The sequence below is a fragment of the Pelobates fuscus genome, chromosome 1 (assembly GCF_036172605.1).
Source record: "Pelobates fuscus isolate aPelFus1 chromosome 1, aPelFus1.pri, whole genome shotgun sequence".
In the NCBI taxonomy this organism is placed as follows: Eukaryota; Metazoa; Chordata; class Amphibia; order Anura; family Pelobatidae; genus Pelobates; species Pelobates fuscus.
In genome coordinates, this window is record NC_086317.1 from 209,912,271 (window position 1) to 209,984,359 (window position 72,089).

The 72,089-nt window shown below is 41.8% G+C and overlaps 1 protein-coding gene, 1 long non-coding RNA gene and 2 other non-coding genes across 5 annotated transcripts; all 4 read left to right on the plus strand.

Moving 5' to 3' along the window:
- Nucleotides 1-5,394: 5,394 nt before the first annotated feature.
- LOC134591482 (cbp/p300-interacting transactivator 3-like) lies at nucleotides 5,395-9,466 on the plus strand. 2 transcript variants are annotated; one of them, XM_063444465.1, is made up of 2 exons: nucleotides 5,395-5,513; nucleotides 8,324-9,466. In XM_063444465.1, exon 2 carries the CDS (start codon nucleotides 8,327-8,329, stop codon nucleotides 8,867-8,869), a length of 543 nt encoding a protein of 180 aa, XP_063300535.1. In that variant the 5' UTR covers nucleotides 5,395-5,513; nucleotides 8,324-8,326; the 3' UTR covers nucleotides 8,870-9,466. The 2 variants fall into 2 exon arrangements, with proteins under 2 accessions (XP_063300535.1, XP_063300534.1); XM_063444464.1 differs by having other exon boundaries at nucleotides 5,395-5,504.
- A 29,130-nt stretch (nucleotides 9,467-38,596) lies between these two features.
- Nucleotides 38,597-40,309, plus strand: LOC134591508 (uncharacterized). Its single transcript, XR_010088282.1, has 3 exons — nucleotides 38,597-38,690; nucleotides 39,348-39,453; nucleotides 40,259-40,309. It is a non-coding gene; the product is annotated as an uncharacterized LOC134591508 (long non-coding RNA).
- LOC134576778 (small nucleolar RNA SNORD103/SNORD85) lies at nucleotides 40,109-40,191 on the plus strand. Its single transcript, XR_010085871.1, has one exon. It is a non-coding gene; the product is annotated as a small nucleolar RNA SNORD103/SNORD85 (small nucleolar RNA).
- A 37-nt stretch (nucleotides 40,310-40,346) lies between the features above and the next one.
- Nucleotides 40,347-40,428, plus strand: LOC134576771 (small nucleolar RNA SNORD103/SNORD85). Its single transcript, XR_010085870.1, has one exon. It is a non-coding gene; the product is annotated as a small nucleolar RNA SNORD103/SNORD85 (small nucleolar RNA).
- The last annotated feature ends 31,661 nt before the right edge of the window (nucleotides 40,429-72,089 follow it).

Genomic DNA, 72,089 nt, shown 5'->3' on the forward strand with positions numbered 1-72,089 from the left:
TTTATTTAGAGCTTATGTCTTCCAGAGACAACAGCTGCCTTCTAAACACTGATAGGATTCCCTTCCCTTGCTATCAGTGAATTAGCAAGATGGGATGCTGATACGAATGTACCAGCTGCCCCTGAGGATGGTTTCCCAGGCTGTCCCCAGCATGTTAATACAACCACTCCAAGCCTTTCCTTCACATCCCAGCAGGGGAACAGCCAACTCTGAATGAGGTCTGACTGCAACCTTTTATCAGAGTCTAAATCTTTTGATAGCATCTTTAACCATTGTGATGCTATTTATATCTTTACCTTTTACTACATTGAAATTAACCCTTTAATCTGCATGAAAACAAAGACCCCCTTCCATTTTTTTGAGTCTGTTGTTTTCACAATAAATACAATTCTAGAGGATGTTGCTATTGTGCACACCAACTGCCCTTACAACTGTAATTAGATCCATCAAAGAGCAAAACCCACTCTGGCCAGATGATACTTTTAGAAAAACGTTCCAAATTATTTATCTACAAAAATCCCATATACTTAAAGGTTACTTCTGTAGATAAACATTTGCAACATTTTTCTAAAAATACTGAATCATTTTCTAAAGTTTACTAAATCAAGGCATATGCCTCGATTTAATATTTTTGGATAAGCTTTTTGAATGATTTCATATTTTAAAATGATTTTGAAAAGTATTTTAATTTTGGAATACTTATTTTACTAGCTTCATTTTTAAAAATGTATCCAAATTATTAAATAATTTGAAAAGTTTATCCAAAAATATTAAATCGAGGCCTATGTGAGTATTTCCTATCTACTTATGCAGCATACAATAATCAGCTTGTAATATTTTATTAAAGGTAATTTCATGCAAATACTGATGTCCAGCCGCTATAACAGATGTGAAATGTCATTTAATCAAGTATTTTCATATTGTAGGATCTAGCCTTAGCTGTAGAAAGTATTTTCTTCTATACACGCCATGCTAGTGCTTACGCAGAGCCTATGCATTCCCTGTATTCTTATAGTCTTACGAGATTTTAAATGATAAAAAGTGTGCATCTGTCATGTAGGAGATTGTTTCCCAACCTTTTTTGGGCCAAGACACACTTCCGTTTTTCAGGGAAAATGTCAAGGGCATGCCTACTTTTTTCTTTTTATCTTTATCAACAGCTTACAAAATGTCACACTTTACTTGAAGCCTTATTAGAAAGACATACATGCTTTTAGCCCTACTGACTATTATTCTTAATCGCCAGAATGGTTTTCCGGTATTTTAATGCCACAACTTATTTTAAAGTAAAATTTAAAAAAAAAAGACATTTTAAGGAATGTGTTCCTGGCAAAGATTAAAGATGGCTTGAGGCATGCTAGTTCCAAATCCATTGATGCCAATTCATTAATCGAGGGACTGAGGGAATTAAAGAACCACTAAAGTCACCCAGACCACTTCATCTCGATGGAGAGATCTGGCTGCAGTGGTCCTGTAATTTTAAAAAATTAATGTAAGACATTACCATTTTGTGAAAATAAATGTGTTACAGGAGTAAGCAAGCCTCTACTGGCTGTCTTCCTGACAACCACTAGAGGCACTTTTGTCTCCATTACCAAGTACAATAGCAGCATTTGATTAGAGGAGCGCTGCGTATTGCCACGCACATACTCTCCTATTCAATGCTTCTCTATGTCAGCATGCTTAAGGTGGAGTCCCTGTGCTGCAAAGAGGTAAGTAAGAAGTACTTAACATAATTTTTACAGGGCAAAAGGGGTGGGAAAGAGTGCACATTGCAAAAAGGGATCATTTAGTCCAAAAATAACAGCTCTTATTTTTGAGATTTTAGGTTCCATTGAAAAAAGGGCTGCCAATTAATTTCCGACTAATGTTTCCAAAGATTTCTCTCAACAGTCCATTGGCCCTATTGTAGGGGGCTAGGGGAATCCCAGAGAGCCTCTCATCTAACCCTCTGCCAGGTGCAGTGCTGGTTTATGGCTTCCGTGAGCTCCGGCCAGTTAAGAGCATTTCTGCACTCTGAAACATAGAATCCGAAGCTCACGAGAGCCATTACACAAGGTCTGCTCCTGACAGAGCGAGAGACCAGAGGCACTGCACACACTGGACCACAAGGGATTTTCGTGATGTCTCTCCTCTCTGCCCCATGATAACCAGAAGGAGGAGGTAGTAAGCTAAATAGAAATTTACATAAATGAGTATATATATATATTTATATACATATATATATATATATATATATATATATATATATATATATATATATATACCAAAGTACCAGAATACCAGAGTATTGCAGTATGCAATGATACCTTTTTTATTGGTCTAAAATAATATTTCAAAGACCATAGACATGTGCAATTCATTTCGTTCCAAATGTAAATGCTTCCTAATGTTCGAACTGCCGAATAGCCAAATTTCGGAAGTGCCGAACCGAATTGCCGAAGTGCCGAACCGAACCTAATTGCTGAAGTGCCAAATTTCGGAAGTGCTGAAGTGCTTCAGATTTCTGAAAAGTGGCAAAACAAGAGAGGGAGGGAAAATTACGTGAATGATGACAGAAATCTAGACCAATAAGCTAATTCCTGGCAATGGGAGCCCTATAGATGTGTAAGTGATTGTGGTGGCAGTGCAGGCACCTAACCCTACCCCTAACTCTACCCCTGACCATAGATGTTTAAGTGGTTGTGGTGGTTAGGGTTAGGGGTAAGGAGTTAGGGGTAGTGTTAGGGGTAAGGTTAAGGGTAGGGTTAGGGCTAGAGTTAGGGTTAGGGGTTAAAGTTAGGGAGCCCTACAGATTTGTAAATGGTTGTGGTGGCAAGAGAGGGATGCTTACGAATATCCAGATTGCCAAAGTCCCAAATTTTTGAAGTACCGAACCGAACCAAACTGCTGAATTGCCGAAATCACAAATTGTCAAAGTCCCGAATTTTGGAAGTGCCGAACCGAAGTGCTGAATTTTTTACTTACCCGAATTTCCAAGCCGAACTGAACCAATATTTTTGCCCATGCACATCCCTAAAAGACAAGCTTTCAAGAGTTTTCTTCTCTTCCTCAGGTCCGAAGCAATACTGATCAACCTGATCTAATCTACACTACATATATAAAATTATTTATTTTAGTTTTTTACATATATTATATATATACAGCACACACACATACTTTTTCCCTAGCACACACATACACTAAATCGCCAGCACACAAAATGACTTGCCTACACACACTGCATTACTTTTCTCAGACTATATACCTTATGCACACACTGCGACACCTACACACGCTGCGTTATCAGCACACACACAATACATTCCTTACACACACTCACACTGCATCCCCAACACATACTACATCACCTGCCTATCTGTGCCTGTGTATGCCAGCCTGTGTTTTGTGCCTGTGTGTGCTTGTGCAAGTCTGTGTATGCCCCTATGTGTATTTGTTTGTGTGTCTGTAAGTAACTGAGTGTGCCAAAGTGTGCCAAACTGAGTGTGCCAAAGTGTGCCACACTGAGTGTTCCAAAGTCATGTTAGGAGGTGGAATTGGGGAGCGGCAGTGATGGGTTATATGGGTGGAACTTTAGGAAGGGGCCACCAAATTATTTTTGGGCTCGAGCCCCGGAATGCTTTTTAATCCTAGTAGTGTCACTTGGTATTTAGCAAAGCCCCAACAGATATCTGTGATATCCCTCCCTGAAAACACATTGTATCATTCAAGCAAATCTTTTAGGAACCACACTGTGTATAAATTATAAGACAAAAAAATTGTCGTTTTAAACATGCAGAGTTTCATGATTTACTCACAGTTGAAAACAAAACATCTCCTTTGTTTCCATGCTATGTTAGATTGCACACACCCAGCTCTAAAAATAAGTCCACATAAACACACAAACAATCATGAATCAGATAAAATGTATAATTAAGGATCAGCACACACAGTGCATTCCTGCCATGGAATGTAAAGGATTTATAAATATGTAAACATTGATCATAGACGATCACTGGAGATGATTAAGAAGTTAATCTATACAAATTGTACAGTGATATTGCATTGGCATATTTGTTTTATTTATTTTATGCCATTTGTATTGCATTGCTCTACTTCTATTTTAATTTAAAAAAAACAATTGAGCGTATCTGTGCATAAACAGTGCATGTTAAAAGTATGTTTGTATAAAATATGTTATAACAGAATAGTTAATATATTTGCACACGTAACATTTCACATACAGTTTCACTGTGCGTCACATTTTTTAAAAAAAATATTCCATGTATAATGCTTTATAAAAATTTTTTAAAAGATAAGTAAAAGGGCCATTCATTTGAAATTACCCCCTTGCCAAAATGTTACTAGACCTCTTCTGTCCGACACCCACATCATTAAAAACATATAAAACATTTTTTTTTGTCTGGATAAGTACAGTGAGTGGAAACCTTTTGCAAACACACATATAATATATAAACTTATCTAAAAAACAAAATTAGCTAAAAAAAAAGAAAAAAAAAAGGGGGGGGGAAGGGCAGGGGCAGAAATAAGCAGAATATTCATCTTTTTTCTGCCACTTTTTGTATTTTTGTTTTAGCTAATTTTGCTTCTTTTTTTCCTCATGATTTTACCATACATTGTATTCTAAATATAATGCAAATTATTAATATTACTAGGGAAACAAAAAACATTTTTAATCTGATGGTTTATTAAAAATCTTAAACAAAAAGAATATTACAAAATGTTGGTGTGAAAACAGCTGTTCCACCTTTTATACATAAACCCAATGTGTTTATCAGTGATTCTTGCTGTTTTGTAAAGAAGTGAAATAAAATAGCAGACATTCAGATACGTCCTGGCCTTCCATGTTAATTTCTACCATGCTCAAAGCCCTTAATAACAAAACAAAACAAAGGCTAGGAAGTAGTATCACAATATGTGTGAGAGCTTTCAGTCTGAAACAGATGCTATTTTAGGTGCAAATGTTGAGAGACATTAGTTTCCATAGTGCCTGGTCCTTATTTAGCACTCTGCCCCAGAATAGAAACGCTTTTGCCTTGATAGCCCAACCTCCCCCCCTTCTTTCCCCAAGTGTGGGTAGGGCAGTTACAACATGAGAACATAAACTGTTTTAGGTTTTCTAACAAACACTCACTCAGTAATATGTGTTAGCAAGCCTTGGTAAATAACACTATTAATTCTAAGGCACTTGTTTTGTATTTCCAAACAAAGGTGTAACCAAATTAACCCCACTTTCCACATTGTTATAATAATAGCAGTGCATTATAACACATGGGCAAAGACTTCTCTGTCACACTTCCTGTTGATCCAGTCCACCCAATCAGTCATCAGGGGGCGTGGTCTAGAACACTGCCCAAGCATTCTCATTCTGTACATTGCTATTTATGAATTTACTCTGTCATAGGGAGTATTGTTTGTTCCTGTTAGCTGGTTCTCTTTTAACGTGTGGATTGCTTCCATTCAAGGCTGGATTGTAGTTCTGTGGGTCGCCATTTGTTGGAATAGTAATTTGGGTGAGTGTTTGTGCCTTTTGTTTTAAAGCTATATAATAAATATACGCTTTAACAGGAGAATTTGTGACATAGCATATATGTATCTATCATGGTATGTTTGAGAAAAATGCATTTTTTAACAAAAATAGTATTTTTAATTTAGCAATCGGATACTAACATTAATTTCAATTAATATGGCATTGCGTTTTTTTGTTGTTTTCTTAAAGTTAAAAAAGAAGTCTACTTTATGGTCAGATCTGTATCACAGCAAAGTACAGTATAGTGCCATGCTTTGTTCTGATAGATCTTGAATCAGCATGGAATCTGACGGATTTAGAGTTAGTAATGGGTTAACTTTGTTTTTAAAGTGTGTTTATTTTTTGGTAAATCCCCTTGGAATTTATTATAGATCTATGCATGTGCAAAAAAAATACAAAAGGTCTAATGCCTTTTCATCCACATACCTATCTGTAAAGAAGTTAATAATTATAGATATATAGTTGTTTATTTCTATAAGTGTTACAGTAAAACGTCTCTTATAGTAGTTCTTTTAATCGCCTACACTAATCTATGTGATTGTGCAAAAGCCTGTTGAACCACAGCTGTGTTTAACCCCAAATGACAAATCCTTTAATTATGTAGGGTAATCCAACTACATAAAGATCCACAGACATTAACTCCATAACGTCACAGTGGTGCATCAAACAATTTTCCTTCACCCCTTTAATAAATAGATGGGTCATTAATTATTTTTATGTCAGTGACATTACAGTCAGTTTCTACCTCTTTTTTGTTGTTGTTACAATTTTATTTAAACTAATTAAAATGAGATGTTATCATGTTCAAAACATACTTTTTTTGTTAATGTATGTGCCCTATTTTGGCTAGAAATGTTAAAACCACAGGTCCATTTCAAATCTTTCCTGGTTTAGGGAATAATATTGTATAGGGTATATTTAATAAACAGTGAACTGTGAATAGATGGGGTCTATTTTATAAACACTGAATAGAAACAGGGTGATCTAGAAACTGAAATGATTTTTTTTTCCATTTTGGATTTTTTGGCAAAATATTTGCAATTCCCTGGTGAATTCCTGACAATACACGGTTTAGTGATTAACCCTCTCTGTGCACGCTTTACAAGACTGTGCAGTTATTGACCTGTACTGTGTAAACAAAATGCATCTCCATTTTGTTAATAAAAGTGTACATTTGGGATTTTATTTACTAAGCATTTCATTTATGTAAATATTTAAAAAAATAAAAAATAAAAATCTAAGTGTAGGCCAAACTGATTTGGAAACGATAAGTCTCTATTTAACCTTTCAGTTTTCAGATCTAAATAATTAACTGCTTTGTTAAAAAACAAACAATTGTGAATATTTTATATATTTAGTTTTCTGCCTGACTCCTTTTCATAAAATTCATATATCTCTCTTCCTTAAATCCTTAAAAGAGCACGCTAGCACCATAACTGTTACAGCTCATTGTAATAGTTATGGTGCTATGAGTTTATGGATGCCATCCCTTGGTATTCTGTAAGCTGTTTTAGGAGCAGTTTGGGGAAAAAACAGGGCTTTCTTCAGCATCAAAACTCTCCCACTCTGCAGCCACATTGATAATGTGGAAGCTACGCTCGTGGGGCTTCATGGATGCTAGGGACATTTGCCAAACCACACCAAAACATTTTTTTTTAAAATGAGGGACAGTGTCTATAGATTCATATCGACAGTGCACTACAATGGTGAGTATAAGTTTAGAAGTCAGTTTAAATGGGTCTAGGCAAACATCTATATAATGTCATTGGACTTTATGGGATAATTTTGCTATGCTTAATATGCATAATGTTTTTATAAATGTGGTATAAGGAAAAAAATAAATATGTTATACATATATATATATTCAAAGTGAATTTGAAATGTTAGGCAAACATAACAAAACCGACGAACAATTTTTCTAAATCAGCTACCGTATTTTGGCCATTTTTAAAAATTCTCTTTGAATATCCAACATTTCTCACTTTCGTGAATAACCCTAATAATAAAAAAAAAAAAAATTAGTAGCACTTTATTAACTATATATAATGAAATGCATTTTGAATATAATCAATCCCATCAAATTCTATATTGTAGAATACAAAAAAATGTTTCTTATTCACTGTTAATGTAGCATATAAATAATATATGCATACATTCTCAGTCAGTTGGTTACATCTAAGGTAACTGTTTGAGACATTTTGCATAAGCCTAAATAATCATAAAACATTTGCAGGTTTATTCACTATAGTGAGCATTGTCTGGCATTTAAAGTAAATTTCAAATTTAAGGCTAAAGTAGAAGTATAGCTCACTAGGATAATATTTCCAGTTCATCAATTTTGACCTTAAAGATGTAATTTACTTTGCATTCTTAAAATATCTCACTTAAGTGACTACCCCTGTTAATATTGCCTTTGGTAACAGTGAATAACCTTTCTAAAATTGCTTTTGGAGGTTAAGGAGAGCCTAAAATCCTGGCCTGTTGGTGTGGCCTGGAATTAAACTGTGTCACTATATTAGCAAAAAAAGACAAATTATCAGTGTGCGCTTATATGTAAATAATCCATAAAGTCCACAACGAATTTGAAAGGTTACAAATACTCCCCAACTGTGTGACCAACTTTTTTCATACTCGGTTATATAGACTGTGTGAATGCTGCTGTTTTTTATCTGTCCCTAACAGAGCCTGACTAAATTTGATGGTTGTTATCTGAGTATCATTCTCAGAATTTGTTAACTGTTCAGCCTAGTGTTTCCTTAACATTAATATTTAACCCATGTCATTCTTTCATAGGTAATGTCTGATCCTATGATGATGCCAGTCATGCACGGTGGACATCCGAATTATATAATGGGCATGAATACAATGCAAGCACCACCTGCTCATCAACCAAGAACTATGTCCTCCAACCAGATGATGCAATATGGAGCTATCCATTCGGATGGGAACTTAAGAACACGCATGGGGATGCACCAGCAAATGCCATCCCAAATGATGTACCCAGGGCAAGCACAATCATACATTGGAACCCAACAGCTCATGGCAACCATGCACCTCCAGAAGCTCAACACTCAATATCAGGGATATCCAATGATAAACAATACTGGATTTACACATGGGCACCCAAGCTATAGGATGGCACCTGGCCACCATCAGCATATGCCCACCCTTAATGTGATAGATACAGATTTGGTGGACGAGGATGTGTTGACATCATTGGTGGTGGAATTGGGTTTGGACCGGATTGAGGAGCTCCCTGAGCTTTATCTAGGTCACAATGAAGTTGAGTTCATCTTGGATTTTGTAGGCAAACAGCAGACCAATACAATGCCCTGCTGAAAGATTAATTTACAGGACACAGTTGCACACCTGACCTTCAGTTGCACTATTTGGCTTGAGGTAGCCACAGCCTAGTTCGTCCCTCTTACATTCCTTGTTAAAATTACAAGGTGCCATGATGCCACTAGGTGATTGCCGGCATGACTAACTGTTTGGTATCAAGCTATGAAGAAGCAACCTAGACCCTTTAAATTAGGGGGAAAGATCTCTATGAAGAAAGCTTGAAAAAAAGTGTCACAAATGTCCGTGTTCTTCATTGAAGGATTTATCTTAGGGGATGTTTGGGATACACAAAAGGTAGATGATGTTATTAAGACTCATGGCTCAGGGAACCTTGTACTGGTATATATAAAGGCCAGTGGATTTAAAGAAGAAAAGTTTAAAGAGTATTGAAGTAGAACCTCAACCTGCTTTTGGCAGTCCTGACACTATCTAACTTAAACTTATGGCAAAAAAGCTACGAAAATGCTATATTATTACGTTTCTAAACAGAGAGCCTATCTTTCCAAATTGGCATCTGTTGTTCCCTAAATACAACCTGAATGTATTTTTTAATGATTATTTGTAAGAACAAAACAAATAAAGACTGTAACAAGATGTCTCTTTTACTATGGCTGTTTTTGACAATTACATGAATGAGGAGAAGTTGTATTAAATTAGTAATTACCATTACCACCGTGACTATTTACGGTATAAAATGTAGTTTAAAAAAACTATGTTCCTTATACAAGTTATCTCTTCCTGTAAAAAACTGTTGTAATGTTGATAACTCGTTGCCTTAAAGGGACTCTCCAGTGCCAGGAAAACAATCAGTTTTCCTGGCACTGCAGGTCCCCTCTCACTTCCACCTTCCATCCCCGGTTGCTGAAGGAGTCAAAACCCCTTCAGTGACTTACCAGAGGCAGCGATAATGTCCCTCGGCGCTGCTTCTTGGTCCGCCCACGCTCCTCCCCGTCACCACGTCAGCCGGCGGGGAAGACCTAATGCGCATGCGCGGCACTGCCGTGCACGCGCATTAGATCTCCTCATAGGAAAGCATTGAAAATTATTTCCATGCTTTCCTATGGGGATTTAAGCGACGCTGGAGGTCCTCACATAGCCACTAGAGGAGGAGTTAATCCTGCAAGGTAATTATTGCAGTTTATAAAAACTGCAATAATTACAGTTGCAGGGTTAAGGGTAGTGGGAGTTGGCACCCAGACCACTAATGGGCAGAAGTGGCCTGGGAGCCTGGAGTGTCCCTTTAATCCCATACCTTCAGTCACAAGAACACCTTTATATCCCTCCGCCCCCCCCTTCTCTAACAGGCCCCTTCACAATGGTTGTAAACAATCATCTCCTCTCACATAACTATGAACAGCGCTGTCAGTAAGCTGTTAGCAGCATAGCCAACAATTCTATTTCTCCTATGCGATCAATATATTTGCTGCAAAACGTCATCATAAGCTGGGCCATTCAGAAAATATTGGAAATGTACTGCTTGTCTGAAACACGAACTGGTATGGGTAGCTCACTGCATATTTTGTAAAGACATGATTTACAGCAAAAGCAGGACTTTCTAACGTGAGTTAAATGCATTATCTACATACTGCATTAAAAATGGAGATCCGTTCGTTTAGGAATCCTACGGATCTTATTTACTAACTTATTACACTATCAATGTATGAACTGTCCGGGATTTGCTGTGTTGAAACAAATGTTGGCTTTATTCATTCGTTCCGATTTTAAATTTGAATTCCTGACAATTATTGTATAACTATGTAAAAATAAGGGCTTGTCCAAAACCCTGAGATTTGGGGTAACTTGTATTCAGTGTGTCACTGTGGCTTTCCCTCTGCTGCCATCAAGTGTCGACCTGAGAAGGTATTGTAACTGAACAATATCCTTTGCATATTGTAGTCAGTGAGTGCCACATTCTTCTGCATATATTAGAAGTTTATGTACTAAACACCCAAATGTAGTGAATGGAAATACAAAATACAGACTAAAATAGCAAACCTGCAACTACAGCTGAGTTAGAGAGTTTTTTTTCCAAATCAGCTGTATATGTCTACGTTTTACTAATCTACCATGTAGAACCTCACCAATAAATTCACAGGATGGCACCGTTGAGAGTTTTATGCAGTGTTTACATATTTATGATTTTATTACAGAGCCCCACACTAATAATACCTTCTATTTTTCAGAGCACCACAGTGAGAAAATGTAAAGATATGCAGGTTGTGTGAGTGTATCGCAGTACCCACCAGGAACAAAACTCACATAAAGGAAACTCTAGGCATTTTTAATAATTTCAGATTGCTAAAGTGGTTATGGTACAAGTCCCTATACCCTTATCTTTGAAAAAATTTCAGTCAGCTAAAATGGTTATGATTCTTAGGTTCATCTGTTCACAGATGAGCTCCTCACCTAGAAAAGACAAAAAACATAACTATAAAATCACTAATAATACTGCCCTCTCCCTATCGTATAGTCATTTATTGTTTTCCACAGCAATTAGGAGGAAACCTGCTTAGCAGGCCACAATCAGATGTCATGGTATCCAGGTCACTTTTTTTTTTAAAGACGCAGGCAGCCTCTTGTTTTTTGAGACCCAGTAATCAATATATACTGAAAGGTGAAGGTCCTGATATACCCCTTTTGATCAATGATCTGACCTAAACTCTGTACAGTACTTCTGTACTTGTGAAGATGACAATGGTATATGGGTTGCATTAGCATATGTAAACAATTCAGGCAGTCGGATTGTTAGAACTCTGTTTGCTGGTGGAACATAGGTCTAAAGCAGTCCATCAGTCCTCTTACGGCTGCTCAGTTTAGTTTTTCCTGCTTGATAACAAGCATTTCCACCCTGATAGGTCAAACTTAGAAGGTTACTGGTAAGCACTGCAAGTCTTTTATATGTAGTGTTTTTGTTTGACATGAGAGCACTTTAAGTGTCATACTTACTATTACAGTCCGAGAATGGAGAAGACGACAATGCAATATATTCATAATATGTTGATTCAAACTTTGAAAATGTTAAACCTTATAATATATCCATGAAATACAAGTACCAGAGTATATTTCATTATTCTATAGTTTGGTTTTATTTTTGTGTCGGTAAAGGCTCAAAATGATAAAATGAGCCCCATTTCTCAATGTCAGCAACAACTGTAGAGTGTCTGTTATCCTGGATAACTGAGCCTCCAGGTTCAGTGGGTTCTAACATGACCCCTTGCTTTGCTAGTCGCCCTGTGGCTACATACATCCAAGTCTGTGAAGGCACTGTGTCAAATTGAAGCTGTGACCACCAAGACTGCCTCTTGGAATCCCAATGATCTGCAGAGCATCAGCCCCCAAGAGTTAAAAAGGAGATAAGCCAGGAACCTGTAAGCCCAATTAATAGAACCGCCGCAAGGCGTAGCCCTCAGAGGCACCTCTTGGCCAGTATCTAATGATGAAAGCAAAGAACAAAAAAGTTTTCAGTGTCTGTAAAAGGGTACATGAAGCTTTTCCCATGTATTATTTGATAAATTTGTTCATTACCTTAAGCTTTGTCCCAGATAGGGAGTATATGTGACCAAATGGTATGCTGGCAGAAGGAAGGCGGGATTGGGACCATATGAGCTTTCACAGAACGGGTTGAAGATATGTCGAGGTTGATTTGCGTATGTAACTTAAGTACACCAAGCAACTGGGCCTTCTGGTCCAGACTTCACCAGGTGTATAGGGGTGTATATAAAAAATACCCCTTTCTGTCTCAATAGAGATTTTTGCCAGAGGCTCAATAAAGCAAGGTGAATGGTTAGAGTTAGAACCCACCCAGGGGGGTCTGCCTTGGCGTTGGCAGGTGGACTCATCCTCTCATGGCCATTGGAGGTAACTAAAAACCCTCCATTTGTTTAAAGATACATAGGGATTAAGGAGAGAGCGCAGGTAACTTGTTCTTCTTTGGTTTTTACTATATATTGGGGCTGATGTGTACTGTAGTCATTGCAGCCGCCCAGTGATGGGAGTGAGCGCAGGACTTATCTTTCTGCATTTGTATCCATTTTTTGTATTACTCAGCCTTGTTACAATGCAGCCGCCCATCCCATGTGTTCCCTATTAAGGGTTAATAATGTATAGGGGTGTATATAAAAAATACCCCTTTCTGTCTCAATAGAGATTTTTGCCACAGGCTCAATGAAGCAAGGTGAATGTTAGAGTTAGGACCCACCTAGGGGGGTCTGCCTTGACGTTGGCAGGTGGGCTCATCCTCTCATGGCCATTGGAGGTAACTAAAAAAACCTCCATTTGTTTAAAGATACATAGGGATTAAGGAGAGAACGCAGGTAACTTGGTTTTCTTTGGTTTTTACTATATATTGGGGCTGATGTGTACTGTAGTCATTTGCTGCTGCCCAGTGATGGGAGTGAGCGCAGGACTTTTCTTTCTGCATTTGACACCAAGCAACTGGGCCTTCTGGTCTAGACTTTACCAGAGGTTGACAGTGTTAACGATGATTTTTGACATTTTGCACATGTACCTTACAATGTATGCTTACTTTTTCATGTAAGAAATTGGAATGCCATCTATAAAGAGGAACAAGGAATTGTTTTCAATCTGTGGTAATTTAGTACTTCCACGATTTTAGCAGAGTGCAAATACATGTTTAAGTGCTAAACTTTCATTATAATTTGCCTTGTTGCACTTTTAAGAAGAGGTGACGTCGTACCTACCTACTAAAACAGCCTACACAAATTCCCAAAGCCTTACGCGAAGAAAGGCTAACATAAGTCAAACTCCAGAGTTCACAGCCACGAGGATCCTATCCATCCTAGACACAACATACCTACACATCACGAGACTATACGAGACCCCTGTCAAGTTGTCAGCCCCCCAGATGACCCCTGCCCGGTCGGACTGTACCAGGAGCCACTTCAGCTGCCCCCCCTTCCTTATTCTTTATCAACCTATTTTCCCACCCTCTCCTATGCCCCTCCCCCTATCCATTAAGCCTTAGCGACAAAACCTGAAGAGTATCATGACAACACGCTCTAAACATCTGCACAATCTCATAAACCAGAACGTTACAACGGAACTACCTTACGCAGGCACCTACGATTGCTCAGACCACATAAGCAGAGGAAATCCACAAACCCCATTGGGCATGGGACAGTAGACCAAACTAAAACCCTAATCTGACAGACCCTTTAGACAGCACCAAAGACAGAAGGTCAAAAGCGACTTAACACATCACAGGGGCAACTGGCGGACACTTGATCACCAACCTCCCACAGTTCCTATACCACACATCAATGGTTAACCTGACATACGAGCCTACCACGCACGACCCGAGCTGTCTATACTAATAGCAAGTTCTGACATGTGATGTAATAATATTCCCATAGTACGAAATGTATACTATGTAATTTGGAAAGTGTGTCATACTGTATAAGATCGTTTTGACTCCCCGCCCCTCTTCTCTTCTGTATCCCTATATTTTCAGAAAATAATAAAAACTAAGTTATAAAAAAAAAAAAAAAAGAAGAGGTGACGTGCACAAGTATGAAACAGCTCTTTGGCATTTTATCTTCTCATTCCTTGTTATATTTTTTTGAGATTTAAAGTTTTGCACTACAATGGAAATTTGGTTGTTTTTGTCTTAATCTTAAGGAAGTTTGAAGGGAGACTCTGTGTACAGCTGTAACCCAAATGTGCTCCCTACCCTGGCTTGCTGGCATTGTTGTGAGAATTATCCAGGACATGTTTTCTAATGGCAAAACGTCTGAAGATTAAGTCTTTTCTAAGTTATATCTGCTATTCCTTTTTCATTCTTCAGTCTGTTTTTGCTTTTTTATCACTTTATCAAATGAGCCGTACAATTCATGCTTGTTTGTATAGCCATTTATATTATAGGTGTTTTAGTTACCAGAAGGAGGGTGCTTCTATGATCTATTTATCTATCAGCTATGCCTGGAATATAATACTGCTGATTTTACTTTGCTGATTGGTACCTTCTACAATGATCACCTGAAATTTTTGGAGATGATTGCCTTGTTCCAGGAACTTGTTAGAAACGATTGTTCCTTTTTATAAGTGTGGGCATCTAGATCTCCTGTTCTCATTATTGTACTGGCTATTTGGGCCAGTCTCTGACTGAATACTATTGGATTGTCGACCAGCAGGCTGTATAGTATACTTCTTTGTCTACACAGAAACAGTGGTGGTTGAACCATCCATGGATTAAACAATTGTCTTACTGCTGACACCTTTTGATGTTTTTTTGCACTTTGAAGGTTTGACATTTAACACCAGACTGGGAATACACTCATTAGGTAAATTCAGCTTAGTTTTGTACCCTTTAGCTGATGTCTGAACTCTTTGCATTATCAATCTCCCTGTTAAATGTATAACTTGATTCTCGTCAGTTAGTTATTTCCACTATCTTGATTAATCAGGAAAATAAAATTAAGGTAAATATGGAAGAATGTTCTATTATTCAAATTATTTTTTAGTGAGTATTGCAGTCAGGTAACTGCTAGAGTAAAATAGGGTGGAATCCATACAATTGTGAATTATATTATTATTGCTGCAGTTCTAGGTCTACAAGAACTACACACACTCTATATATATTTTTTCTTTCTTTCTTATTTTTTGCAGTTAAAGGAACACTATAGGCACCCAGACCCCGTCCTTTTATTAACCTCTTAAGGATGGCGGGCGTGCTATGCTGTCCTTGGGGACCCGGCTCTAAACGCCAGAGGGCAGCATAGCACGTCCCCGCCGTCCGGGGGACTAACCAGCTCGCTGGCAATTGCAATGGGGGGACTTGCCTGCTGCAGATCCAGCCCTCCTGGGCCATGTGATCGCGAGGACCTCACGATCACATGGACGGAATAGCAGTGCCAGCAGGGGGAGTGCCTGGAATGACAGGTAGTCCCCCTGCTGCCTGTAATAAAATTAAAATAAAGTTAAAAACAGTTTTTAATTCAATAATATATACTTAGATCATAAATATATATATATATATATATATATATATATACACACACACCCTGTTTCAAATTATTATGCAAATTCTATTTAAGTGGCACAAAGATTAAATATTTTGTTTTTCAGTTTAACTCATTGATGGCATTGTGTCTCAGGGCTCTTTTGATCACTGAAAACAATCTCGGACACCTGTGATAATTAGATTGCCAGGTGAGCCCAATTTAAGAAAAAAAACTACTAAAGGAGGGTGTTCCACATTATTAAGCAGAGCACCATTTTCATGCAATATGGGGAAGAAAGAGGATCTCTCTGCTGCCGTACAGAGTGAAATAGTTCAATGCCTTGGACGAGGTATGAAAACATTAGATATTTCACGAAAACTTAAGCGTGATCATCGCACTATTAAGAGATTTGCGGCTGATTCAGAGCACAGACGGGTTTGTGCAGTTAAAGGCACATTGAGGAAGGTTTCTGCCAGATCCATGCATCACATCAAGAGAGCAGCTGCTAAAATACCATTACATGGCAGCAAACTGATATTTGAAGCTGCTGGTGCCTCTGGAGTCCCACGGACATCAAGGTGTAGAGTCCTCCAGAGTCTTGCAACTGTGCATAAACCTTCTATTCGGCCACCACGAACCAATGCTCACAAGCAGAAACGGCTGCATTGGGCAGAAAAATACATGAAGACTAATTTTCAAACAGTCCTGTTCACTGATGAGTGCCGTGCAACCCTGGATGGTTCAGATGGATGGATTAGTGGATGGTTGGTGGACGGCCACCCTGTTCCAACAAGACTGCGACGTCAGCAAGACGGTGGTGGAGTCATGTTTTGGGCCGGAATAATGGGAAGAGAGCTGGTCGGCCCCTTTAGGGTCCCCGAAGGTGTAAAGATGACCTCTGCAAAGTATGTGGAGTTATTGACTGACCACTTTCTTCCCTGGTACAGAAGGAAGAACTATTTTTTCCGAAATAAAATCATCTTCATGCATGACAATGCACCTCAATGGTGCAAAGAATACCTCTGCATCAATGGCTGCTATGGGGTTAAAAGGAGAGAAAGTCATGGTGTGGCCTCCATCCTCCCCTGACCTCAATCCTATTGAGAACCTTTGGAGCATCCTCAAGCAAAATATCTATGAGGGTGGGAGGCAGCTTACATCCAAACAGCAGCTCTGGGAGGCTATTCTGACATCTTGCAAACAAATTCAAACAGAAACTGTCCAAAAACTCACAAGTTCAATGGATGCAAGACTTGTGAAGCTGCTATCAAATAAGGGGTCCTATGTTAAAATGTAACGTGACCTGTTAAAATGTTTAAAAAGTTAAAATGTTGTTATACGTTTGATTGAAATAGCTTTTGATTTCAGTAAATATGCTGCAAACACAACAAATGACAATTTTCAGTTCTTTACAACCTATAAAGTGTTTTGAAACTTACTGTGCATAATAATTTGGAACAGTGCATTGTACGTTTTTTATGTTAAAACAAAATACTGTTATCATTAGGAGGTTTGTTCAATAAAATTTGAATTGTACTTTTAATAGTTGATAACATGAGAATTATGCTGACTGTTATTTACATCAATTATTTAGGTAAATGAGAATAATATAATTTGCAAGAGGGTGTATATATATATGGTCCAAGTACTTTTATTTACTTTATGAAACTTTTTGTTACTTTTATTAACTTTCTAAGTTTTCTTACAGGCATTAGGGGGACTGCCTGAGAGCTCAGGCAGGCCCCCTGCAGGCACTGCATTAGCTGGCTATTCCGGCCATGTGATCGCAAGGACCCCGCGATCACATGGCCGGGGGGGAGGAGGGCCAACGAGGGAGCTCAGTGTTCCTGCTCCCTCGCGCGCCATCTGTAGTGAAGCCGGGCGCCAGAATATGACGTCATATTCCGGCACCTGGCATCACTAAACCGCGTGAGGGAGCAGTAAGGAGCAGAAAGAAGATCCCCACTGGACCCCAGGGAGAGGCCCCACATCAGCTCCAAAAGGTAGGGAGCAATAAAGAAAATGTGTGTGCAAGAATGTGTCAGTGTGTGTGTGTCTGTCTGTGTGTCTGTCAGTGAGTGTGTGTGTGTCTGTCAGTGAATGTGTCTGTCAGTGAGTGTGTGTGTGTGTGTGTGTGTGTTGGTCAGTGTTGCATTAGCTGCGACTGGACAGTGGAGTACCTGGAGGTGCATGGAGGTACGCAACGCCACGTCACATTCCAACATGATATCGACATGCTCCACCTTCACAGGGTTTCAAGAAGTAGCGGGAGGATCAGATTTGGCACAGGGTGCGGACGGCACCATTTGGGGTATACCAGAAGCCGGACTCCGGAGTCGCATACTGGCAGCGGCAATGTGAGTGGAGTCTGCTTGTTATCTAGAGGGGGGTACTGGGATTTAGTAGAGGGGGGTACTGGGATTTAGTAGAGGGGGCGCTGTGGTTTAGTAGAGGGGGATGCTTTTTTTTTATATACTGTACTTTTCAAAATAAACCTATGTTTCTATGAAAATGTAAGGTTGTTTTTTTTGCAGCCCACATAAACTTAAACCTTGTTAGACTTTGAGTTTGACATGCTTGGGTTAAGGGGTTAAAGTGGTCTGGGTGCACTGTCCCTGTCAGAGAAACTACAATGTTTACACTGCAGGGTTAAGACTACCTCTAGTGGCTGTTTCCCAGACAGCCACTAAAGGTGCTTCCTTAATTCACACAGAGCTTAACTCAGTGAAACGACGCTGGACGTTCTCACACTTTGCATGACAACATCTACTGTCTTCACAATGCCTATAGGAAAGCATTGATTTGATGGGGAAGATGTGCCGCACATGCACATTAGAATTATGGACCTCGGCACTGGAATCGGGTATTTTTAATCCTTTATACGCCAGTAAGGTGAGGGAGAAGGGGGAGGACGGGGGCCGGGGGACACTATAGTGTTAGGAATACACTTTTGTATTCTTAACACTATAGCTTCTTTTAACCCCATTGGAGGTTGATATGTGCTACAATAAGAGTAGAGCTCACTACAATTTGTGTAAACACATTACATTAGAAATAATTCTCCTGTATGTATACACTGCCACCTACAGTTTGACTGAGGAATAGGCTTCTTCATACACTGTATCTGTAAGTTTAACCAAAACCATTATAGCCCCTGAAGAACTGGAGACCTACTGCTGTATAATTTAAAACTTTGAGGAGCAATGACACACTGGTATATAATGGTTAAAACGTGATCCCTACCTAGTGACTTCTCCACTCACCAGATATTCTTCTTAGAGGGAAACCAGAAGGGATTAAAATGACCCTAATCGAGTCTCCTTGCATGGCCTTTCTGGAGTTTCTGCCCTATCACATATGCTGATGTGTGATCAGTGCAGGGCTCTGTTTGCAGCTCTGCACTGATCACAATGTGTAATCTGACAAAAAGATAAAAATCATTGTGTTTCAGCTTGTCATGTGATCTACAGCAGATAGGACGATATACCCTCTCCTGTTGCAATCACACATTTCAGTGCACTCAAATAATGCTCTGTAGTGGATAACCTGGGTTAATTTGCTGATGTCAATATTTAAGTTTATATTTTTTTACATTTATGTCAAGTGATATACAATACAGAGTTGCAATAATGGCACACGGAGTAACACATGATATTTACAGAAAAGTACAAAAGCCATGTGTTCTATCCCCAGTTTTTTAAATTGTAGTAACATGAATACTATAACAATTCTAACCAGAGAAGAAGGGCTTATGCTGATTAAAATAATTTCCGTACAGAGATAATGTAACCTTCCTGATTTTGAACTGGTGGGCACAGCTGTGATAGGTACCTCTAAGCAAAGGTGGCAACAGGGGCCTGCGGCAATTTCCCCAAAGCTGGTGATCATAGAGGAGTTAGAAAATGCACCATAGTGAATGGTAGAGAGCCCTTCTAAACCAGGGTTTTTTCTCATATGCAAAAAAGATAGCAAGAAACATGAGAAAATCAACAAAACATACAGGTGGTACTCGAAAAATTTGAATATCCTGTAAAAGTTAATTTATTTCAGTAATGCAACATAAAAGGGGAAACTAATATATGAGATAGACGCATTACATGCAAAGCAAGATAGTTCAAGCCGTGATTTGTCATAAGTGTGATGATTATGGCTTACAGCTCATGAAAACCCCAAATCCACAATCTCAGTAAATTAGAATATTGTGAAAAGATGCAATATTCTAGGCTTACAGTGTCCCACTCTAATCAGCTAAGTAAGCCATAACAACTGCAAAGGGTTTCTGAGCCTTTAAATGGTCTCTAAGTCTGGTTCAGTAGGAATCACAATCATGGGGAAGACTGCTGACCTGACAGTTGTGCAGAAAACTATCATTGACACCATCCATAAGGAGGGAAAGCCTCAAAAGTGCTGTATCAAAGCACATTAATAGAAAGTTATGTGGAAGGGAAAAGTGTGGAAGAAAAAGGTGCACAAGCAGCAGGGATGACCACAGCCTGGAGAGGATTGTCAGGAAAAGGCCATTCAAAATTGTTGGGGACTTTCACAAGGAGTGGACTGAGGCTGGAGTCAGTGCATCAAGAGCCACCATACACAGATGGATCTTAGACATGGGCTTCAGATGTCGTATTCTTCTTGTCAAGCCGCTCCTGAACAACAATGTCAGAAGCGTCTTACCTGGGCTAAAGAAAAACAGACCTGGTCTGTTGCTCAGTGGCCCAAAGTTCTCTTTTCTGATGAGAGCAACTTTTGCATCTCATTTGGAAACCAAGGACCCAGAGTCTGGAGGAAGAATGGAAAGGCACACACTGCAAGATGCTTGAAGTCCAGTGTGAAGTTTCCACAGTCTGTGTTGATTTAGGGAGCCATGTCATCTGCTGGTGTTGGTCCACTGTGCTTAATTAAGTCCAGGTTCAACGCAGCCATCTACCAGGAGATTTTGGAGCACTTCATGCTTCCTTCCGCAGACAAGCTTTATGGGGATGCTGACTTCATTTTCCAGCAGCACCTGGACATATCAGCAGGCAGGAGACACCACTCCGAGCAGGGGAACGAGAACAGGATCAAAACATCATCCTCGTAACAGTAACAGATCCCCATATGGTGTGGTGAGCCTGCAGTGGACTCAGTCGTTTTAAAGTGTGCAGATTGGAGTGTTTTTTATGTGAATTAAAATTTTTGCGTTTGACACAGTGGTCACCAGAGCATTTCTTTTGATCCCACGCACCCAAGGGGCTGATCCTCCCTGGGCATGATAGCCATGAGTGGGGCTTATACCACTCTTTACTTGTGAGTTTTTTATCGCTAGAGAGTATATTATATATTTTTATATTATTAACTTTATTGCACTAGGAGTGCCTTCTGTTGTCCCCCCTCCCCTTTTTTGTCTCCTTTATTATAGTATCCAGCTGTTCACTGGCAGGCTATAAGTATACACCTGTCAGTGTTTTGGTTTTACACACCTTGTTTGGGTTTTTTAATATTATCACTGTTTTGCATATTGCAAGTCACTTTTATATATTGGAGGTGTCTGTATATGTTTTATGCGCACTAGCACTTTTCTTCTTCCTATTTTACTGTATACCATTTTACCAGGGTATTTTGTTGGTGCTGCTGTCTATACCCAGTTTTTATTATAGAGGTGTTTTGCGCCGATTTACTATTCATTTTCCAGCAGCACCTGCCCACACTGCCAAAAGCACCAAAGCCTGGTTCAATGACCGTGGGATTACGGTGCTTGATTGGCCAGCAAACTCGCCTGACCTGAACCCCATAGAGAATCTATGGGGCATTGCCAAGAGAAAGATGAGAAACATAAGACCGAACAATGCGGATGAGCTGAAGGTCGCTATTGAAGCATCCTGGTCTTCCATAACACCTCAGCAGTGCCACAGGCGGATAGCTTCCATGCCACGCCACATTGAGGCAGTAATTGCTGCAAAAGGGGCCCAAACCAAGTACTGGGTCCATATGCATGCTTATACTTTTCATTGGTCCGATATTGTTCTATGTACACTCCTTGTTTTATTGATTGCATGTAATATTCTAATTTACTGAGAATGTGGATTTGGGGTTTTCACGAGTTGTAAGCCATAATTATCGCACTTATGAAAAATCACGGCTTGAACTATCTTACTTTGCATGTAATGCGTCTATCTCATATATTAGTTTGCCCTTTTACGTTGCATTACTGAAATAAATTAACTTTTGCACGATATTCAAATTTTTCGAGTATCACCTCTAGAACATATCAAAGAACAAAACCCTTCTCGCCCCAAACTCTTGTTAGGTTCCCTCCCTTTTCCCTTTTCAAAGAAATAAGACCACGGTGTTTGGATCAATGGTATTGGCATAAGAGTGGCCGACTGCTCCTGTATTAGTTACAAGGAGTCCCAGAACCTTGAGAAAGGCAGGTGCCTCAGTGGCAGAGGAGAGCTTATGTACAGTCCCGCCATGTGTTGCTATGAGTGTCTTAGGAGTTGCCCATCTGTATTCCACTCCTGCTCACTACAATTGTTGTGTGACAAACTAGAGGATAAGATGGATTCCACAAGATGTCTGACATAGCGAGGTAGTTCCTCAGTTGTGACGGTATCTGGAATGCCTCTCATTTTAATGTCTGTTTCGCTCTTCCATTACTGTACTTTTCAGAGTGATCACTTTTTGGGCAGACTGAAGTTGATGGACAACATCCTTTAGGGTAGAGATACCAGTATAAAGATCTGTTATGTCCTTGACAGCTTGGACGTCAGCTTTTAAAATAGCTATGTCTGCTGCCAATAGCTTCTGGAGATCATGTAAGAGATTTTTTAATATCCTGTTTTGTGGTTGGCGTTGATCCTTCCAAGGTTAATGGAGCCGCAGCGCTGCTGAAAACACAGGCTGCAAGGGTATACCCCAAGGTTGAGGTGGCAGTGGTGAAGCTGAGACCTCAGGGATTTCCACAGCAACCATCCTGGCATGCACTTGATGCTGTGGAAGTGTTGCAATATCCATTGTTTTGGTGGGTGCATAGGCTTGCAACCTCTGTGATCAGCACCCCATAGTCACCCACCACAGGCGTATCTATGAAGAATTGGATCAATTCATCAACTCAGAGAGCAGATGCACGCTCCAGATCGGCAAAGAGAGGGTGGATTTTTCTCATTTATTGAATGGTAGGTAGCGCACATAGGGAGGGAGGTTGGGAGAGGAGAACTAGCTTCCCCTTGAAGGCGCCATGCCTGCAAGGGGAAGATTTTTACATTTGTTGCCAAAGCCCTGTGTACGCTGATGACAGACATTTTTGATGACATTAGGCAACCCAGGAAAGAAAAACAAGCTCCAAGCACACAAGTGCAGGTAACTAAATATGTGCAGTGTTTCAAGCTGAAACACTGCACATACATACTCCTACCACCACGACCACTTCAAATAATTGAAGTGGCCATACTGTTTGGAGTAACCCTTTTATCTCAATTAAGTGGACGGGTGCAGTTTAGTTTTAACCCTGCAATAAAATATTTTCATAGAAGAGCTCCAATTGTATCAAAATGTATCTCAAATGTTGCAATCTTTAGTAGACACTTCCCCAAGTATCAAATCCAAACAACCTATCTGAAATCAACTATTGCTAATATTAAATAACCTTTATTTACAAATCACTTTAACATTAGCAATATATAAAAGGACAAACAAAAAAAGTGATAAGGCTAAAAAACTACAGTTGCAAGAAAAAGTATGTGAACCCTTTGGAATGATATGGATTTCTGCACAAATTGGTCATAAAATGTGATCTGATCATCATCTAAGTCACAACAATAGACAATCACAGTCTGCTTAAACTAATAACACACAAAGAATGAAATGTTGTCATGTTTTTATTGAACACACCATGTAAACATTCACAGTGCAGGTGGAAAAAGTATGTGAACCCCTAGACCAGGGGTAGGCAACCTTCGGCTCTACAGATGTTTTAGACTACATCTCCCATAATGCTTTTACAGCCATATTGCTGGCAAAGCATCAAGGGAGATGTAGTCCACAACATCTGTAGAGCCGAAGGTTGCCTACCCCTGCCCTAGACTAATGACATCTCCAAGAGCTAATTGGAGTGAGATGTCAGCCAACTGGAGTCCAATCAATGAGATGAAATTGGAGGTGTTGGTTACAGCTGCCCTGCCCTATAAAAAACACACACCAGTTCTGGGTTTGCTTTTCACAAGAAGCATTGCCTGATGTGAATGATGCCTCGCACAAAAGAGCTCTCAGAAGACCTACGATTAAGAATTGTTGACTTGCATAAAGCTGGAAAGGGTTATAAAAGTATCTCCAAAAACCTTGCTGTTCATCAGTCCACGGTAAGAAAAATTGTCTATAATACTCTCCCTAGGAGTGGCCTTCCTGTAAAGATGACTGCAAGAGCACAGCGCAGACTGATCGATGAGGTGAAGAAGAATCCTAGTGTCAGCTAAAGACTTACAAAAGTCACTAGCAAATAATAACATACCTGTTAGCGAATCTACAATACGTAAAACACTAAACAAGAATGGATTTCATGGGAGGATACCACAGAGGAAGCCACTGCTGTCCAAACAAAACATTGTTGCACGTTTACAGTTTGCACAAGAGCACCTGGATGTTCCACAGCAGTACTGGCAAAATATTCTGTGGACAGATGAAACCAAAGTTGAGTTGTTTGGAAGAAAGACACAACACTATGTGTGGCGAAAAAGAGGCACAGCACACCAACATCAAAACCTCATCCCAACTGTGAAGTATGGTGGTGGGGGCATCATGGTTTGGGGCTGCTTTGCTGCGTCAGGGCCTGGACGGATTGCTATCATCGAAGGAAAAATGAATTCCCAAGTTTATCAAGACATTTTGCAGGAGAACTTAAGGCCATCTGTCTACCAGCTGAAGCTCAGCAGAAGATGGGTGTTACAACAGGACAATGACCCAAAGCATAGAAGTAAATCAACAACAGAATGGCTTAAACAGAAGAAAATACGCCTTCTGAAGTGGCCCAGTCAGATTCCTGACCTCAACCCGATTGAGATGCTGTGGCATGACCTCAAGAAAGTGATTCACACCAGACATCCCAAGAATATTGCTGAACTGAAACGGTTCTGTAAAGAGGAATGGTCAAGAATTATTCCTGACCGTTGTGCACGTCTGATCTGCAACTACAGGAAACGTTTGGTTGAACTTATTGCTGCCAAAGGAGGGTTAACCAGTTATTAAATCCAAGGGTTCACATACTTTTTCTACCTGCACTGTGAATGTTTACATGGTGTGTTAAAAAAAAAACATGGCAACATTTCATTCTTTGTGTGTTATTAGTTTAAGCAGACTGTGATTGTCTATTGTTGTGACTTAGATGATGATCAGATCACATTTTATGACCAATTTGTGCAGAAATCCATATCATTCCAAAGGGTTCACATACTTTTTCTTGCAACTGTATATTACAAATATCTACATAAACATCAATAGCCTACCAGAGCAAAGTAACAAAGCTGCCTGTGAATATGTCTCTCCATTCAGTTGATGGCCATCAGCAGACTATTCCAAACAAGATTGATAATTTCTTTAAATGCTAGAGTAGGTACGATATATGCCTTGATTTAATATTTTTGGATAAACTTTTCAAATGATCCCAATCTGTTAGAAACATTATTTAAATCATTTATCCACAGTAGTTATCATTAAAGGAACACTATATTGTTAGGAATACAAAATTGTATTTCTAACGCTAAAGATTGCCCTTGTCACTAGATTTAGATACCATACCCCTTCCCCCAAGACAATGAAAGGGTTAAAAAAAAAGTTTTGCCCTTACCTTAATTCCAGCGCGGTTTCACTTGCAGAGTTAAAGGGAAAGGAGGACTTCACTCAGACCACTTCAATGAAATGAGGTGGTCTGGGTGCCTATAGTGTCCCTTCAAGGTCAAAATAGCCAAACTGGAAAATATCTGCTGTCAGTTTGGCTACTCTGCATTGTACATTTGAAATTCACTTTTATTTCTCACTTTTCTGAATAACCCTGTGAAACTGAGCAAGAGTAATTACTCCAAATTTAAGCATGTGCAGGGGGTGTGCCAGGTGTGCCTAGGCACACCTTAATATAAGGTCATCCTTGTATCTTTAGTTTAGTTCTCTGAGGAAACTTTTGTGTGGTTTTGGATTAGTTTATGTTTTTGAAGAAAACACCTTGTTATCAATAGAAAAAAAATTGTATATGAAACCTTTTTTGTTAAATTTGTATTTTTAAAAGAAAAAATATAGGCACCATAACAACTTAATTTGAATGCAGTTATTATGGAGCAAGAAGGTCCCTGGACACTGGGCAAGAGCTAATGGGCAAGGGATTTAACTGTTTGTTAACAGTTTAAACCAGGCTTCCCAAAACTCCGGCCCTCCAGATGTTGCTGAACCACAACTCCCATGATTCTATGAATGAAATAGATAGGCTGAGAATCATGGGAGTTGTAGTTCAGCAACATCTGGAGGGCCAGAGTTTGGGGAAGCCTGGGTTAAACTGTTAACAAACAGTTAAATCCCTTGCCCATTAGCTCTTTGAACATACATTTCCTGCAGATGACACACTCAGAGTGTACATTTCTAACTATGAGTTTTAAGCTACAAATGGGAGCTGCTGATATGCTAAGAGTATCAGCTGATGCTCTTAGTCTATCAACGATTATCCATCAGGGGCTTCCTGATTCAAGGTTCGTACTGCAGCGGATGTTCGTGCAAAGGGCTACCGGGCAGCAGTTTCAACACTTTAGGGTTAAACTGCTTGTTGGCAGTTTAAACTCCTGATGTAAGCTACCACCTGGAAACTCCTTCAAACCTTAACAACTTATTCCTGATGAAGTGATTATGGTGCCCAGAGTGTTCCTTTAACCCAGTCCCGATTGTGTAGTATTTTTTAAATGTTGACCCGAGTCACATGATCACGGTGGCAGCCTGCCACTGCGATCACTGTTACAATGTCTCAGTCAATGAATTGTGACAGTATTAAACCTGTGATCAGTACATTAATACTATTAATATATTTCTTTAGGGTAAAAAAAAATATGTTTTTTGACCCTTTTTGTCAACTACAGCAGTTATTTTTTTTAACGCTTCCCCTGCTGTCTGATCACTGTACTGTATATCTGTGCTATACACTACCAGTTTGATGAGAGGGCTTTCTGAACAAGCTGACATTTTCTTTTTTTTAATTATTGCTAAAAAAAAATGTTTAAAACATAACCCATCTAGTGCTGGTCGCAGCTGTTTGATCTGCGATCAGTAATTTTATTTTAGTTTTTGTTTATTATTTTAAAATCCCCCTAAGATGGCACGCTATTATACAGCAGTGGAGACTTATGCCATTCTGGCAGACACAGACTGTGACACTCTCACAGACATTGAGCCTCTGAGCCAGTATGCCTTGATACTGTTGACACAAATGGCAAGATTGTGTGGGATTTGCTCCTTCCCTTGTTAAAAAAAAAAGGGTTACCATCGATGGGTTGATAATAATTTATACCAGAATTGATTTATTTAAAACTTTATTTTATTTTAAAATACTAGCATATGGCACAAAACATGCAGAAGTTCCCCCAAACAATGGCAAGCAGGAAAAACAGTAGAGGCTCTATGCCAGGATGTGGCTCTGGCCCTTCAGTACATTGATATGAAATATGTGTAGACGCTGTCTACAATGCACAATGAAAGTACAGTGCCAGTGTCTGACAGAGGAAGTACCGAGCAGCTGGAAAAAGCAAAGTGCATTGCAGAGCAAAGCAAGTATATGGGGAAAGTAGTTTTATTTGTTCAATGGTCAACCGAAAAACTAGATTCTGGTACAAGAAGATTTCGATCTATTAAAGCCATGTTGCAATTGTTAAATTTTATGAGCTGTATAAAAAACCAAGCCGTTGGCAAGCCATACTAATATCTACATTTTGAGTTAAAACTTTTGTCCGATATTTTATTTACCCAGTCCCCCTCAATCCAGTGTTCATTTTGATTTCAATTTAGTTTTAGTCATAGTCTTGACTAAAAAGCCATTTTAGTTTTAGTCGTATTTTAGCCATCTAAATAGTTTTAGTCAACTAAATCTCCAGTAAATGTTTGTCGACTAAATCTCCAGTAGATTTTAGTTGACATGGCTAAACCTAATGGGTTTAGTTAAAGTGTCTCTCTGTCTCTTTTGCCTTTTCCCCAACCCCTCTCTGTCTCTTTGTATTCTCCCAGCCCCTCTAGGTGTCTCTCTCCCAACCCCTGATCTGTCTCTTTTGCCCCTTCAACAGCCACTCTGTGCAGTGGTAATTTTGGCGGCATAGTCATAGTTTTAGTCAGTCTTTTGAATAAAATGCCATTTTAGTTTTAGTCGTATTTTAATAATCTGAATTGTTTTAGTTTTAGCCTAGTTTTAGTCGACTAAATGTCAAAAATTTTAGTTGACTAAAATTTGACTGAAATTGTTAGTCAAGCAAATTAACACTGTCCCAATTTTCACTTTTTGAAATCAGAGGATGTCCAGAGATTTTGTGGCAAACACTTTCCTTACCGAATTCCCCCACATCCTGTAAAAAGTCACCCCAGAGAAAGTGTTGCGTTTACTACCAGAAATGAGTTCAAAAGGACCTCTAACTGCCTAGTCTGCAGAGTTCATCATACAGAGCTGAACTATTGAATCATCGGCCTGTCCTGATTACTCTTTGTTAGCTGCCTGTACTGACTTATTGGCTTGTTATACCGACTACTCTGACTTCTGGATTCTTCTGATCTTCACCTGTTCCTGTTTATGTCACTCTCAGACATTACAAAAGTGGCTACACTAAACAACTCAAAATACTACATTTAGAATACTTGTTAAAATGTTTTTTATCATGCGGGTAATTTTCTTTCTTAATGTGTTATGTTCTCTCAAAGGTGACATAGGCTCAGAAAATCACTATGTCAATTTTAGAAGTTGAAAAAGGCATCTAATAAATTTGTCCATGTGACCTACTGAAAAAAACCCTGGAAAACTACTACATTGGGCAGGGGGGGAGGGGGTACGGGGGGGGGGGGGGGGGGGAATGTTATATTTGTGAGACAATGTTGTTAAAGGACCACTATAGGCACCCAGACCACTTAAGCTCAATGAAGTGGTCTGGGTGCCAGGTCCCTCTAGTTTTAACCCGGCAGCTGAAAACATTGCAGTTTCAGAGAAACTACTATGTTTACACTGAGGGTTAATCCAGCCTCTAGTGACTGTCTCACTGACAGCCACTAGAGGCCGCTTCCACGATTCTCACTGTAAAAATCACAGTGAGAAGACACTGACGTCCATAGGAAAGCATTGAGTAATGTTTTCCTATGGGCGGTTTGAATGTGCGCGCGGCTCTTGGTGCGCATGTGCATTCGGCGCTGACGTCGGCAGGAGGAGGAGACTTCCCCGTGTGGTGTATCACCAAATTAATATAAATATATATTACACAAGGTTCGTCTACATTAAAAGGTATTTATTTAGAAGACAACAACACAATACTATAAATGTATCACAAACACACAGCCCCGACCCACGGAGCAACAACCCTTTTAAATCTATCTATCTATATAGTAATCCCCTTCCCCACACGTTTGATCTCACCCACAGTTAGGCCTTCACATCTAGTAATGGCTCACTGCTGCAAGTCCAACATCACATCCACCAAGGAAGAAAAGGAAGCAACAGACAGTAACATGGTTCACCAAGATAGCACATGGCGTCTGCATATCTGCTCTGCAGCACAGCCAAGAAGGAACAGGAAGGAATGGGGATAGGGGGGAGTGGTTATCTCTTTCCTGACCTGTAAAGGTATTGAATTACCATATCAAAGGTAAAGCTTATCCCACTGTGAGAAAGGCATACATGAGCTTGGTCACATGACCCCTGGTCACCATATTAGTTTGATGACAGAATGTCACCACACCCCGGTGCTGGAGAAAGGTGAGCAGGAGGGGTGCCATGAGGGTGGGGGGGACCTAATGACTCTATAGTGCCAGGAAAACTATAGTGGTCCTTTAAATCAAAATACTGAGGCTGACTACTGATTATTGTACTAACTCATATCAGGATTTTGATTTCCTGTGAAAGTGTAATTCATGTGTTTGAAAGAACACAAATAAAAGTATAACCACTAAATGGGGCCTGTATTTTTGGTAAAGTGGCTAGACCAGTGGCGTACTAAGGGGGGGGCGGAGGGGGCGGTCCGCCCCGGGTGCCATCCAGTAGGGGGGTGCCACACTCTGTCCCTCCTGCTGGTCGTCCTCTCCCTCGCGGCTCAGGCGCTCAGTGAGTGAGTCAGAGCACAGGGAGGGGATTCCCAGCCTGTATTCTGAGTCTTCACTGAGCACCAGGGATGCTGTTATGGAGTGTGCCAGCAGGGGGCGCAGAGCGTGCATTCTGACAGGTTTCTCCCCTGCGGCCACTCTGCCTGCACATCCTGCACTGCCTGGGCTGGGATGGAGAGAGACAGCCCCTGAATCATGGTAAGTTAATATTATTGTAAATTCACACTCTCACCCCCTCCCTCAGTCACCCTGTCACCCCCCCTCACCCTGTCACCCCCTCCCTCAGTCACCCTGTCACCCCCCCCTCACCCTCTCACCCTGTCACCCCCCTCAGTCACCCTGTCACCCCCCTCAGTCACCCTGTCACCCCCCTCCCTCAGTCACCCTGTCACCCCCCTCCCTCAGTCACCCTGTCACCCCCCTCCCTCAGTCACCCTGTCACCCCCCTCCCTCAGTCACCCTGTCACCCCCTCCCTCAGTCACCCTATCACCCCCCTCCCTCAGTCACCCTATCACCCCCCCCTCCCTCAGTCACCCTGTCACCCCCTCCCTCAGTCACCCTCTCACCCCCTCCCTCTCCCTCTCACCCTGTCATCCCCCCTCACCCTGTCACCCCCCCACTCAGTCACCCTGTCACCCCCCCACTCAGTCACCCTGTCACCCCCCCACTCAGTCACCCTGTCACCCCCCCTCAGTCACCCTGTCACCCCCCTCACCCTGTCACCCCCTCCCTCAGTCACCCTGTCACCCCCCTCAATCACCCTGTCACCCCCTCCCTCAGTCACCCTCTTAACCCCCCCCCCAGTCACCCTCTCACCCCCTCCCTCAGTCACCCTCTCACCCCCTCCCTCAGTCACCCTCTCACCCCCTCCCTCAGTCACCCTGTCACCCCCCTCAGTCACCCTGTCACCCCCCCTCAGTCACCCTGTCACCCCCCCTCAGTCACCCTGTCACCCCCCCTCAGTCACCCTGTCATCCCCCCTCAGTCACCCTGTCACCCCCTCAGTCACTCTGTCACCAGTCACCCCCTTCCCAGTCACCCTGTCACCCCCTCCCTCAGTCACCCTGTCACCCCGTCACTCTGTCACCAGTCACCCCCCCAGTCACCAGTCACCCCCTCCCTCAGTCACCACCTCCCTCAGTCACTCTGTCACCACCTCCCTCAGTCACCCTGTCACCCCCTCCCTCAGTCACCAGTCAACCCCTCTTTCCCTCACTCTGCTACCTGTCACTCCCTCCCACGCTCTGTCTGCCCCTCCCTCCTACGCTCTGCCACCTGTCCCCTCCTCACTCTGCCAACCCTATCCCACAGCACACTATGTGCCTTACATTGCCCTACACACACACTACATCCCACCCCCACACTATGTGTCTTACCCATACTACATCCCTATCACCCCTACACCAGGTCTGTCTCCTAAATTACTATCAATAAAGATTTGTATCAGGACAAGTAGATTGTCACGGCAGACAAGTAGATTGGGCAAACACTTTAGTCCCTGGACAAGTAGTTTTTTTTTTTTTTATTTCAACACCCCTGCCCTCTCTGCCATATACACCCCCGCCATATACACCCCTGCCTTGTCATAATATCCTCCCTGCTATTAACCCACTACCTGGTCATAATTCCTACCCTGGCATATACCCCTTTAACATGTCATATAATACCCACACTGCCATAATCCCCTCCCTGCTATATACCTCCACTGTATCATAATACACACCCTGCCATACACCCTGGCCCTGCCTTGACATAATATCCTCTCTTCCATATAACACCCAATCCCATTGTTCCCACCCGTGACATAAAACACCATATACTCACCACCTCACCTGCAGTCACCTTCAATCCACTGTGTGCAATGGCACACACTGTCATAGTATTCACCACACTGTCCCACCCTGCCATATACCTTTCTCCTGATAGTAATACTCACCCACTTACATATACATCCACGTTGTCACATTCCCCCAGACAGATATATACTGGAAGGCAGTGAGATTAAACATGTTTATGGACCTTTTAGGAGTTTGTGTACGCCCTGCAGTAAGCCGGCAGCCGGGGTATGACGTCATCCTGGCATCGGCATCACTACTGGTCGTGCAAGTGAGCTGTGAAGGAAGAGCACAGAGATCCCAGCCCAGCAGCAACCGCTTGTCACTCCCAGAGTAAGGTAGGGAGGTTGGTTGGACCTCTTAATAACTAAATGCGTTTGTATATCTGTGGTTGTGTATATGTTTAGTAGATAGCTCCCTAATTTAGTGTCCTTAAATATGTCAATCCCACATAAGGATAACAAATAAGTGAGTTATCTACTAAACAACCTAAAGATTAAAATTAAGAAAAAGGCTTTTTAAATTTTGATCTTTTAGCTATTTAGTAGAGAATTCCCTAAATTGGTGCCCTTATGTGAGATTCCATATGTAAAGATACCAAATTAGGGTGCTGTTTAGCAGATAGCTCCCTTATTTGGTGTCCTTAAATATGGCAATCCCACATCTCAGCATCTTGCCAACACTACACACAACGCATTCCAGTGCAAACACTACATACAAACACACCTCTGTATTAAAACATCACCATTATATATAACCACACCACTGCATCTCGCCAACACTACATACAAACACACCCATTCATTCACTCACACTTACTCCATACAAAAGCATGCTTACATTGAAACATGCAAGCACTGCTCAATGCTACATACACTAAAAAAAATGTGGGTGTTTTGTACATTTTAAAGTGCAGGGGGAGGGGGGGGGGGGGGTGCCAAAACTAGGACCCGCCCCGGGTGCCATATGCTCTAGGTACGCCCCTGGGCTAGACCAAACAAGAATACTCAATTTGGAATGCTTTTACCGTATATACTCGAGTATAAGTCGAGTTTTTCAGCACATTTTTTGTGCTGAAAAACCCTCACTCGACTTATACTCGAGTTAATGTCTGTATTATGGCAACTTACATTGCCATAATACAGACAAGGACCGCCGGGCTCATTACAAGCCCGGCGGTCCTGTTGGGGGGCTGGCAGAGAGCATTAACTTACCTTCCTGCAGCTCCTGTCATCTCCCTTCTCCTCCGTGCAGCTCCTCTGTCAGCTCCCACTGTAAGTCTCGCGAGAGCCGCGGCTCTCGCGAGACTTACAGTGGGAGCTGACAGAGGAGCTGCACGGAGGAGAAGGGAGCTGACAGGAGCTGCAGGAAGGTAAGTTAATGCTCTCTGCCAGCCCCCCCTCCTACACAGCCCATACACTGGACCACCAGGGAGTGAGAGCCCCCCTCCCTGGCAAGCTAACAAGCAGGGAGGGGGGACGAAAATTAAATCAAATATTAAAAAAAAAAAAAAAAATACAAAAAAAATATATATATATTAAAATAAAATAAAAAACTTAAAATATTAAAATAAAAAATGTATAATAAAAATGCCCTCCTCCCACCCAGTTCTCTCTCACACACACACACACACACACACACACACACAATCTGCATTCTACACACACTCATACAAACACACACTCTGCATTATATACACACACACTCATACAAACAATCTGCATTCTACACACACACTTATACAAACACACACACTCTGCATTATATACACACACACTCGTACAAACAATCTGCATTCTACACACACTCATACAAACACACACACACTGTATTATATACACACACACTCGTACAAACAATCTGCATTCTACACACACTCATACAAACACACACACTCTGCATTATATACACACACACTCATACAAACAATCTGCATTCTACACACACTCATACAAACAAACACACACTGCATTATATACACACACACTCGTACAAACACACACTCTGCATTATATACACACACACTCGTACAAACACACACACTCTGCATTATATACACACACACTCATACAAACAATCTGCATTCTACACACACTCATACAAACACACACTCTGCATTATATACACACACACTCATACAAACACACACTCTGCATTATACACACACACACTCATACAAACAATCTGCATTCTACACATACTCATACAAACACACACACACACTGCATTATATACACACAGTGTGTGCGTATATAATGCAGAGTGTGTGTGTTTGTATAAGTGTGTGTGTAGAATGCAGATTGTTTGTATGAGTGTGTGTGTGTGTATAATGCAGAGTGTGTTTGTATGAGTGTGTATATAATTCTAAAAATCACAGAATTTCATAGCCCCAAGTTTTACCCTCGACTTATCCACGAGGCATAGCATATTTCACAATTGTTGGTCACAAAACTGCCCTCGACTTATACATGAGATCGACTTATACACGAGTATATACGGTAGTTGCTTACTTGTGAAAATGATATGCCTTAATGGTGTAAATGTTATTACCCAGGCTGCCATTCTGTCAAAGGCGACATAAAAGGCCCAGAAAATTACTACATCAAATTTTTAGTTATGACCATTGAAATGGCCATGCTTTATATTTGACACTGTAAAAAAAATTATGAATACTAACTTTGGCCATGGTTTGTGACTAAGTGGCTACTAAAAAAGACTGGACATACCCCATTTTGAATATCCTGGGTTTTCTACTTTTGCAAATGCTATGCCATAATTTTCATTCATAGGTTGCCATACGCAGGGCCGGCGCTTCCATTAGGCCACTTAGGCGGCGGCTTAGAGCGCCAGTTCCCTGGAGGCGCCTCCGGCAAACCTGCCACTGTAATGGTGTCTGGGTCTGTCTGGGCAATTAGGGCACCCAGGCAGACCCAGAAACAGATGGCAACATTAACCAAATGTACAGAGCCATAATAAACTTCAGGATGGGAGAAGGACGCGAGCGGCCGCGGCACTGACATTACTCAAACAGTGCTGAACTCTATCTTTTGGCTGCTGGCGCCTGGTGCACTCACATTAACTGTGCCTGCATCTTATTCCAGTTCCATCAAGCAGCACATAGGCGCAGCATCCGTGTACACCGCCCCCTGCCCTGTGAGTGGGGAGATATGAGAGGGAGGGAGAAAGGAAGGAAGCTCCACCCCTGTCCTGTGAATAAGGAAATATGAGAGGGAGCGACCAAGGAAGGAAGCTCTGCCCCTACCCTGTGATTGGGGAAATGTGAAAGGGAGGGACCAGGGCAGGAAGGGGGGCTGGGCAGCAGACCGGGAACCTAGAGAATCTCTCCCAATAGGCCCTTCACTGGCACACTCTGGAGGTCTGGTGGAGTCTCTATTCTCTTACAAGAATCTTGTCAATTCTAAACTGGGGATTATTCTCTAACAGCTTGCGGTGAGTGCTAGTGAATGTATGCATGCCAGTGAGCTTGAGTGTGTGTCAGTGTTACCTTGTATATAGTGGGCTTATATGTGTGTTAGTGTGAGCTTGTGTATAGTGAACTTGAGTATAGTGAGCTTGAGTGTGTGTGTCGGTGTGAGCTTAAGTATAGTGAGCTTGAGTGTGTGTGTCAGTGTGAGCTTGTGTATAGTGAGCTTGTATCTGTTTCAGTGGGAGCTTGTGTATAGTGAGCTTGTATGTGTGTTAGTGTGAGCTTGTCTGTATGTCAGTGTGAGCTTGTGGATAGTGAGCTTGGCTGTGTCTGTGTGAGCTTGTCTATAGTGAGCTTGAGTGTGGGAGTGAGCTTTTGTCTGCATGTATATGTTAGTGAGCTTACATGTAGCTTGTGTGTAAGCGCATAAGTGAAATTGTTTGTAGTGAAATTATGTGTGAGCACATACGTGAAATTGTCTGTAATGAAATTGTGTGTGGTCAGCTTGTGTGTGTTAGATAGCTTGTGAGTATGAGCTTGCTTGTGTATTTGTGTTTGTGCCAGTGAGATTGTGTGTTGAATCAAATGGGTGGGATATTAAGATGCCACACCAATTTTGAAGCATATGTGAGCGTGGTTTGTGTGATGTTACACTGTTAGTGGAGGGTATGGGGCAGCAAACTATTGTTTGCCTAGGGCAACAAAAAACCTTGCACCGGCCCTGGCCATACGGTCTCAAAGACAACATAGGCCCAGCAAACCAATCTAGCTATTTGATACCACAACAAAAGCAATTCGGGAAATGGCTGTGTAAGTCTACAGAGAAAACATAAAACAAAACATAGTGTAATATTGTTACAAAATACAATATTCTGCGCGCAGCAATCGGTTGCACTCACTAGATTAAAGTAGGTATAAGCGCTCTTAGGGTTAAAGAAAATGTATTCAATAAAAATATATATAAATATATAAGCAGTCACCAATTCAGCATAGGATATGGATGCAGAAAAGTAGTCCTACGCATTTCGTTCGTTATGAACTTCCTCAGTTATTTTTATTTTGAAATTTGGTTATAAGTTGCTCTAAGGGTCTATACGTGGTGTACATATAGTTACAGATTTATGTAACAGTAATAATTTCTTGGTCCAATTTTTACGCTTTATATATATATATTTTTTCAAAGAGATGTTCCTTTAAGAATAAGAGACCTTTAACCCCTTAAGGACACATGACATGTGTGACACGTCATGATTCCCTTTTATTCCAGAAGTTAGGTCCTTAAGGGGTTAAATGGTGGAATTTCTAAGCTAAAGGTCCCTTAAGTTTGATAACTGGAACCTTTTGGTGTATTTATATAAGATTATTTTATTTTATATATTTTTCTTGTCTGACCATGTTTTGGTTCAGACTTTGATTTAATATATTTATAATTTTTTATGAGTAAATTAGTGACTAATGCCATTATTCAGTGTATATAATAAATGAAAGTAATTTAAACCACAGATAGTTAACATTTTTCTCTTTAGCAGAATTTGGCGGCTATAATTAGTTTCCTTTGCATTATACACACTGTGGCTGAGACTATCACGTCCGGTTGCTATGGAGACAACATCACTGGAACGCACATGAGTCTGTGACGTCACTTCCAGTTTCGGCGATGATGACGACTTCCGGTTTTCGCCGAAAAAGGGCGCTTTTTTCGGATTGGAATGGTGAGAAACAGCTGATGGAGGTGGTTTCCTCCTCCAATTAAAGAAGAAAAAGGATCTACACCCACTGAATCCACCAATGAACTTAAGGGATTAGCCCTATTTAAGGACACAGGGAGGGGGGGTTGTTTTAGGATATGTTCATTTTGTATTTTGTATTTATACATGGTGATTATTTTATTGCGGTCCCTGAGGAAGTTCATAACGAACGAAACGCGTAGGACTACTTTTCTGCATCCATATCCTATGCTGAATTGGTGACTGCTTATATATTTATATATATTTTTATTGAATAAACTTTCTTTAATTTTTTAAACCCTGACCTGTGGATGTCTTTTGGTGGAATAAGAATTTGGAGGTGAACAGAAGGATTGTTTGGCCCCCAATTATACCTGGGGAGTCACCCTAAGAGCGCTTATACCTACTTTAATCTAGTGAGTGCAACCGATTGCTGCGCACAGAATATTGTATTTTGTAACAATATCACACTATCTTTTGTTTTATGTTTTCTCTGTAGATTTACACAGCCATTTCCCGAATTGCTTTTGTTGTGGTTTCTTATATATGATATAGGTCGTTTTTTGGGTAACGACCTAGGGAGGCTGTTATACGTCATTTGAAGCTAAGTATTATCATTTGTTATATTTTATTTTTTGCACTATTTGTATCCTTTGGTGATATATTTGTTTGCAATCTAGCTATTTGCAATGTGTAAAAACAGAAATGGCAAGTTCTATATTTAGCACTGTAACTTTCCAAAACCCCATAAAACCTGTAAATGGGAAGGTACTGTTGCACTCATGAGACATCGCTGAACACAAATATTCGTATTTGAGAGCAGTCAAATGTATAATGACCCTGTAACTTTCCAAAACACTACAAAACCTGTAAATGGGGGGCATCGTTGTACTAGGGGGGACATAACAGCATAGAAATATGTGTTTTATTGCAGTAAAAGCTAACAGATTTATGGCATTCCTAGTTAAAATGTCATGCAGAACTTGGATAATAACAATTCTTCTACTTTTTTTTAGAATGTATTCATATTTTTATGTTTCATATATGAATATTTTATATAAAATAAAAGTTCTCTTTCTCTGGCACAAAATGATATATAATAAGTGTGGGGGCACTTAATATGAAAGAGGTAAATTTTGGTTGAACAGACATGTAGTCAAATTACAGGTTTTGTGTTGATCAGAAATTGTATACCTGCCTCTGTCCTTAATGGGTTAGGTAAAGTATAAATGGTAATGTTCCCACTGTGCACACCAATGACTCCAAACCAGCTACTGAACCTGAAGGTTGTTTTTTCTTAATTCCCGTAGTTTCAAATTACTACTTTTCACTGCATGGAGGCTAAAACTTTATAATCCTGACTCTCATGATAAAGACTACATCTCCCGTGAGTCACCATTCTGGTGTTTAGCCAATCAGAGCTCGGCGTCGCGTTTACTGGCGTCACCCTGTCTCTATAAATAGCAGCGGGAGCAGGCAGACGGTCTTTCAGTCGCAGCATGGCAGGGTGGAGTGTGGTTGTCGGGTCCGCCTCATGTCTCTTACTCTATTCTGTGAGCCGGCTTGGTTATGGCTAGGTATGTCTACCATCTCTGTATATGTAAGCAATGCTGGCCCGGTCAGCATTAATTCCTGATGCAGTGCCGAGTACTGGCTGCGGTTATGAATCACGTGGCGCGCAGTATACTTGGCGCTGTCCTAGTTTGTTGATAACTCACTGTATTCTAGTGTCTGACATGGTCTTGCAGCTTTGTTACTAAATGTAGTAATCAAACTAGAAACCTATAGAATGCATTATATTTGTCATGCTATGCCTACAGGTATACTCGGCGCTGTGTTAGCAATGGGGCAATGTACCTTCGTCATCCACGTTTTTTTGTTTATTTAAATGGTGTCTGCCCTTATTCTAAGAACTCTGTGCCACCTATCAGAACACGTTCTGTGTGGGTTTATTTATTTATTTTTTTAACTAAATGTAGCCCATAAATGCCTGTGGTTTGGGGACGTGACATAGCTATGTTCTGTTTATGTAACTGTTTTATATGTTCATTACTGCCCCAATTTAAAGTCAGGCCATGACAGTTTTGTAGACCTTCTTAGTGTACCCCCTGACTAAGGGGCTGTTAAGGATCATGAAATAACATCAATTTGGCAAAGCTTTCCTAAGACGAACTTAAATAGCTAGAATCAATCTCTTGATAAATGTCAAATCTTTAACTCTGCATCTTTTTTAGGTCACTTGTCTGGAAACAAAATGACTTAATTGCCTGTGAAGGTTAGCATTGGATTACAGAACTCGTGTGGAGCCAATGGACTACATAGCTGGGATTTCGTATCCAGGTATGTGTTCAGCTTATAATGGTCCCGTACATGTCGGTGCATTAAGTGCCATACATCCTCCTTAATTGCATTTAAAACTGCATTATATTGCATAATCATGCTTTCAGGGAAGCAGAAGGGAGTTACCCCAAATAAATATAACTCTGAAAATCGTAACCCTTTCATAAAGTGATAAGATTTCTTTTAAGTGGATTTCACCAGCTCTTGAAGATTTTAAATATTTATTGAGACTTTTTGTGAAATGTGACATTCTTACTGTCAATGTCCTAAAAAAAGTAGGGAGTACTGTCACTTACATGAATCCAGCGCCAATGTTCTGAAGTGTTGGTGCTTCTTTTCCCCAACCTCAGAGGCTTAATGCACATGCACAGAAAGTGCCATGTTCACATCATGACTACTCTATAGGAAAGCATTGAATAAATTCTTTACTTTGTGGTTTTGGTGAACGCTTGATGTCATGTGGTGAGGATATTCAATATGTACAATTGCGGGGTTAAACTGACAGAGGCACTGAACCCAGACCACTTCAACAAGCTGGTGTCCCTTTAAAAATTTTAATAACACAACATCAAATTGTGCTTAATATACTGGTCTGTAAAAGGGACGTGTCTGGGAAAGCTTCTATAATATACAACTTACAGATTGTTGAGACCTGTTTGGCTGTGATGACAACTTGCCCTCACTGTGAACTTGTTCTGTGATGAGAATACCACTGTACTCAACTCTGTCTGAGCCATACAGTAGCACATGATATTATGTATTGTAACATAAATAAGATGTTAAACAATTTATTTTTGTTTTCCAGAATGTCTTCTGTCTACTCTGGTCTTTTTGCAAGAATGATTAAGGTATGGATTACTTGAGTCTACCATGGCTATATATTCACCCCTTGGTCTGATAATGATGACAAACTTGCCCTCACTGAGAACTATGTTCTATAATGAGAACTCCAATCGTACTCAAAGCTGAAACAGACCAAGGGAAACTCTAAATGTGCTCTTGATTTAGAATGCAGTCTTAAATCATGACTTTCACTTCATATATATATTTTTTTCTTTGCTTGAGTGATACTCTGCAGATAGCATTAACCTTGTCTAACTTAAAGAATACAATCTGTTGCATCCCATATGACAATGTGAAATGTCTGTTATATAATTCTCACGATTTAAAAAAAAAGTGTTTATGCACACTTGTAATGACTGGTAAAATTTTTTTTTTTTTAGGTTATCAAGGTGTGAAGAAAATATCTGACTTGGTCAAAGAGCATAATGATCTGCTACATTTGGAAAATCTGAGTGAGGGGGAAATTAGATGCAAGCACATGATCCACATGTACTGAACACATATTTAATGCTCTTATGGTCTCTGAACCATGACAAATAAAAGATGATAAACTAAGTGTTCTTTGCTTTTTTTTAATTGAACTTGAATGTGATATTTTAATGTTAAGGCTTGCTTTCAATAGCTCTGAAATGGACATCTTGGTTGCACTATCAAACTGTTTAAACTAGGTTGAGAAGTTTAATAGGCTGCTCTTGTTAATACTACCAACATTATTCAGTTGGCTTTACAATGCGTGTTCATGACTTGATTGGTGTTACTATGTATAAGATGATCATATGCCGGTTATAAACTCCACTAGCCTATATCCTGGTGCCTTTGCAGCGTCTGAACACTTGTTTTACAGCTGGAACAAGATTGAAGAACTGATGTATGTTAACATGTTTCTGTTGGGTCTCTAGACGTCTGTCAGTTGCCAAATAAGTGTACTGCAAAACTTGGTGTGCAACCATGAAACAATCTGGCAACTCACAGCTGAGAAGGGACATCATTGTTTGTGGTGCTACTGAAGATATTGGGTGGCAACTTATTCTTACACACATGCAGTCCCAGAAAAGCAGATGTGTTGGAGCACAAAAGCAATATTAAACAAATGGAGGTTATTTAGTTTCCAAAATGGCCATGAGAGTTAAGCCCACCTGCCATGTCAAGGCAAACCTCTCAGGTGGGTCCTACACTAACCTTTTACCTTGCTTCCTTGAGCTTCTTGCAAATATCTCTAATCAGACACTGTTTTTTAGTATATAGATCTTTAAGGAACTAGGGATGCACCAAAACTTCAGTGTTTTCCTATGGGGATACTGGCAAAGCTGGAAGTAGCTCTAGTGGCTGTCTTGTAGGCTATCACTAGAGAAGGACTTAACCATGCAAGGTAATTATTGGGAGTTGGCACCCAGACCTCTTAAATGAGCTGAAGTGGAGGGTGCCCATTAAGATTTAGAAAATAAACACCTAGTAGAAGCAGTCTTAATTTCAAGTTCTATAGATGAAGTTTTGTGAGATACAAACATGGCATGCAGTGCATCTTGCTCTAGAGAAAAATAACATGTTTGGTGCAAGTAACTATGCTGGAGTAGAGAATTCCAGCTGCCTCTGTGACATCTATAAACCTGAAGGTAAAGTGCTTAAATTGGGCTAATGGTTCATTGCTAGTATTGTAAAGCGCTACAGAAACTGTTGGCGATAATTGTGTGGGAAGGTAAGCCCAGTTGCCAGCAGGTACAGCTAGGCTGTATGAAAGGGTTAACATCTAAGGGCACTCAGCATGCCATGAATTGTAAAGAATAGAGTAAAATAAACAAGTGAATAACCATTCACAATGAAAGGCAGTGCAGGCTGCAATTATAGTATTACTGCAGTTGTGGATCCCACAGCTGCAACAAACTGGCAAATGCCGTCAGGGTCCCAGGAACTGGCAGCAATGTTGGTGGAGGATATGGCTCTAGTGTTGGTCAGCAACCCCAGTGTGTGAAGGATGTTGGTAATTTCTAAGGCCTTGTAAACTTCTAAGTCCCAGCACAGTCATATTACAGGCATGCAGTCACACACAGTTGGACATATGGTCACTTTATAGGCAGACAGCCACACACCGTTACAGACAGATGGTCATAAACTCACACAGGCAGTTACCCCTTTCCATTATGGGCTCTGACGGGGAGGAAGTGGAGGCACTGTAGTAGAGTTGTTGGGAAAGCAGGGACTACTTCCTCCTTTCCTCTCAGTGTGCAGCAGTAACCATGCAGTGGGTTCAGGTCACATTTAGCTATGCCCCCCACTGCCCATATTCGGTTCCTCTCTGGTTGACCTGGAGGATAAGGGATCCTCAAGCTAGGGCCTGTGTGGCAACGCTACATAGCACAACCTGCAGGGTAGGGATGCTGTGTGAACCTATCACTTGGGGCTGCACAGCTCTTACAGCCCGAAGGCTAGGCTCCTTTTAAGAAGTATTGAGCGTAGGATTGTGTGCCAGTTAGTTTAGGGAACTTAATCATATTCTCCTTTCTATACATTGCATTCAGAAAGTATTCTGATCTAATTTTTTTCACTTTAAAAAAAAAAAAAATTAAATCTTGCAGTCTTGTGCTCCAAAAGGTTAGAGAAACTCCATAGTTTGCCCTTCGGTAAAATAGTTTTTGCTCACTTGTGCCAAGCATATCAGACTAATCCCACCTGTTAGGGCAGTATAAATAAAATGCCAGCAAGTTCTCCATGCACGAGAAATACAGCAACCTCAGATGATTGTTTCGGCCTTCATTGGGCCTCGTCAGTGAGGTGTAGCTGATACCCCTCTAAGCACAGTGAGCACGGGCTCCCCATCTGGATTACCGTTTTATCTTGGTGAGAGACAAGTTCATTTATATTCTCTTGCACCCTAATTTGAAAAAAAATTTGAAGGGAGAGAATAACTAAGGCTGGAGATATAGAAATGGCATGAACCAAGTAATATAATACAGAGTATATGCAGAACAAGAAAAATCTAGCCTAATGTTTTAAAATACAACCTTTATTATCTATTTAATAAAAGACATCCGTAAAGTACAAACTTAAATCTAAACACAATATATTGTCATAATATTAGCATCAAGATATCGGATAAATCAAACTCTGACTCTGACACCGGTAATCCCATAGTAGATCACTAAATGTCCCCATACTTGTTAAAAAACCTAAGGAAGAAATATATATGTATATCCTTTAATTTGTAAAGATTATATACTAAATATCGATATGTATGTATAACCTCTAAAAGCGGAGGTAAAGCGATGCAAGCTTGAACAGTTAGAAGACTAGATAATAAAAAGGGAGAGAGATGAAAAGGGGGGAGGGGATAGAGAAAGTACGATACAGAGCTAATCTATACTGATACCCTCTTCCCCCTAACCTTTCTATATCCTAAGGCTACAAATGTAACTCGGCAAAATATAATCAATGTTATAGTATAACTTGGGAAAAAGGAAACATAGTTTCTAGCCCGAATATGTTGATAAAGCGTAACTTCTATGATAGCAGTTCGTAAAATTGGTTATAGTATGGCCAGGAGGTGGCAGTATAACCACACTAGAATAAATTAACAAACTGACTAAATGTTGCTAAGTGATTAATCACACAATATATACAGCGCTAAACATAAAAAAAAAAAGATATATACATATGTACATATGGTGGTAGCGCTAGAGCTGAGTTGCAACAGTAGAGTGCTTTCTAAGGCTCCTGTCCGGAGTCTATAGAGGTAGAGACAGGGTCGGATTAACATAGGGGCTGAGCCTAAGCCCATGGAAAAGTTGCCAGGTATTTCTCAGAAGTATTTCTCAGGTATTTGAGGCTGCCTAGCCGGTGCCGGTATTGCAGTAATACTGGCAATACAAATGTCAGTCTCAGTATAAACTGAGATTATTTTGCAATACTAGCGTCGGCCAGTAGGGGTTGCTGTTTGTGTGGAGAGAGGCAGGGATAAGAAGTTACAGTTCTCCCTCCCTGCCTCTCTCTACTCACTGATCCACGGGGTGCTGCTCTGCACAGGGAGTCCAGACAGCAGCTCCGAGCCTGCAGAGACAGCTCAGGTAAGTGAGGGATGGGGAAAAGGCTGCAGGGAGACATGGGGACACTGGGAGACACTAAGGTCACTGGAAGACATTGGGACACAGGGAGACATAGGGACACTTGGTGACACTGAGACTCTAGGGGGCACTTAGAGACCTGGGGATACTGACAGACTAGAGGAAACTGTGAGACATGGGGACAGTGAGAGACTGGGAGAAATGGGGACCCTGAGTCACTATTGACACAGTAGCCCCATGTCTCTTAGTGGCCCCCTAGTCTCTCATTGTCCCCATGTCTCCCAGTAAGTGTGCCTACTGTCGGTGTCCCTAGTCTCCCAGAGTCCCCTAGGGACACTGGGGAAAATGGGGACCCTAAGGCACTAGGGACACAGTAGCCCCATGTCTCCCAGTGGCCCCTAGTTTCTCAGTGTCCCCATGTCTCCCAGTCAGTGTCTCAGTGTCCCCATATGGGGACATGGGAATACAAACACTATGGGACACTGGGCGACATGGGGACACTGAGACACTAGGGGACACTGGGCAATTTTGAGACCTGGGAGCTATGGGGCACTCCCAGTGTCCCATGTCTCCCAGCCAGTGTCCCTAGTATCTCTATGTCCCTGGTGTCTCTCAGTGTCCATAGTGTGCCAGTGTCCCTAGTCTTCCAAAGTCCCCTTGTCTCCCAGTATCTCAGTGTCCCCTGGTATAAAATAAATAAATCTCAGGCATTCACTGTGATATATTTAAGCAGTTTTTTTGGATACTGCAATGTTTTGACCTGTACCCAGGTCTTTATCAAGTCTCCAGTGTCCCCTATATATCACAGTGTCCCCTGTGTTTCACAGTGTCTCAGTGCCCCATGTCTCCCAGTGTCCCATGTCTCCTCGTGTCTTAAAGTCACCCAGTGTCCCCATGTCTCTCAGTGTCCCCAGGTCTCCCAGTGTTCCATAGTATCTCAATGTCTCCCAATGTCTCTCAATGTTCCCTAGTGTCCTAGTGACATGGGGACACTGGAAGACATGGGGACACAGACACTAAGGGACTGGGAGACATTGGGACACTGGGAGACATGGGGACATTGAGATACTATGGGACACTGAGACACTTGGGGACACTGGAAGACATTCCCCATTTTTGGGTATGTTCGCCCATTTCGGCAGTTCTGTTATGTGATTTGCGTCAGTGGCCCATCCTTTTACCCCATCCATAGACTTCCTGCTTTACTGGATACTGCTGTTAGGGGGTATGGATTTACTTGAAACTCTTAATTTGACTCATAACTCTCTGATTGGTTACTTAATCCACCAATCAGAGTGTTATGAGTCAAATTACACAGCGTGGGAAAATTAACTTTCCCACGCTATGTAAAATGACACAGAGCACTCTGATTGGTGGATTTCAAACCAACCAATCAGAGTGCTGTGACAGGTAAATGTAGAGACTTACCTGTCAGTCTCTTCATTTACCTGTCAGAGCACTCTGATTGGATGGCTTAAACCCACCAATCAGAGTGCTCTGAGCCTAATTGCGGGGCAAGGCTTTATAAGCCTTCCCCCGCCCTGCAGAGCTCAGTCTGCGCGGAGCCCTCCATGGGTGAAGATGGATTATTATTTGTTTGCGCTCGTTTTTTTTTTTATTGCGTCGGTTATTATGGATTTTTATTTGGCCTGAAAAAAAAAGATTTTAGAAGAAAGAAAACATCGAATGGTAAGTTTATTTTTACAGGTACTTAGTTAAATGGTCCCCCCTCATTATTTTTAGGGTGAGGGGGGTAGGTAGGATTTTTTGGGGGAGGGGGTGACTAGGTGTTTGGGAACCCCTAGTCACCTGGGGGGAGGGGGGTTAAATTTTCATTTAGGGCCCCCACCCACCGCTCAGGGCCCCCACCCACCGTGAAGTTCCGAAGTGTTCAAGTGCCGAATTGATGAAATCCCGAATTTCGGAATGCCGAACCGAAACGAATATTTTCCCCATGCACATGCCTACTGGCAAATCCTCTCTTGTCACCGTCTTCCACAGTTCGCGTGGAAGTAACTTGACAACCACTACATCCCCATTAAGAACTCGGTTTCTGGACACTACACCATCAATAAACATGTCCCTTTGTCCAGGCGGTGATGGCAGAAATGCCTCATGAAACTTCTGGGGATTAATCCGCAGAGAACCCTGTATCAACTGGCCCCGCTTCAGCCCTGCAGACACTCCTTCCTTTGCCATGTTTTTTATCAGAGCTGGAGCCAATATTTCGATTTGCACCTCTTGGATATCAAGTCTGCACCGGGCTCATTATATATTCTGTACTCTGCATTGTCTCAGTTTGTGACTCTGATACCTGTCAAGGCTGTTTTTCTGTTAAATATATTTGCAATCGTGTCACAACATCACTTCTCCCTACACCACTAGATTTCATATTTTCATATTTTTCAATTGAATTTGTATATGGGGATTAGTAGTGGTTTGAGGCATTACAGTAACAATATTTTTGTTATGCAGAGGAATACAATTGCAATAAAATTTTAATAAAAGAACATAACACTTGAGCTTGCATCATAGCATTAACACTATCATTTATTTCTACTGTACCAACATAATCTGTGGTGCTATTTGCATTGCTTAAAGGGACACTATAGTCACCTGAACAACTTTAGCTTAATGAAGCAGTTTTGGTGTATAGAACATGCCCCTGCAGCCTCACTGCTCAATCCTCTGCCATTTAGGAGTTAAATCCCTTTGTTTATGAACCCAAGTCACACCTCCCTGCATGTGACTTGCACAGTCTTCCATAAACACTTCCTGTAAAGAGAGCCCTATTTAGGCTTTCTATATTGCTAGTTCTGTTTAATTAAGATTTTCTTATCCCCTGCTATGTTAATAGCTTGCTAGACCCTGCAAGAGCCTTCTGTATGTGATTAAAGTTCAATTTAGAGATTGTAGTAATTTAGGTGACTATAGTGCTCCTTTAACAAAATGACAAACAGAAACAGATTTATGAAGTACTTTTGAGAAACTTGTCCATACATAAGATTACAATTTAAGGGGAAATGTGGACAAACACAATGTACAGATAAAGTTGTACCTTTTTTATTATACTTACTTGTCATCAATTTTTAATATATATGTATGTGTCAGGTGTGAAAATTTAATTAAATGTAGAAATCCACACCACTTTAACGTGGAACTGAGTGTCTCCATCTTAGCTCCCTGTCAATCATTAATAAAAGCTCTGTCCTTTGTGCCTGGCAAGATAAGGAAAGATTAAACAATGTTTCTATTTCTCCTCTTCATTTGCATTGGTTGCCCTGTTTGTGCCTGAACCAAAGTGGATTGTGATGTGCTGATTCTGCTGAACTTTAAAGCAGCTGTCACTGTCAGGGGTCTTTGTATAATATGCAAAGACACCCAATGGTGACTGATATTGTGGGTGTCTATGGGAGGAAGGGGAGTTTATACTTACCTGATCCTGACCCTCACAGCCAGGGCCGGGCCTTAGGGGTGTCTGAGCTGTGCATCCACACAGGGCGCGTTAAAGCAGGGGGCGGAATGCGGCCGACACATCTCACACACGACCAGGTTACAGCTGTGCAGGGGGAGCTAAATCAGGTACCCGGGTGGAGGATGAATTATTCTCCACCCAGGACTATTAAAGAAAATAGGATGGCAGGGTGGAGGCAGGGTTAAATGCCTGCAGATGCAGAGCTAAAAGCTCCCATAAGCTCCTGGTAACTGCTGCACAGGAAGAGGGAAGCACAAAGGAGTCCCTGCTTCAACAACAACTAGACCAGGGGTCCTCAAACTATGGCCCACAAACCCGGCCCAAGCATTGAGGGCCACCCGATGGGCCCTATATCTTCATGGGCCTGGTCAGCACTGCAGCCGTGCAATAGCGCGAATGGGCCCTGTTAAATTGCAGCCGCAAAGTAGTGCTGGGAGGAAGTGATGGCCGGTGGTCACTTCCTCCCAGCTCCCTCCACTCGGGAGGGAAGAAAGACAGGCGACGAGGATGGAAGAGCAGGGCCGGCGCGTCCATAAGGCACAGGCGGCCGCCTTAGGGCGCACCGGCTCTGGGGGCGCAAAATTCCAGTGACCGGCAGGAGGGAAGTGCTCCCTCCTGCCTGGTCACCTCCTGGATCCCCGGAGCTGCTGCGCGGCGTGCGGCTGAAGTGAATTAGGAGGCGGCGAGGGAGCTCTCTGATCTCTCTGACCGGCTCCCGCAGCATCAGAAAACAGCCTGCGAGGGAGCCGGTCAGAGAGATGAGAGCTCCCTCGCCGCCTCCTAATCAACTTCAGCCGCACGCCTCCCAGCAGCCTCACTGGACCACCAATGAGAGACCCACGCCAGCACTCCAGGTAGGGAGGCTGGGTGGGACATTTAAATGTAATTTATTATTAATTACTGTGTGTGTGCATGTGAGTGTATGTGTATGTCAGTGTGTATGTGTGTGAGTGAGTGTGTGTCTGTCAGTGTGTGTGTAAGTGTGTCTATGAGTTTGTGTGTGAGTGAGTGTGTCTGTCGGTGTGTGTGAGTATGACAGTGTGTGTGTGCGCATGTGAGTATGTGTGTCTGTCAGTGTGTGTGTGTTCGAGTATGTGTCTGTGAGTTTGTGTGTGTGTGTGTGTGTGAGTATGTATTTTTCTGTATGCATGTCTGTATGTATGTATCTGTATGACGGTATGCCTCTGTATGTATGTATGTGTCCGTATGCCTGTATGTCTTGTACGTATTTTTCTGTATGCATGTATGTAACTGGATGTATGTTTGTCTCTGAATGTCTGTATACATGTCTCTGTATGCATGTATGTAACTGTATGCCTTTATGTCTCTGTATGTATGTATGTGTGTGTATGTGTGTCTCTGTATGCCTGTATGTCTTTGTATGCATGTTTCTGTATGTATGTATGTGTCTGTATGACGGTATGCCTCTGTATGTATGTATGTGTCTGTATGACGGTATGCCTCTGTATGTATGTATGTGTCTGTATGCCTGTCTATATGTATGTGTCTGTATGACGTTATGTCTCTGTATGCATGCATGTATCTGTATGTGTGTATGTCTTTGTATGTATGTATGTATGTATGTGTCTGCATGCCTGTATGTCTCTGTATGTATGTTTCTTTATGCCTATATGTCTGTATGTATGTGCCTGAATGTCTTTGTATGTATGTTTCTGTATGCCTGTCTGTATGTATGTGTCTGTATGACGGTATGCCTTTGTATGCATGTATGTCTTTATATGCCTGCATGTCTCTGTATGCATGTATGTCTCTGCTTGTATGTCTCTGACTGTATGTCTCTGTATGATTATTGCTGTCTTTGTATGACAGTGTACCTGTATGACTTTGACTGTGTGACTGAAAAATGATGCCTGTGTGCCTGTGGCTTGGGAGGAAAGACACACAGGTGTGTAACTAAAAATCCTAGCACCGGCCCTGTGGAAGAGCCCCGCCTACTCCCATCAGCAACAGTCACCCTCCTGCAAAAAAAAGTAAGAAAAATTAGCTACGTATGTCAGTGTTTGTATGTATGTCAGTATGTGTATGTATGTCAGTATGTATGTATTTCAGTATGTATGTATGACTGTCTGTGTGTATTTCAGTGTGTGTGTGTATGTATTTCAGTATGTATGTATATGTACTTCAGTATGTATGTCTGTTTGTGTGTGTGTGTGTATGTATGTGTTTGTATTTATGTGTATGTATGTCAGTATTTCTGTGTGTGTATGTATCTGTCTGTGTGTGTCTGTATGTATGTGTTTGTATGTGTATGTATGTCAGTATGTATGTGTGTATGGATGTCCTTTATACGTGTTTGTGTCTGTACGTATGTTAGCATGTGTCTGTGTGTCTGCATATGTCTATGTGTCTGTTTCAGTAAGTATAGGAATTCGTTCAAATTTTTTTCAAACTATAGTCCGGCCCCCAACACTTTCTGAGGGACAGTGAACTGGCAACCTGTTTAAAAAGTTTGAGGACCCCTGAACTAGTCCATAGCTGCACTGCCTCCACTACTCCCTTCCAGCCATAATGGAAAGAGGTGTGTGTGTGTGACTGTCTGTGTGTGTGTGTGACTGTCTGCCTGTCTGTGTGTGTGTGTGACTGTCTTCCTGTATGTGACTGTCTGTCTGTGACTGTCTGTCTGTGACTGTGTGTGTGTGACTGCCTGCGTGTGTGTGTGTGACGATCTTCCTGTGTGTAACTGTGTGTGGATGTCTGCCTATGTGTGGCTGTAACTGTGTGTGTGGCTGTATCTGTGCCTTTGTGTGTGACTTCAACTGTGTTTGTGACTGTCTGCCTTTAACTGAGTGTGCCTATCTGCGTGTGTGAGTGTCTGCCTGACTGTAACAGAGTGGAACTGTGTTTGACTGTCTTCCTGTAACTGTGTGTGTGTGTGTGTGTGTGTGTGCGTGACTGTCTGCCTGTAACTGTGTGTATGACTGTCTGCTTGTAACTGTGTGTGTGACTGTATACAGGAAACTGAGTGTGTGTGTGTGTGTGTGTGTGTGTGACTGTCTGCCTGTAACTGTTTAACAGTATTATGTGACATACTTAATTTGCCCCTCTGTATTGCTGCGGAAGCAGTCTGGAAACCTCTAGCCTGCACATCTCTGCTGGCTGCAGACCACAAGTAGCTGTCTTCCGAGCTCTGGCCAATCAGTGTGTTGCTGCAGATTACCAGAGGAAAGCTCTGACACTGTAAATGCCTGAGTTTGTGAGACAGTTACTCATAGTCTGACCCGGTCAGATTCCCAGCACACTGAAACACCGTAGATCTGCATTCCCCCCTCACTGCAAGGTAAAAACAGGGAAGGGGGAATGAATATTTGTTTTCAAATCATTATTAATTTAATAAATCCTCTATACAAACCTACACCCCTATACACACACACATATATGGATGGGGGTGTATGACCGGGAGGATGTCAATATGAATAGTTCATAAAGATTCTATCATTCATCATATATATAATTATATATTTCAACGAATGGTGCATCCCTTAAATATGTTAAGACAAGTTATAGGTAAAATAATTTTTATTCGATGATGCAATTTCCTGAGACATGACAACTCCTCTATAAGATGTTTAACTAACTTCCCTGTCACAGGTGCCTAATTACGGAACCCTATTAAGTTCCTTCACTGTAGAGAGCCCCAGAGAATTCATGTCACATGAAGTAGATTAATCTCATAATAGCAATTATTGGGTTAGAACCATTGGGTCTTAGTTTATGTAATGTATGGGCACATTCTGTTACTCCATTATTTTATCTAAAACAACTGTTTTTTTTTTTTTTATAAACTTTATATGAATTAAACTAGTTTGGAATAGAGTGTTTGTATTTAAAGAAACACTATAGTCACTATACTGCTGGGATGCAGCATTAGGCCCCTGGCCCACCTCTCTCTGGGGAGTACCTTACATTTTCTATGCCGCCACGCCAGTCTTCCTGTGGCAGCTCCGCCTGGTCCTGCCTCCATGGCTAAGATAATCAATTTTGATGATCTCAGCCAATCTAATGATTTCCCATAGGAAAACATTGGGCTATTGCATATGCGCAGCAAATACGCTGTGCTGCGCCAGTCAGCATCTCCATATAGAGATGCATTGAATCAATGCATCTATATGGGGAACGTTCAGTGCCTCCATGCAGAACGTTCAGTGCCTCCATGCAGTGCTTCCATGAAACACAAGAAGCACCGTCTGAGTGACTGCCACTAGAGGTGTAACTAGCCAACAATGTAAATACTTCCTTTTCTCTGAAAAGGCAATGTTTACAGTGCTAAGGCTGGAGGGACATGCTGTAGACACCACCAGCTGTAGTGGTTCTGGTGACTGTAGTATCCCTTTAAGATTTTGCTGAACAGTTTGTGTTAAAGTCTTACGGAGTTGAATTATTAATCTTAGGTCAGCAGCCACAGCTGTGAGTCAGCAATATACATCTGGCCGGGTGCATATACTGATAACCATTTCAAAGCGCGAAAGGGTGGAGTAAACAATTTGTGATCTAAGCAACAAAAGCTGTAATAGAAGGTTCTATGTGCGGAAAATAGAAACTCCAGGTTTCTTTTGGAATTTGGTTTTGCAAAGTCATCTTATAGGATTCCCCAGTAGAACATATTTAAGAATCTTTTTTTTTTCTTGTAAGTACAGAAGCAATTATAATAGGGACTTTTTATTTTGGTTGTAAATTTTTATATTTGTCGTGCTTCAGAGAAACAAACAGTCTTGCACTGCCCCAACAACAGTGGCAAGATAATTAGTATACACAGTTCAACAGTATAGGGCAGTCGAGTATACAGCATATTTTTTTGTTTTTATAATAATTTTGAGAATTACAAATAGGCCTGGCTAAACAATTTACGCTAAACAGTAGCAGAGTAACTGGCATGAGTAGGTGTCTGAAAGTGAGTGCAAAATAAAATAAGATAAAAAAGGTGCCAATAGGAGTTCTGTAGGTTAGGTGTTAGGAGTACTGGCGTAGTATATACGTTTCAGTGCATGCTTGGGGTAATAGTTAGTAAGGCCAAGGTAAATCAGGTCAGATAGTGCAGTCTGCGCAAGTGTAAGAAGAGATTACCTGCTAGTTTCCCATGGTCTAGCTTTAGTACCCAGATCAAGACTGGAGAAACAGACAAGCATGTTATGAGGCCTGTGTACTTGGAGACTGTCATGCCTATCTAACGCTGTGCACTGAGATCAATGAGTACCACCGCTGCTAAGCTTCCTTACGGCAACACAACCAGTCTTGCCTGCGCAGTATGTCAAATTAGTGTAATGGTTGGGGCGCTCCCCGGGCTGTACTGCACCCACAAAGCTATCTGGATCTATAGTAGCTCATCCTATGTGTATTATAAGTGTAGGAGTGCTGCGCGGTAAATAGCAAATCAGTCTTATAAGAGTTGGTGTGTGAGATAAATGCAGGTTATGCAAGCCACCAAGACCCAGCAAACTCTCACCCTTTCTGCATATGTAAGGCTTTGCAAGTTGACTTCAACTATAAAACAAAATAATACAATAAGAGTACTTAGAGTGTCCACATGTATAAGGGATGCAGTTGTTGGTAGTTGCTACTTGGCTATGCAGGAAAGGTTGCAGCTAGTAATATACGTTCAATGTCCACAGTCAGCCAATGCCTAGACTAGGTAGTGAAACAGCGGGGTACGGAGGATCCATAGGGCAATGGTGATGTGTGGGCAGCTAGAGTCCCCTCTCCAGCCCCAGGCCTGTTGGAAGGGCTGCATCCATGATCCACAGACCCGGTACGTTGTGCGGCTGGGTCTTTCCATTTGCAGGCGCAGCGGAAGACCCCGATGTTCCACCGCCGCCAGCGTTGGGTGGTCTGATGCTGGTGATGCTGTGGAGGTATCCTCCATATGGCCTTCGGCCTAGGTTGGAAGGCTGCAAGAGCGGTTTGTGCTCGGTGCTGCAGTCTGCCCGAGAGAAGCCCGCGTGGCCCTCTATCACCATCTCTCCTCACCTCCTTCACGGTAATAGGCGACTGTGGAGTTAGACATTGTTCCAGCCGGTTCCAGGAAGGTATGTAGAAGAGGATAAAGGTCTAGCTGACTGCCCCAATTAATATTTTTGTTCAGTATTTGCAGATGAAAATGAAGGAAAGGGGCCTCAGTTAGGTAAAAGGACAAATGAGTAATTTGTTACATGTGAGTTTACAGAGGAAGAGGTTCTATTTCAACTGTCAAAAGTAAAGACAAATAAGTCAATGGGACCTGATGGAATACACCCAAAGTTATTAAAAGAGCTTAGTGGTGTGCTAGCAAAACCATTAACAGATTTATTTAACCAATCATTGTTAACAGGAGTATTCCGAGAAGATTGGAAGTTAGCGAATGTTGTGCCCATTAACAAGAAAGGGAGTAGGGTGGAGTCGGGCAACTATAGGCCAGTAAGCCTTCAGTAGTGGGGAAAGTAATGGAAACCATGTTAAAGGATAGGATTGTTGAACATCTAAAAACACATGGATTTCAAGATCAGAGACAGCATGGTTTACTTCAGGGAGATCATGCCAAACTAATCTTGTTGATTTTTTTGATTGGGTAACTGAAATAATAGATCAGGGTGGTGCAGAAGACATTGCTTACCTAGATTTCAGTAAGGCTTTTGACACTGTTGCACATAGAAGGCTTATCAATAAACTGCAATCTTTAAGTTTGGATTCCAATATTGTTAAATGGGTAGTGGCTGAGTGACAGGCAACAGAGGGTTGTAGTCAATGGGACATATTCAAAGCATGGGCATGGCGCCAGTGGGGTACCTCAGGGATCTGTACTTGGACCCATTCTCTTTAATAATTTTTTATTAGTGATATTGCAGAAGGTCTTGATGGTAAGGTATGTCTTTTTGCTGTTGATACTAAGATATGTAACAGGGTTGATGTTCTAGGAGTGATAAGCCAAATGGCAAATGATTTAGGTAAACTAGAAAAATGGTCAGAGTTGTGACAACTGACATTTAATATGGATAAGTGCAAGATAATGCATCTTGGACGTAAAAACCCAAGGGCAGAGTACAAAATATTTCATATGATTTAGGGTAGGCATGTGCATGGGGAAAAAATCGGTTCGGCATTACGAAATTCGGGACTTTGACACTTGGGAACTTTGGCAACTTCGGCACTTCAGCACTAGGGAACTTCGGCACTTCGACCCTTCGGCAACGTCGGTACTTCGACACTTCGGAACTTCAGCATTTCTGGACTTCTCTTGCAGCCGCTTAGTAGATAACTCTCTAATTCCCACGGTATTAAGGAGTTATCTACCAAAAGGCTGATAGACCTAAATTGGTCTTTCAGCCAAATTTACTAATGTGGTTGCTTACTGTAAAAAAAAAAAAAAAAAAAGGGGGTTCCCCCTCCCGACTAAAGGGGGGACCTATTGTCCCCCCCCCCCGGCCCCAACCCCTGAGCGGCGGGTGGGGCCCTAAAGTAAAATTATGGGGGGGGACCTATTGTCCTCCCCCCCCGGTCCCAACCCCTGAGCGGTTGGTGGGGTCCTAAATTATAATAAGGGGGGGACCTAATGTCCTCCCCCCCGGCCCCCACCCTTGAGCGGTGGGTGGGGGCCCTAAATTAGAATAAGGGGGGAGCTAATGTCCTCCCCCTGGCCCCCACTCCTGAGCGGTGGGTGGGGGCCCTAAATACTAATAAAGGGGGGGGACCTAATGTCCTCTCCCCTGACCCCCACCCCAGAGCGGTGGGTGGGGGCCCTAAATTAGAATAAGCTTTATATGCCTTCCCCCGCCCTGCAGAGCTCAGTCTGCGCGGAGCCCTCCATGGGTGAAGATGGATTATTATTTTTTTCAATCGTTTTTTTTTTTTTGTTTTCTTTTTTCAAAATGTGTTGATTATTATGGCTTTTTATTTGGCTTTTTGGGGGGCTGAAAAAAGAAGATTTTAGAAGAAAGAAAACATTAAATGGTAAGTATTTTTTTTTTTACAGGTACTTAGTTAAAGGTCCCCCCCTGCTGAGGTGGGGGCCAGGGGGGAGGACATTAGTTCCCCCCCTTATTCTAATTTAGGGCCCCCACCCACCACTCAGGGGTGGGGGTTTGGGGGGGGGGACAATAGGTCCCCCCCCCCATAATTTTACTTTAGGGCCCTCACCCGCCGCTTAGGGGTGGGGGCCAGGGGGGAGGACATTAGGTTCCCTCCCCTTTTCTAATTTAGGGTCCCCACCCACCGCTCAGGGGTGGGGGCCAGGGAGGAGGACATTAGGTCCCCCCCTTATTCTGATTTAGGGCCCCCACCCGCCGCTCAGGGGTGGGGGCCAGGGGGGAGGACAATAGGTCCCCCCCCCATTATTTTACCTTAGGGCCCACACCCGCCGCACAGGCGTTGGGGCCGGGGGGGCAATAGGTTAGTTTAAAAGCCCCCACTCGCGCGTCATGGGTGGGGGCTCGGGAGGGGGGACCTTTTTTTTTTTTTTAACAGTGAGCAGCCATAGGCTGCTCACTGTTTAACCCCTTAAGAACACATACCATGTGTGACATGTCATGATTCCCTTTTATTCCAGAAGTTTGGTCCTTAAGGGGTTAATAGACATGCCCCTACTCGCAGTATAGCAAGTAGGGGCATAATTTACTAATACTAAGTAATGTTTACTTAGTATTAGTAGATTTGGCTGAAGACCAATTTAGGCCTTTCAGCCTTTTAGTAGATAGCTCCCTAATACCATGGGAATTAGGGAGTTATCTACTTATTCATTCCTGTCATTACATTGACTGGCCAAGTAACTTACATTTTATATGACTGTATGTTCCTTGATTGTTGTAAGTGTTGCAAATGCTTACAGCTGAATCCTGGCTATGTTTGTATACAGGGAGTGCAGAATTATTAGGCAAATGAGTATTTTGACCACATCATCCTCTTTATGCATGTTGTCTTACTCCAAGCTGTATAGGCTCGAAAGCCTACTACCAATTAAGCATATTAGGTGATGTGCATCTCTGTAATGAGAAGGGGTGTGGTCTAATGACATCAACACCCTATATCAGGTGTGCATAATTATTAGGCAACTTCCTTTCCTTTGGCAAAATGGGTCAAAAGAAGGACTTGACAGGCTCAGAAAAGTCAAAAATAGTGAGATATCTTGCAGAGGGATGCAGCACTCTTAAAATTGCAAAGCTTCTGAAGCGTGATCATCGAACAATCAAGCGTTTCATTCAAAATAGTCAACAGGGTCGCAAGAAGCGTGTGGAAAAACCAAGGCGCAAAATAACTGCCCATGAACTGAGAAAAGTCAAGCGTGCAGCTGCCAAGATGCCACTTGCCACCAGTTTGGCCATATTTCAGAGCTGCAACATCACTGGAGTGCCCAAAAGCACAAGGTGTGCAATACTCAGAGACATGGCCAAGGTAAGAAAGGCTGAAAGACGACCACCACTGAACAAGACACACAAGCTGAAACGTCAAGACTGGGCCAAGAAATATCTCAAGACTGATTTTTCTAAGGTTTTATGGACTGATGAAATGAGAGTGAGTCTTGATGGGCCAGATGGATGGGCCCGTGGCTGGATTGGTAAAGGGCAGAGAGCTCCAGTCCGACTCAGACGCCCGCAAGGTGGAGGTGGAGTACTGGTTTGGGCTGGTATCATCAAAGATGAGCTTGTGGGGCCTTTTTGGGTTGAGGATGGAGTCAAGCTCAACTCCCAGTCCTACTGCCAGTTTCTGGAAGACACCTTCTTCAAGCAGTGGTACAGGAAGAAGTCTGCATCCTTCAAGAAAAACATGATTTTCATGCAGGACAATGCTCCATCACACGCGTCCAAGTACTCCACAGCGTGGCTGGCAAGAAAGGGTATAAAAGAAGAAAATCTAATGACATGGCCTCCTTGTTCTCCTGATCTGAACCCCATTGAGAACCTGTGGTCCATCATTAAATGTGAGATTTACAAGGAGGGAAAACAGTACACCTCTCTGAACAGTGTCTGGGAGGCTGTGGTTGCTTCTGCACGCAATGTTGATGGTGAACAGATCAAAACACTGACAGAATCCATGGATGGCAGGCTTTTGAGTGTCCTTGCAAAGAAAGGTGGCTATATTGGTCACTGATTTGTTTTTGTTTTGTTTTTGAATGTCAGAAATGTATATTTGTGAATGTTGAGATGTTATATTGGTTTCACTGGTAAAAATAAATAATTGAAATGGATATATATTTGTTTTTTGTTAAGTTGCCTAATAATTATGCACACTAATAGTCACCTGCACACACAGATATCCCCCTAAAATAGCTAAAACTAAAAACTACTTCCAAAAATATTCAGCTTTGATATTAATGAGTTTTTTGGGTTCATTGAGAACATGGTTGTTGTTCAATAATAAAATTAATCCTCAAAAATACAACTTGCCTAATAATTCTGCACTCCCTGTACTTTTTATTTAAAATTGTATACAGTGTAACATTCTTCATTCTTCCACTGGAGAAGTACATTAGTTCTTAGGCAATACTGTGCTTCGGAACTTCAGCACTTTGACATTTCAGAACTTCGGCACTTCAGCACTTCGGAACTTCGGCACTTCGACACTTCGGAAATTCGGAAATTTCGGAACTTCGGAAATTCATTTATTCGGACATTCTGAAGTACCCGAATGTCCGAATTGCCTGAAATTCGTCCAAATTCACATTCGGATCGAAACAAATTTCACAGGTCTAATTTAGGGGTGATTATTTCAGATGACTTAAAGGTAGGCAGACAATGTAATAGAGCAGCAGGAAATGCTAGCATAATGCTTGGTTGTATAGGGAGAGGTATTAGCAGTAGAAAGAGGGAAGTGCTCATGCCATTGTACAGAACACTAGTGAGACCTTACTTGGAGTATTGTACGCAGTACTGGAGACCGTATCTCCAGAACGATATTGATACTTTAGAGAGAGTTCAGAGAAGGGCTACTAAACCGGTTCATGGATTGCCGGATAAAACTTACCAGGAAAGGTTAAAGGATCTTAACATGTATAGCTTGGAGGAAAGACGAGACGGGGGGATATGATAGAAACATTTAAATACATAAAGGGAATCAACACAGTAAAGGAGGAGACTATATTTAAAAGAAGAAAAACTACCACAAAAAGAGGACACAGTCTTAAATTAGAGGGGCAAAGGTTAAAAATAATATCAGGAAGTAGGTTAGTGCATGCATGGAATAGCCTTCAAGCTGAAGTTAACACAGTTAAGGAGTTTAAGCATGCGTGGGAAAGGCATAAGGCTATCTTAACTATAAGATAAGGCCAGGAACTAATGTAAAGTATTTATAAAATTGGGCAGACTAGATGGGACGCATGGGTCTTATCTGCCGTCACATTGTTTTTTATGTCCCAGACGTCAAGACGTAAGAGGAAGCGACATCTGCAGGTGCCAGAGGCAGTAAGGACCGCCTCATACTGGTCACGGACCATCGTGGGCAGTAGGCGTCAATGAAGGAGCATGTATCAGGTCGGTGGGGATAACCCCCGCCAGTCCAATGGGGGAGGGAACGGAGTTTCTTGCTTGAAGGAGCCATGTATCCGGCCGTATTACCAGAAGTTAGTTTAACCCCTTAAGGACACATGACATGTCTGACACATCATGATTCCCTTTTATTTCAGAAGTTTGGTCCTAAAGGGGTTAAGCAGAACCAAGGCTCCTATACAGGGCGGGCCAGTTTTCTGGAACACCGCAATGAACCGGCCTTCTTTCCACAACTTTCCTTATGGTAAGTCCTCTCATTCTACATTCTTCCCTATTGGTAGTGGGTGGCAGACTAATTTAGACGAGATGCAGACCTTGTCACCAAGGAAATATTGGATCTGATGAGCAGACAAGCCATCATACAAATTACAATGTCTACTCTGGGTTATGTGAGCAACCTCTTCCTGTTTGACAAAAAAGGTGGAGGTGTCCGTCCAGTGATAAACTCGAGACACCTCAACACTTAAGTAACCTATCACCACTTCAAAATGGAAGTTATACATTGTTTGCGTGATCTTCTCCAACCATCAGATTGGATGGCAAAGTTGGATCTACACGATGCCTACCTCGCAGTACCTATAGCATTACAACACCAAGATTGTCTGCAGTTCATTTGGTGGGGAAAGAATTGGAGGTCCACGTGCCTCCCATCCGGGTTGTCTTCATCCCTGTGGTGCTTCACCAAACTCATGAAACCTGTGATTGCGTCGTTACGAAGTCGAGAAATACGTCTGATAATATACTTAGATGACATCCTCCTCATGGCTCAGTCTATTCAACTCCTCAAACCTAATCTGTACTGGACTATCTCTGTTACAGAATCTAGGTTTCCTAATCAATTTGGAAAATCCATTGTGACTCCTATACAACGCATAGAATTTCTGGGTCCCACCATAGATTTTACTCTTCAGACCCTGCATCTTCCGATGTCAAAACAGTCCAATATCCAGAAACAACTCAGGCGCACAATGGCGGCCCCCAACTTACTCTCAAACAATTGTCGAGAATGATCGGTCTCCTGTTTCCATACAAGCCATTTTTTCCAGGCCCTCTTCACAATCGAGACCCTATAACATTTACAGACTTCCCATCTGAGGGAAGGTGCATCCTACACAGATATGGTCATTCTGAACTCAGAAGCGAAAACAAACTGAAATGGTGACTTCCTCCATCTTCGGCGCAGCACCAGATTTGGTAACTGAACGTGACACGAGCTTACACGGTTTGGATGCTCGTTGTAGAGATGTCTCTACTGGTGGCAGATGGTCCGATTACGAATCGACTCTTCATATCAACTGTCTGGAACTCCTGGCCGACTCAGTCGCTATCCGCAGCTTCTCCTCAACTCAAGCCCAGTGCTATAATCTCCTGAAGATGGACAATATATCAGCTGTCCATTACATTAATCATCTAGGAGGTACGAAATCAAAATGTGCCAACAATGGCACAGGGCATATCTATTACCGCAGAATATATCCCCGGTCTCTCCCCCACCACAGCGGATTGGTATTCCTGACACCTCAGAGATTCCAGCGATTGGCATCTAGATTCAGGAGTCTTCCAGGACATCCAACGTTTATGGAGCCCACTGGACATAGACCCTTTTGCTTCCTGCTTGAATAAATAGCTTTCCAGGTTCTTGAGTTGGAGACCAAACCCAACGGCAATAACAATGGATGCTTTCACCCATGACTGGTCGTCTGCAAGGAACTATGCAATTCCACTCCTTGCATTGATTCTCCGTTGCCCTCTGCAACTACGATGCCAGTCCAGGACACCCTTGTGGCCATCCCAACCATAGTTTCCTCCTCTTCTAGAGATGGCTATCGACTTACCATGTCTTCCCCCATCACTCGACTGCCTCCTTCATGATCCAAACAGAATGTCCCATCCCCTGGTTCTCCAAGACCTTCTACAGCTCATGGTGTAACTGATTTTAGGGGACCTTAGTCAATCGTGGGAGTTTTGGAATACACTATCCGTCTTCTCCAGGGCGCATGGGACTCCGGCACGAGACAGGCTTATAAGTCTACTTGGAGCAGATGGCATGGTTGATGCCTCGAACGAAACATGGATCCCGTATCGGCCATGACTTTGACCCTCCAATTCCTCAACTCTTCACTGAGGGTAAGGTCTATCGCACAATTAACTTTTGCCATTCTTCTATAGCTGCTTGACCCCAAGGTTTGGGTTGAGCCCCGTTAGGCCGACACCCTATGGTGTGTAGACTCCTCTGCGGAATAAAATTTGCTCGTCCACCTTTACCGCATTATTCGGTTTTAGGGGACCTTTCTATAATCCTCAACTTCTTCAAATCCTGGCTGACTAATGCCTCACTAACTCTGAAACAACTATCAGCGAAACTAGTCATGCTTCTCTGTTTAATATCCTGCAAGAGGGTTTCTGATGTCAGAGCTCTTGATATTACTGCTCGCTCATATACTCCGGAAGTTGTCCTCTTCGATATATCTCAGAGTACTAAAACTTCCTCGAAGAAATTTTATATCCTGACAGACCACTCTTATGTCCAATTGCATGCCTGCGAACATATGAACTTCGCACCTCTTCACTACGAAACCCTTCGAAACACGAACTCTTTGTTTCCTTCCAGAAACCGCATCTGCAAGTGTCTACACCTACCCTGGCTTGTTGGGTCAAATGGATCATGTCTTTGGCTGGTATTAATACTTCACTATTTTTGAATCACTCGGTTCGATGGGCCATGGCCTCTAAGGTCTCCTCAATTGGTAGCCGTCTAGAGGTAATTTAAAAAGCGAACGACTGGTCTTGTGAGCCAACCTTCCATGACTTTTATTTTAGGCCTATTGAGCACTTTGCGGGAATGTAGTTTCCCAGCTTTAAACCAGCATAATAGGAGCCTCTGTGTCTTAATAAAATTCACAGATTTTACTATTAACATGACGTAAAGTCATGATTTTATTAACGACACAGAGGCGAGTATTATCCCTCCCTCCCATCCGAGGATTGAGTAGATATGGGTAAGTTGACTTCACGGTAAGTCTTAGAGTATAGTGTTATCCAATTTCAAAGTGTCTAGAGTTCATTTTTGACTACTAATACATTTATACTTGATGACAGAGAGTATGATTTATGCATACATCCATTTTTATACTCGGATATTACCATATTTCTCCTCGCTCTTCCAGCCTGATTTGACATTGCACCTTTACTGGTATGCTCTTCTTGTTGGGGTTTCCCTGTTCTGTGACACGTTTGTCCTTGTTCGGGATCGCAAGAAAGAGGAAATAGATTACGCATCATCGCCTATTATGCTGGAGAGTGAAATCTGATTGGCTGTTCCTGTCGCTAGGAAGATATACCTCTCATGCTATTTATTGTTATCATACTGTTTGAATGTTATATTTTTCTATGCTGCTGAAGGAAATAAAGAAAGAGTGCAGCATAATACTCGCCTCCGTGCCGTTAATAAAATCATGACTTTACGTCATGTTGATAGTAAAATCTGTGAATTTTTGCTATAAACTCTTAATAAGACAAACATGGGGATGTTTGTCTTATTAAAGGACCACTATAGGCACCCAGACCACTTCAGCTTAATGAAGTGGTCTGGGTGCTAGGTCCAGCTAGGGTTAACCCATTTTTTTATAAACATAGCAGTTTCTGAGAAACTGCTATGTTTATAAATGGCTCTCTCACTGACAGCCGCTAGAGGCGCTTGCGTGATTCTCACTGTGAAAATCACAGTGAGAGCACGCAAGCGTCCATAGGAAAGCATTGATAATGCTTTCCTATGAGACCGGCTGAATGCGCGCGCAGCTCTTGCCGCGCGTGCGCATTCAGCCGAATGGGAGGAGAGGAGGAGGATCGGAGGAGGAGAGCTCCCCGCCCGGCGCTGGAGAAAGGTAAGTTTTAACCCCTTTCCTCTCCCCAGAGCCAGGCGGGAGGGGGACCCTGAGGGTGGGGGCACCCTCAGGGCACTATAGTGCCAGGAAAACGAGTATGTTTTCCTGGCACTATAGTGGTCCGTTAAGAGTTTATAAGTATGTAGGGGCAGCACCCCTTCCTGTATCAACAGAGAAATTTGCCTTTTAGCTGATACTGGCAGGGCGATTTGTATGTTTTATAGCCCTATTTAAGGTTAATAAGTATGTAGAGGTTTATAAAACACCCCTTCGTTGTCTCATTAGAGATGTTTACACTTTGTCAGATACCAACAAAGTTTATTGTATGTGTAGAAGCCCTATAAAGGGTTAAATGCGAAAGGGTTGATAAAATACCCCTTCCTTTCTAATTGGAGATTCTTGGCTGATATCAGCAAATCTAATGGCTAGTGTAGGACTCACCTTTTGGGGCTTGTCTTGACGTGGCAGGTGAGCTTATATTCAAATGGCTATTTGAATAAAACCAAAGAGCCTCCATTTTGTTTAAATGTACATAGGGATTTAGGCCAGAGCCTAGGTAATGTTCTCTTTGATTTTAGATATATCCCCATTGAAAAAATGCATAATTAAAAGCACGGTTTTATTTGGGGTATATCTACTAAACAGTGATTCCATTTATTTTTATTTGCCAAGTGGAGTGTCCCTTTAAGCTAGAAAGAAAGGGGCGAACAAAGGAAGGAGCTTGAGAAGAGTAAGCAAGATAGCCAACAAATTAATCTTTAAAAGAGATGTTTAGTACTCATGGATTGGATGTAATGACCAATGTGAAAGCCACATAATTAGAGACAGGTTGGAAGAGAAAATAATCATCCGAGAGTTTGCAGGTCTTTATGGTATCGGTGATGTGCTAGAAGGCTTTTACTCAGTTATCTTGTCAACTATAATTAGATTAAACACCTTTTAGGGGGATTACAATTTTCCAAAACATTCTGACTGGATATTTGGAAAAAGCATCTGAACTAAATATAATCATGTTCCTTATACATAAGCAGGATTTCAGTTTTCAAATAAATATTACGTTATACATTTATAAAAATAACTACACTATACAAATGATGTCTGAATAAAACAAATGGAAAAAATATCTGTGTGAAGCAAACCCCTACACTTAATGTTTTTAAACTAGAAAAGGCTGAGATATCTCATTCTAACTGCATGGCACAAGGGTTCTCTCAGCTTCTAGACACTTGCTCTAAGTATTTTTTGTACAATTTGTTATTGGTTCATGAGTTATTTCAGTGCCTTTATACATTCAGATGTTATTGGCATTTTAAAGGAAATATTAAAACCAGGGGTAAATACTCAATAAACAGTTATTGTACACAGAGCATGGTAAGAGAGTCAGAGAGAGATAAAGTGGAGCTGCTGTAAAGGAGAGACAGCATAAAGAGATATGAAGAGATAGCAATGCAAAAGATTGAAAGTACAATAGAAAAAATGAGGAGACCGCAGAAGGTGGAAAAGAGAGATAGGGAGACAGGGCCGGCGCAAGGATTTCTGCCGACCTGGGCAAAGATCCATTTTCCACCCCCTTATGTCACTCTCTCACTGACAGACACACACTGGCAAACACACTCACTCAGTGACAGACACACACAGAAACTCCCTGAACGACATACACCCTCTCACTGACAGACACACAGACACTCAATGACACACACACACACTCACTGATATACATACACTCACTCACTGACAGACAGACACACAGGCAGACACTCACTGACAGACACACACAGATACTCACTGACATACGTACACTCACTCACTGACAGACACACACAGGCAGACACAAATACATACACTGACAGTCAAACACTCACACACACACTCACTGACAGACACACACACACACAGACACTCACTGACAGACACACACACACACTCACTGACATACATACACTCACTGACAGACAGACAGACACACACACACAGGCAGACACACACACACTGACAGCCAAACACTCACACACTCACTGACAGACACACACACAGGCAGACACTCACTGACATACATACACTAACTCACTGACAGACACAAACACACACTCACACACTCACTGCCACAGACTCAGACATCCAGACTCCTTACCTCCCTTGGGTTCAGTGTGGGGCAGCTCCTTACTCCTCCACTCCAGCCCGCTGTTTAGTATGCTTGGGCCAGAATGACATCATATTCCTGCTCTGCCATATCGAAAAAAAACGGACAGCTTCGGGGGTGCTCAGAGGTGGCCATATGGCCATCTCCTGGGCCCCCTGTGACAAGGCTCCTCCGGGCGCCCCCATTTTTGGGCACCTGGAGGATCGGCCCGTCGCTGAGGGGGGGCGGCTCTAGAGCCCAGCTCTGCGGCTCAGGACAGGGGAAGCCCACCAGGAAATATCTTGGTGGGTGCCCTCAGCAGGCCTGCGCCCTAGGCGAATGCCTAGTACACCTAACGGTGGCTCTGGCCCTGTAGGGAGAGCAGTGGTAATGAATTTAAGAGAGATGTAGGGAGGGCCAATGGAAAAACAGGAAGAGCACACGCAAGATGTAAATGGAGAAATTAACACAAGGAGACTGCATGGAAAAGTGGGGAAGAGTGATGAAAATAGAGAGAGCACCACAGACATGATAGGAGCAATGAACAGAGATGGGTTGAGAAGTATGAGGGAGGAGAGAACTATGTTAAAGATGGAGAAGAGTATCGCAAAACGGGAAGAAAGGGAGAACCATTGAAGGGATTCTATAGTGTTAGGAATACACATTTGTATTCCTAACAGTATATAGCCCTCTGGTCTTCATCCCCCCGCTCATGAAAGGTTAAAAATCCTTTAGTCACTTACCCGATTCCAGTGCCGATGTCCCTTGGCACTGGGTCGGCACCACAAGTGCATTAGGCCTTCCCCATAGGAAAAAATTGCTTCAGTGCTTCCCTATGGGGATTTTACTGATGCTGGATGTCCTCATGCAGTGAGAGGACGTCCAACATCAGTTAGACAACAAAAAGTCCATTAGTTACCAGGAAGTGCCTCTAGTGGCTGTCTGATGGAGATTGCAGGACTAACTGGGACTGGGACACTGCACCCAGACCACTTCAATGAGATGATGTGGTCTGGATGACTATAGTGTCCCTTTAAGAAGATGATAGAGTATTGGCATGCCCAAACAAGTTTACCATATAGAATATAAGGGCATATAAAAAAATCAATTGAAAAAGAGATACTGACAAGACTGATGAGTGTTTGAGAAGCCTATAGTGTTGTTATATATCACTGTCAATTAAAAAAAGTCAACACACCCTTGCAAATAATAAAAAAACAAACAAGTTTTGTTTTAAATGTTGGCCTCCTTCAATATATAAACGTATATATGATACTGAATCAGAAATACATAACAAAAATAACTACATAAGATAGTTTACCAGCCAACAAAAAAACATGCCCTCCCAAAAAAAGACTTTTCTGGTAACAGTGCAGAAAAAGGTGATAACCCTACCTGGCGGAAAGATGTACTTATCTGTATTGCAAAAGGCTAAGCCAGTATGCCATAAGATCAAAGGTCCCTTACGCGGCACTACTTTTTGCATTGAATTAGTTGTGTATGTTATTAGCTAGACTAAAACTTGTCAAAACTCAAAATGGGGTCACCATGCTAATTCTGTTTTGTACACAATGATGGAATTATGCACACCATATTCTTTAACCAAGCCCAAGGCAACTGCCCACAATAAACTGTGTATTGTAATAGTATTGCTTCACCCTTAGAGACACATGAAACTTGAGTCACACAAAGGTGTTTTGTTAAATTTATTTTACCAGATATATTATGTTACAGGGGAAGAATGGGTCATTGGGCTAATCTTACCATTGATGAATAACAAAGATTAAAAAAAAAAAAGAAAAAAAAAAAAAAAAAAGCTTAAAACTGCAAAAAATGCCTTGCTCATTGAGAGGGCACCCATTAAATGCTGAGCAGATAGAGGTGCTTTTAATCGGGGATGTTTATATTCTAAAATATACATTTTAGTGTTTTTGTTTCTCTGTATAGGGCTGACTGCTGACTATATCTGACAATTTTACAGCACGATGATCTTATCCAATGTTATACCGATTATTTTTCTAGTTAGGGTTTTTAACTAAGAGGGTTTGTTTATAGAATTGAGAACGTGGAACCCTCTCTTTTTTTAGACTATAGAATCAGTGTCTGAGTTCCTTTGAATGCCCATGGAACCCGCTGTTGCTGTCACCCTATTGGCTGACACAATGAGCTGCACTCTTTATCTGCTGACAAGTTACCCTGTAGCAGTGAAGGCGTTAAATGTCACTGCAGCAAAGACCTGCATGCTGGCCCCGCCCACCAAACGGTAGCCAATTCACGCCAGGCCGCAACAGCCGAGCCCCTCCTGCTTCCAGCTAATGAGCGACTAGCTTTCGGGGGGATGGGCGGGTCCTTGCAGCCAGGGGGCGGTGACAACGTGTGACGTCAGACTAGGAAGGTTTGCAGTGCAGGTGAAGGGCCCCGGGCTGGCAGTAACCGGTCACCCCTCATCATCCCCTAAATGACGTCATTCAGGTAAGTCACCCCTACACTTGGCAAAGCGGCGGGGAATGAGGACAAGGAGACCCCGCAGACAGTGGGTGACCTTAAAAGTGTCCTTCTATTAAGTTATTGCTGTGTTTAAGTGGGGGTCATACCTGGGGTCCCTGTAGGGTAATTAGAAATCTCCCGTATTAAGGTCAGTAAGGCAAGGGTAAGGGGTCAGGTAGCCTAATCTTAGTTTACTCTTGTTATTTTGGTAGAATCCCGCAAGTCAGAGACCGTCAAGTATTTTGTTGCCTGTATATGGGCTGCAAGAAGTGTATACAGCAATAATGCACTGCAATCCTGTGCTAGTTGTTACACCATGTACTGTGTGCTTTTTTTTTTTTTTTTTTTTTTTTTTTTTTAAAAACAAAGGCTACTTTGGGGAAGGTTGGCCACAACGTCCCCCTCCTCCCCAGCTACTGCAGAGCTGGAACTTTCATGAAGGATGTCAAAGCTTCATGGGAGTTGCGGTTCTACAAAAGCTTGTGGGTCTAATATCTGGCCAATTTTTTTTAGTGGCATTCATTGCTTGCCCATTACATAGGGAGAGCAGGGTTTTAGTCTAATCTGTGTGGCTTGGTGAGTGGAGGGGCAGGACACAGGCATTACTGGGTCTGGTGACTGTAATTCTTCATTGTAAACACAGGCATTTGAAAAGCATTACATTGGATTTCACAAGTGCCTGTATAGGATCAGGATGTTTAGGTAATCTATTAGTAGGGCAGCCACCTTGTAATTAGAGTAATGGGGAAAGTAGATCACAATCTCATTAGTGTTGAGATAATTCATTCAAACCACTTGATTTTAACTTTTGTTCAAATATTGGCTGTTGAGTGTTTGGTGGCTTAATCTATTTAGGAGGTCTAAACTAGATTTTGTTAAAGTGTAGCCTGACTTGCAGATTTGTACAATGTTTAATCAGAGAAGTATTTGAAATAAATTCACCCAGTGCATGCCAAGACTATTTGTCAAAATTTTGTCTGAGCCACAGAGAACACTCAAGTCCTAATTTTGTGAACATTTTGCATTGATATAATCTAATTCCAATGTATGTCTGCTGCAGTGCTCTGGCCAATACTGCAAATTTCTGCAAAGATATTAATCGCTTGGTGAGCTCTACTTTCCTGTTGACAATATTGCCTGCGTTTTCTGTTCTGTCAAGCTATTGATCTATGTTTAGAGGTTTTTTTTTGTGTATGGTTATATAATAAAACCTTCTGTTTTCACTTTTCAGTGCTTCTTGGATATCATTTTCCTCTCTACTAATTTTTCCACTGACTACCATCTTTACATTTTTCATATTTTATATGCCTTTACTTTTTATTCCCCCTCCTTGTTTTTACTTAATTTGTGTGCCGCCTTTGTCTTTTCAATTCTATTCTTTCTTGACTATCTTCTTGCGAATCTATATAACTGCAAGTTCCACTTAAAGGGGAACACACCCAGTAAGAAGAAAATTGTCCTTATCTCACAATACCCACACTATGACTCTGACATATGTTACCAACAGACCTTGTATACTAGGCTCAGGCGGCTTTATTATATATAACTATTAAACCAGTCTTTTAAAAAAATTTATTTTGCAATATATCAGTATGATTTACCAGCCTGCAGACGGTTAATGAGTAGAGTTAAGATTGGTGGCATCCTCGCCAGCTGTTTTGCTGGTTGGAACCAGACACATTGCTCTCTTTTATCTACTATGCAGTATGCTTTAGGAGTGGTATCTATTCTATAGCAGATCTTTAGGCCTAACACTACAAGTGAGCAATGCACCTGTTCACTGGGGGGGATGTGTAATATTTGAACTGAAAAAGATGACTGATTTCCTTTATATGTTGACACACTTTGTTATTCATACATAGTTTAGTGAGTCTGTCTTTTCCTTGCATTTTCCTCCTCCCTTTTCTATTGTGCATTGGGTTTGCCTCCTTTCTGCTGTGTCACTTCTTCCTTTTGTCACACCTGGGTACAGCTGACTCGGCTCATGATTATCCCACTTCTAATTCTTTTAATCTCATTTTGTATTAGTCGTGTTTCTGCCAATATATGTTTTTAGCATTGAATTATACTGTTGTTGGGTGGGCAATTACTGACTGCATCTACAAGTCTTACACTTTTTGGTAGGTCAATTTTCTATTCTATATGCAATCTAATGGCAATGTTTCATGTTTCTGTATGTGCTATGTCAAATGAATGTCTCATTTGTTCTTTTAAAAAGTTTTTCTGTAAATGGACATCAGTCGCTAAAGAAAATATAGAAATCAATTTTGCACTAACATAAAGACATGTATTCCCTCAGCTTCCCTACTCATTTTTCCTTTAAAAAAAAAATAAATAAAAATGATTCTACTACCATTGAGTTTCCTCTTTTTCTCCTCATTCCATCTTTTCGACTCCAATCATCATTCCATCTCTAACTCACCTGTGTCTGAATCTGCTCCCCAGTATTCAATTTTCATGCCTATTTTGCTCTGCTGAAAAAAGGGAATTGGGGGCATACCAGAAACATGCATATGTCAGTAGTGGTACTGCCATAAATATATACAAAATGCAAATTTGGGAACTGCGCACACACAAACACCTCAACAGTTTTACATTTTACAAAGCTACTTAAAATCGCCTATATGAACACGCATACGGGTATTCAGGTACACCATATTCAGGGCCGGCTGGTGCATAAGTCCCAGTGGAGCCATGGCTCCCTGTACACTCCTCCAGCAGCAGCTTCTCTTGTGAACGCAGTGAATGCTGGAGCATTGCAATAGCAAACCGTGGCAATGCACTCATGGCTCGCCAGAGGAAAGGAATTGATGCTGCTGGAGGTTTTTAGATGAGACTCCTGGACCCCCTCTACACAGTTCAACCTGCTGTGTCACCGGTCCACCAGGGAATCTTCTGTCCCCTCTCCCTGGCCACAGGTAAGCGGCAGGGAGGGGGGAATAAACAATGATACATTTTTTTTAAAAACACTGCTTACCTTTCACAGTCCTTATTTAAAGGGACACTATAGTCACCTGAACAACTTCAGCTTAATGAGGTTGTTCAGGTGAGAACTATAGCTCCCTGCAGCCTTTCTCATGTCAACACTGTATTTTCTGAAAAAATACAGTGTTTACATTGAAAGCTAGGAACACCTCCAGTTGCAGTCACTCAGAGTGAACCAGAGGGACTTCAGAGTTGATGGAGGCATAATATACCACCATCCACTCAGATCTACTGTCAGCAGAGCACAGGGCAGCAATGTGCACAGCATCCTGTGATTCAGTATCTCTTCCCTCTGCATGCAGACACTGAACTTTCCTCATAGAGAGTAATTGATTCAGTTAATCTCTATGAGGAGATGCTGATTGTCCAGGGCTGCGTTTGAATCATGCTGGCTCTGCCCCTGATCTGCCTCTGTCAGTCTCCGCCAATCCTATGGGGATGTCGGCAGACTGCTTGTTTTTCTGAGTCTAACAGCATGCAGATTTACAGCTTCAGGCTTGAATACAGTAAGATTTTTACTATATTTATGGAGGCATGATGGGCCCAGGGGGGGTAGATGGTGGTGTTAACACTATATGGTCAGGAATACATGTTTGTTGTTCTGACCCTACAGTGATCCTTTAACAGTACAAACACATGCACTCCAGACACTGCATCAACTACTTACACTGCATCCCATCCACTACATAGACATTAGACATACTGCATCCACTACACATACTGCATACCATAATGCATGTGGACATGTTTTGGTAGGGGGGCAGTATTTCATCCTTGGACCCAAGCATAACAATTTCTTGGGTCAGCCCTGACCATATGGCCATATAGTGGTAAGCCCACCACTATGTCACGGTGCCCCAATATCGGTGGGTCCTACCCTAATTTTAACATGGGAGACAAACTTGTAAAAGAGAATAACTACAGCTTAACGTAGTTCTGGTGTCTACTGCCTGTGCAGGCTTTTTAATGTAAACACTGCCTTTTAGGAGAACATTACTGCCCAAGAACTGCATAGGAACACCTCTAGTGGCTGTCACTCAGTGGCCACAGTGTGCAGCACTGACAGTGAGACACTGAACACTCCTCATAAAAATGCATTGATTCAATGCATCTGTATGAAGAAATACTGATTGGCGCAACATGGCATTGGATTGGCTGAGCTTGTCAAATTTGATGGTCTCAGCCAAGGAGGCAGTGTGTGGCGGAGCCAGTCACAGCAAAACCGTAGTGGCGATTAATATAAGGTAATATATTAATCGAAGGTAAGTAAAATCACCTTTTTTAGTGGGTAGGCAAGGGGGGGGACGGTAACCTAAACAGCAG

Bases quoted from the DNA above. Each gene is read 5' to 3' on its own strand.
- LOC134591482 (XM_063444465.1), top strand. From the start codon at position 8,327: ATGTCTGATCCTATGATGATGCCAGTCATGCACGGTGGACATCCGAAT.